Source organism: Scyliorhinus torazame, chromosome 7 (assembly GCF_047496885.1).
Source record: "Scyliorhinus torazame isolate Kashiwa2021f chromosome 7, sScyTor2.1, whole genome shotgun sequence".
Lineage (NCBI taxonomy): Eukaryota > Metazoa > Chordata > Chondrichthyes > Carcharhiniformes > Scyliorhinidae > Scyliorhinus > Scyliorhinus torazame.
The window spans coordinates 172,386,904-172,457,794 of NC_092713.1; the positions used below are offsets into that span (position 1 = coordinate 172,386,904).

The 70,891-nt window shown below is 49.9% G+C and overlaps 1 protein-coding gene across 1 annotated transcript; it reads right to left on the reverse strand.

The window, feature by feature from the left end:
- Positions 1-26,076: 26,076 nt before the first annotated feature.
- abt1 (activator of basal transcription 1) lies at positions 26,077-31,903 on the reverse strand. The gene is made up of 3 exons (XM_072511795.1): positions 31,576-31,903; positions 29,960-30,135; positions 26,077-26,888 (listed from the first exon to the last, which is right to left on the reverse strand). Exons 1-3 carry the CDS (start codon positions 31,784-31,786, stop codon positions 26,520-26,522), a joined length of 756 nt encoding a protein of 251 aa, XP_072367896.1. The 5' UTR covers positions 31,787-31,903; the 3' UTR covers positions 26,077-26,519.
- Positions 31,904-70,891: the final 38,988 nt, after the last annotated feature.

Here is a 70,891-nt window from a genome sequence, read left to right on the forward strand (position 1 = left end):
GGCAGGCCAGTCGATTTCGGCGGGAGAACAGCTGGTGAGTCAGTTTCAGCGGGAGCAGTGCGGAAGTGGTTGCTGGGAGGTAAGTCTGTCCTTTAAAAGCACTTGTCTTTGCAGGGGCAGGCCAGTCGATTTCGGCGGGAGAACAGCTGGTGAGTCAGTTTCAGCGGGAGCAGTGCGGAAGTGGTTGCTGGGAGGTAAGTCTGTTCTTTAAAAGCACTTGTCTTTGCAGGGGCAGGCCAGTCGATTTCGGCGTGAGAACAGCTGGTGAGTCAGTTTCAGCGGGAGCAGTGCGGAAGTGGTTGCTGGGAGGTAAGTCTGTCCTTTAAAAGCACTTGTCTTTGCAGGGGCAGGCCAGTCGATTTCGGCGGGAGAACAGCTGGTGAGTTAGTTTCAGCGGGAGCAGTGCGGAAGTGGTTGCTGGGAGGTAAGTCTGTCCTTTAAAAGCACTTGTCTTTGCAGGGGCAGGCCAGTCTATTTCGGCGTGAGAACAGCTGGTGAGTCAGTTTCAGCGGGAGCAGTGCGGAAGTGGTTGCTGGGAGGTAAGTCTGTCCTTTAAAAGCACTTGTCTTTGCAGGGGCAGGCCAGTCGATTTTGGCGGGAGTGGAGCTGGCTGGTTAGTCAATTTCAGCAGGAGCTGAGAATTTTTTTTTTTTTTAAATTAGTGTTTTAGGCGGGAACAGGAAGTCGACCCGCGGACGTCTGGGAAGACCCTCACCAATAAATTCTGGTGGAGAGGAAACCCGAGACACTACACGTGTAGTTTCTCCCACCCGCCCTCCTCCTCTAACCTAATAATAAAACCATTGGTCTGAGGTATGTACCATATTTTATTATATTATTATTATTTTTTATAAAAAATGTAATTTAGTTGTTAGCCAGATCTTGGTAGAAAGTTAGAGGAATGGCAGGGAAGGGAGTGCAATGTTCCTCCTGCAGGATGTTTGAGGTGAGGGATGTAGTTAATGTCCCTGCTGATTTTACCTGCAGGATGTGCTGCCATCTCCAGCTCCCCCAAGACCGAGTTAGGGAACTGGAGCTGGAGTTGGAAGAACTTCGGATCATTCGGGAGGCAGAAGGGGTCATAGATAGCAACTTCAGGGAATTAGTTACACCAAAGATTGGAGATAGGTGGGTAACTGTAAGAGGGACTGGGAAAAAGCAGTCAGTGCAGGGATCCCCTGCGGTCGTTCCCCTGAGAAACAAGTATACCACTTTGGATACTTGTGGGGGGGGGGGGACTTACCAGGGGTAAGCCATGGGGTGCTGGCCTCTGGCACGGAGTCTGTCCCTGTTGCTCAGAAGGGAAGGGGGGAGAGGAGCAGAGCATTAGTAATTGGGGACTCTATAGTCAGGGGCACAGATAGGAGATTTTGTGGGAGCGTGAGAGACTCACGTTTGGTATGTTGCCTCCCAGGTGCAAGGGTACGTGATGTCTCGGATCGTGTTTTCCGGGTCCTTAGGGGGGAGGGGGAGCAGCCCCAAGTCGTGGTCCACATTGGCACTAACGACATAGGTAGGAAAGGGGACAAGGATGTCAGGCAGGCTTTCAGGGAGCTAGGATGAAAGCTCAGAACTAGAACAAACAGAGTTGTTGTCTCTGGGTTGTTGCCCGTGCCACGTGATAGTGAGATGAGGAATAGGGAGAGAGAGCATTTAAACACGTGGCTACAGGGATGGTGCAGGCGGGAGGGATTCAGATTTCTGGATAACTGGGGCTCTTTCTGGGGAAGGTGGGACCTCTACAGACAGGATGGTCTACATCTGAACCTGAGGGGCACAAATATCCTGGGGGGGAGATTTGTTAGTGCTCTTTGGGGGGGTTTAAACTAATGCAGCAGGGGCATGGGAACCTGGATTGTAGTTTTAGGGTAAGGGAGAATGAGAGTATAGAGGTCAGGAGCACAGATTTGACGTCGCAGGAGGGGGCCAGTGTTCAGGTAGGTGGTTTGAAGTGTGTCTACTTCAATGCCAGGAGTATACGAAACAAGGTAGGGGAACTGGCAGCATGGGTTGGTATCTGGGACTTCGATGTTGTGGCCATTTCGGAGACATGGATAGAGCAGGGACAGGAATGGATGTTGCAGGTTCCGGGGTTTAGGTGTTTTAGTAAGCTCAGAGAAGGAGGCAAAAGAGGGGGAGGTGTGGCGCTGCTAGTCAAGAGCAGTATTATGGTGGCGGAGAGGATGCTAGATGGGGACTCTTCTTCCGAGGTAGTATGGGCTGAAGTTAGAAACAGGAAAGGAGAGGTCACCCTGTTGGGAGTTTTTTATACGCCTCCTAATAGTTCTAGGGATGTAGAGGAAAGGATGGCGAAGATGATTCTGGATAAGAGCGAAAGTAACAGGGTAGTTATTATGGGAGACTTTAACTTTCCAAATATTGACTGGAAAAGATATCGTTCGAGTACAATAGATGGGTCGTTTTTTGTACAGTGTGTGCAGGAGGGTTTCCTGAAACAATATGTTGACAGGCCAACAAGAGGCGAGGCCACGTTGGATTTGGTTTTGGGTAATGAACCAGGCCAGGTGTTGGATTTGGAGGTAGGAGAGCACTTTGGGGACAGTGACCACAATTCGGTGACGTTTACGTTAATGATGGAAAGGGATAAGTATACACCGCAGGGCAAGAGTTATAGCTGGGGGAAGGGCAATTATGATGCCATTAGACGTGACTTGGGGGGGATAAGGTGGAGAAGTAGGCTGCAAGTGTTGGGCACACTGGATAAGTGGGGCTTGTTCAAGGATCAGCTACTGCGTGTTCTTGATAAGTATGTACCGGTCAGACAGGGAGGAAGGCGTCGAGCGAGGGAACCGTGGTTTACCAAGGAAGTGGAATCTCTTGTTAAGAGGAAGAAGGAGGCCTATGTGAAGATGAGGTGTGATGTTTCGGTTGGGGCGATGGATAGTTACAAGGTAGCGAGGAAGGATCTAAAGAGAGAGCTAAGACGAGCAAGGAGGGGACATGAGAAGTATTTGGCAGGAAGGATCAAGGAAAACCCAAAAGCTTTCTATAGGTATGTCAGGAATAAGCGAATGACTAGGGAAAGAGTAGGACCAGTCAAGGACAGGGATGGGAAATTGTGTGTGGAGTCTGAAGAGATAGGCGAGATACTAAATGAATATTTTTCGTCAGTATTCACTCAGGAAAAAGATAATGTTGTGGAGGAGAATGCTGAGCCCCAGGCTAAATGAATAGATGGCATTGAGGTACGTAGGGAAGAGGTGTTGGCAATTCTGGACAGGCTGAAAATAGATAAGTCCCCGGGACCTGATGGGATTTATCCTAGGATTCTCTGGGAGGCCAGGGAAGAGATTGCTGGACCTTTGGCTTTGATTTTTATGTCATCATTGGCTACAGGAATAGTGCCAGAGGACTGGAGAACAGCAAATGTGGTCCCTTTGTTCAAAAAGGGGAGCAGAGACAACCCCGGCAACTATAGACCGGTGAGCCTCACGTCTGTAGTGGGTAAAGTCTTGGAGGGGATTATAAGAGACAAGATTTATAATCATCTAGGTAGGAATAATATGATCAGGGATAGTCAGCATGGCTTTGTGAGGGTAGGTCATGCCTCACAAACCTTATTGAGTTCTTTGAGAAGGTGACTGAACAGGTAGACGAGGGTAGAGCAGTTGATGTGGTGTATATGGATTTCAGCAAAGCGTTTGATAAGGTTCCCCACGGTAGGCTATTGCAAAAAATACGGAGGCTGGGGATTGAGGGTGATTTAGAGATGTGGATCAGAAATTGGCTAGCTGAAAGAACACAGAGGGTGGTGGTTGATGGGAAATGTTCAGAATGGAGTACAGTCACAAGTGGAGTACCACAAGGATCTGTTCTGGGGCCGTTGCTGTTTGTCATTTTTATCAATGACCTAGAGGAAGGCGCAGAAGGGTGGGTGAGTAAATTTGCAGACGATACTAAAGTCGGTGGTGTTGTCGATAGTGTGGAAGGATGTAGCAGGTTACAGAGGGATATAGATAAGCTGCAGAGCTGGGCTGAGAGGTGGCAAATGGAGTTTAATGTAGAGAAGTGTGAGGTGATTCACTTTGGAAGGAATAACAGGAATGCGGAATATTTGGCTAATGGTAAAGTTCTTGAAAGTGTGGATGAGCAGAGGGATCTAGGTGTCCATGTACATAGATCCCTGAAAGTTGCCACCCAGGTTGATAGGGTTGTGAAGAAGGCCTATGGAGTGTTGGCCTTTATTGGTAGAGGGATTGAGTTCCGGAGTCGGGAGGTCATGTTGCAGCTGTACAGAACTCTGGTACGGCCGCATTTGGAGTATTGCGTACAGTTCTGGTCACCGCATTATAGGAAGGACGTGGAGGCTTTGGAGCGGGTGCAGAGGAGATTTACCAGGATGTTGCCTGGTATGGAGGGAAAATCTTACGAGGAAAGGCTGATGGACTTGAGGTTGTTTTCGTTGGAGAGAAGAAGGTTAAGAGGAGACTTAATAGAGGCATACAAAATGATCAGGGGGTTGGATAGGGTGGACAGTGAGAGCCTTCTCCCGCGGATGGATATGGCTGGCACGAGCCATTAAACTGAGCTTTAAACTGAGGGGTAATAGATATAGGACAGAGGTCAGAGGTAGGTTCTTTACGCAAAGAGTAGTGAGGCCGTGGAATGCCCTACCTGTTACAGTAGTGAACTCGCCAACATTGAGGGCATTTAAAAGTTTATTGGATAAACATATGGATGATAATGGCATAGTGTAGGTTAGATGGCTTTTGTTTCGGTGCAACATCGTGGGCCGAAGGGCCTGTACTGCGCTGTATTGTTCTATGTTCTATGTTCTATAAGACCTGGCAGTCCCTGGTCACAGTCCTGACCATCTCGATGGAGTAAGGCAGGTTGTGAGCCTTGATGAAGTGAAAAAAACGGGTGACCCCCGGGTGACAGAGGTCATTGTAGAGGGCCCGGAGTTGGTCTACTTGTGCGCTGGCACATGTACCGCATGACAGGGCATCTGGGGGCTCATTGAGCTTCCCAGGTCGATACAAGATATCGTAGTTGTAGGTGGAGAGGTCGATCCTCCACCTCAGTATCTTGTCTTCTTGATCTTGCCCCGCTGTGTGTTATTGAACATGAAGGCAACCGACCGTTGGTCAGTGAGGAGAGTGAATCGCCTGCCGGCGATAATGCCTCCAATGTCGCACAGCTTCTACAATGGCTTGGGCTTCCTTTTCGACGGAGGAGTGTCGAATTTCAGAGGCATGGAGGGTACGGGAGAAGAAAGCCACGGGCCTGCCCGCCTGCTTGAGGGTAGCGGCCAGGGCAAAGTCCGACGCATCGCTCTCCACTTGGAATGGGATTGGCTCGTCTACTGCGTGCATCGCGGCTTTGGCAATATCTGCCTTGATGCGATTGAAATCCAGTCTGGCCTCGGCCGTCAGGGGAAAAACGGTGGATTTGATAAGTGGGTGGGCCTTGTCCGCATAATTGGGGACCCACTGGGCATAATACGAGAAGAACCCCAGGCATCTCTTCAGGGCCTTGGGGCAGTGGGGGAGGGGGTGTTCCATGAGGGGGCGCATGCGGCCGGGGTCGGGCCCTAGGAATTCGCGTTCTATGACGTAGCCGAGGATGGCTATCCGGGTTGTGTGGAAAATGCATTTTTCTTTATTATAGGTGAGATTCAGGAGTTTAGCGGTGTGGAGGAAGTGCCGGAGGTTTTCGTCATGGACCTGCTGGTCATGGCCGCAGATGGTGACATTGCCTAAGTACGGGAAAGTGGCCCGCAGCCAGTACTGGTCAACTATTCGGTCCATTTCTCTTTGGAAGACCGAGACCCCATTGGTGACGCCGAAGGGGACCCTGAGGAAGTGGTAGAGGCGGCCATCTGCCTCGAAGGCAGTGTATTGGTGATCCTCCGGGCGGATAGGGAGTTGGTGGTATGTGGACTTCAAGTCAACTGTGGCGAAGACTCGATACTGCGCAATCTGGTTGACCATGTCAGATATTCGGGGGAGGGGGTATGCATCGAGCTGCATGTACCGGTTGATGGTCTGGCTATATTCGATGACCATCAGGTGCTTCTCCCCAATCTTGACGACCACCACTTGGGCCCTCCTGGGGCTGGTACTAGCTTCAATGATCCCCTCTCAAAGGAGTCGCTGGACCTCTGACCTGATAAAGGCCCTGTCCCGGACACTGTATCGTCTGCTCCTAGTAGCGACGGGCATACAGTCCGGGATGAGGTTTGCGAAGAGCGAGGGTGGGTCGACCTTAAGGGTCTCGAGGCTACAGACGGTTAGTGGGGCAGGTGGCCACGAACTTTAAGGTAAGGCTCTGGAGGTGGCACTGGAAGTCAAACCGCAGTAATAGGGCAGCACAGAGATGGGGAAGGACGTAGAGTTTGAAGTTAGCGTACTCTACGCCTTGTACAGTAAGGATCGCGACACAGTACCCCGGATTTCTACTGCATGGGATCCGGAAGCCCAGGAGATTTTCTGGGTCGCGGGTAAGATTTGGGAGGGAGGAGCGCCTTAGCGTATCTGGGTGAATGAAGCTTTCTGTGCTCCCGGAGTCGAAAAGACAGGCCGTCTCGTGCCCGTTGTTCCAGACGGTCATCGTAGACTTCGCGAGGTAGTGCGGCCGGGACTGGTCAAGTGTGATGGCGGTCGGAAGGCAGTCGGTAGGCCGGTCGGAGGTAGCGGCGGCCAGAGTACAGTCGGGTGAGCCAGGCTCCTGGGAGGCAGCGGTGTGGTCCCAAGATGGCGGCCCCCATGAGTTGTGCGTGGCAGGAGGCATCAGCGACGGCGTCCAAGATGGTGCCCCCCTGTGTGTCGCTCATGGCGGTTGGAGGATGCGTTAAATATGGCGGCCCCCATGGGTCGCACGTGGCTGCCGAAATTGAAGATGGCGGCGAAGATGGATAGAGCAGGGACAAGAATAGTTGTTGCAGGTTCCGGGGTTTAGATATTTCAGTGAGCTCAGGGAAGGTGGTAAAAGAGGAGGAGGGGTGGCATTGTTCATCAAGGACAGTATTACGGTGGCAGAAAGGACGTTTGATGAGGACTCGTCTACTGAGGTAGTATGGGCTGAGGTTAGAAACAGGAAAGGAGAGGTCACCCTGTTGGGAGTTTTCTATAGGCCTCCGAAAAGTTCCAGAGATGTAGAGGAAAGGATTGCAAAGATGATTCTGGATAGGAGCGAAAGTAACGGGGTAGTTGTTATGGGGGACTTTAATTTTCCAAATATTGACTGGAAACGCTATAGTTCAAGTACTTTAGATGGGTCAGTTTTTGGCCAATGTGTGCAGGAGGGTTTCCTGACACAGTATGTAGATAGGCCAACAAGAGGCGAGGCCACATTGGATTTGGTACTGGGTAATGAACCAGGACAGGTGTTGGATTTGGAGGTAGGTGAGCACTTTGGTGATGGTGACCACAATTCGGTTACATTTACTTTAGCGATGGAAAGGGATAGGTATATACCGCAGGGCAAGAGTTATAGCTGGGGGAGAAGCAATTATGAGGTGATGAGGCAAGACTCAGGATGCATAGGATGGGAAAGGAAACTGCAGGAGATGGGCACAATTGAAATGTGGAGCTTGTTCAAGGAACAGCTACTGCGTGTCCTTGATAAGTATGTACCTGGCAGGCAGGGAGGAAGTGGTTGAGCGAGGGAACCGTGGTTTACTAAAGTAGTTGAATCACTTGTCAAGAGGAAGAAGGAGGCTTATGTAAAGATGAGATGAGAAGGTTCAGTTACGTCGTTCGAGAGTTACAAGTTAGCTAGGAAGGACCTAAAGAGAGAGCTAGGAAGAGCCAGGAGGGGACATGAGAGGTCTTTGGCAGGTAGGATCAAGAATAACCCTAAAGCTTTCTATAGGTATGTCAGGAATAAAAGATGACTAGGGTAAGAGTACGGCCAGTCAAGGACAGTAGTAGGAAGTTGTGTGTGGAGTCCGAGGAGATAGGAGAGGTGCTAAATGAATATTTTTTGTCAGTATTCACACAGGAAAAAGACAATCTTGTCGAGGAGAATACTGAGATACAGGCCCTAGAAGGGCTTGAGGTTCATAAGGAGGAGGTGTTAGCAATTCTGGAAAGTGTGAAAATAGATAAGTCCCCTGGGTCGGATGGGATTTATCCTAGGATTCTCTGGGAAGCTAGGGAGGAGATTGCTGAGCCTTTGGCTTTGATCTTTAAGTCATCTTTGTCTACAGGAATAGTGCCAGAAGACTGGAGGATAGAAAATGGTGTCCCCTTGTTCAAAAAGGGGAGTAGAGACAACCCGGGTAACTATAGACCAGTGAGCCTTACTTCTGTTGTGGGCAAAATCTTGGAAAGGTTTATAAGAGATAGGATTTATAATCATCTGGAAAGGAATAATTTGATTAGAGATAGTCAACACGGTTTTGTGAAGAGTAGGTCATGCCTCACAAACCTTATCGAGTTCTTTGAGAAGGTGACCAAACAGGTGGATGAGGGTAAAGCAGTTGATGTGGTGTATATGGATTTCAGTAAAGCGTTTGATAAGGTTCCCCACAGTAGGCTACTGCAGAAAATACGGAGGCATGGGATTCAAGGTGATTTAGCAGTTTGGATCAGAAATTGGCTAGCTGGAAGAAGACAAAGGGGGGTGGTTGATGGGAAATGTTCAGACTGGAGTCCAGTTACTAGTGGTGTACCACAAGGATCTGTTTTGGGGCCACTGCTGTTTGTTATTTTTATAAATGACCTGGAGAAGGATGGGTGAGTAAATTTGCAGATGACACTAAAGTCGGTGGAGTTGTGGACAGTGCGGAAGGATGTTACAAGTTACAGAGGGACATAGATAAGCTGTAGCGCTGGGCTGTGAGGTGGCAAATGGAGTTTAATGCAGAAAAGTGTGAGGTGATTCATTTTGGAAGGAATAACAGGAAGACAGAGTACTGGGCTAATGGTAAGATTCTTGGCAGTGTGGATGAGCAGAGAGATCTCGGTGTCCATGTACATAGATCCCTGAAAGTTGCCATCCAGGTTGAGAGGGTTGTTAAGAAGGAATACGGTGTGTTAGCTTTTATTGGTAGAGGGATTGAGTTTCGGAGCCATGAGGTCATGTTGCAGCTGTACAAACCTCTGGTGCGGCCGCATTTGGAGTATTGCATACAATTCTGGTCGCCGCATTAGAGGGAGAATGTGGAAGCATTGGAAAGGGTGCAGAGGAGAATTACCAGGATGTTGCCTGGTATGGAGGGAAGATCTTATGAGGAAAGGCTGAGGGACTTGAGGCTGTTTTCGTTAGAGAGAAGCGGGTTGAGAGGTGACTTAATTGAGGCATACAAGATGATCAGAGCTTTGGATAGGGTGGACAGTGAGTGCCTTTTTCCTCGGATGGTGATGTCTAGCACGAGGGGACATAGCTTTAAATTGAGGGGAGATAAATATAGGACAGATGTCAGAGGTAGGTTCTTTACTCAGAGAATAGTAAGGGCGTGGAATGCCCTGCCTGCAACAGTAGTGGACTCGCTAACACTAAGGGCATTCAGATGGTCATTGGATAGATATATGGACGATAAGGGAATAGTGTAGATGGGCTTTAGAGTGGTTTCACAGGTCGGCGCAACATCGAGGGCCGAAGGGCCTGTACTGCGCTGTAATGTTCTATGTTCTATGACAGCACTGTTAATGACCCCTTCCATCTCTTTACTGATGATGGAGAGTAGACTGATGGGGGGTAATTGGCTGGGTTGGAGTTGTTCTGCTTTTTGTGTACAGGACACACCTGGACAATTTTCCACATTGCCGGGTAGATGCCAGCATTGTAGATGGACTTGAACAGCTTGGCCAGGGGTGCAGCTCTCAGTACTATTGCTGGAATATTATCAGGGTCTAGAGCTTTTGCAGTATCCAGTGCCTTCATGCGTTTTTTGATATCATGTGGAATGAATCGTATTGGCTGAAGACTGACATCTGTGATGCTGGGGACCTCCGGAGGTGACCGAAATGGATCATCCACTTAGCACTTCTGGCTGAAGATTGTAGCAAATGTTTCAACCTTATCTTTTGCACATATGTGCTGGGCTCCTCCATCATTGAGGATATGAGGATACGGATCTTTGTGAAGTCTCCTCCTCCAGTGATTTGTTTAGTTGTCCTCCACCATTCATGATTGATGTGGCAGGACTACAGAGCTTAGATCCGATCCACTGTTGTGGAATCGCTTAGCTCTGTTTGTCAATTGCTGCTTCTGCTGTTTGGTCAATAAGTAGTCCTGTGTTGTAGCTTCACCAGGTTGGCACCTCATTTTTCGGTATGCCTGGTGTTGCTCCTGGCTTGATTCCCTGGCTTGGTGGTAATAGTAGAGTGGGGGATATGCCAGGCTATGAGGTTAGATTGTAATGAGTACAATTCTGCTGCTGCTGATGGCCCACAGACCTCATGGATGCCCAGTCTTGAGTTGCTAGATCTGTCCTGAATGTAACCCATTTAGCACAGTGGTAGTGCCACACAACACAATGGAGGGAGTCTCAATGTGAAGATGGGACTTTGTCTCCACAAGGTCTGTGCGATGGTCACTTCTACCGATGCTATCAGGGGCAGCTGCAGCGGGCAGGTTGGTGAGGATGAGGTCAAGTATGTTTTTCCTCTTCTCTTGTTGATTCCCTCAACACCTGCTGCAATCCCAGTCCAGCAGCTATGTCCTTTAGGACCCGGCCAGTCTGGTCTGTGGTGGTACTGCCGAGCCCCTCTTGGTGATGGACATTGAAATCCCTCATCCAGAGTACATTCTGTGCCCTTGCCACCCTCAGTGCTTCCTCCAAGTGATGTTCAACATGCATATCTCTCTGCCACCACCTCTACCCATACCCAGGAATGGTGACAGTGGTGTCTGGGACATTGTCTGTAAGGTATGATTCTGTGAGTATGGCTATGTCAGGCTGTTGCTTGACTCGTCTGTGGGACAATTTTAACACAAACCCCCAGATGTTAGGAAGGAGGACTTTACAGGGTTGACAGGGCTGGATTTGCCATTGTCAGTTCCGGTGCCTGGGTCGATGCCAGGTGGTCTATCTGGTTTAATTCTTTCCTGTTGACTTTGAAGCTGTTGAATACAGCTGAGTGACTTGCTGGGCCATTTCAAAGAGTGTTTAAGTGTCAACCACATTGCTGTGGCTCTGGAGTCACATGTAGGCCAGACCAGGTAAGGATGGCAGATTTCCTCTCCGAAAGGACATTAGTGAGCCAGATGGGTTTTTACAACAATCGACAATGGTTTCATGGTCATCAATAGACTTTTAACTCCAGATGATTTAGTAAATTCAAATTTCACCATCTGCCATGGCGGGATTCGAACATGACTCGTCCATCGACAATGCTACGGACTCCTCCAGTATCATAGAATTTCATAGAATTTAGTGCAGAAGGAGGCCATTTGGCCCATTGAGTCTGCACCGGCCCTTGGAAAGAGCACCCCATTTAAGGCCACACTTTCAAAACCTATCCCCATAACCCAGTAACCCCACCCAACCTTTTTGAACACTGAGGGCAATTTATTATGGCCAATCCACCTAACCTGTACATCTTTGGACTGTGGGAGGAAACCGGAGCACCCGGAGGAAACCCACGCACACACGGGCAGAACGTGCAGACAGTGGTCCAAGTCGGGAATCGAACCTGGGACCCTGGAGCTGTGAAGCAACTGTGCTAACCACTGTGCTGCCCCAAGTAGGTGGTGAAGATAGTCAGGGACTGACAGATAGCAGTAAGTGGTGTTCAGAAATTGAGAATCCATGAACACCAAAGGTGGGGATTGGGGCGAGTAGAGAGTGATGGACGAGGAAGGATTGGGGGTGGGAAGGGCAGGGGGAGAGAATGGTGTTTGCAGGATTATTACTAAGAGGAAACGGACAAGTAAATTCAAGATAAAATGAAGAAACTTACAGCATGAACAAGTAAATGAATCAGTGGCCTTGCCCACAACCTCTGATGTAATAACAAAGAATTGAAAAATTGACTTCAACAAGTTCTGATGAAAGGTCATTGAGCTGAAACATTAACTCTGGCCGCGATTTAATGGCCTCACCACGTCTGGCTTGGTGTCTGAATGAGGCCATTGAATCTCGCAAAAGGCCTCTCGCACGATTTGCGATGGGCAAAAAGCCTCGTGAGAATTAACGGAGTCTCGCGAGGTCTGGATCTTGCTCTCACTGAGAATGTCCACCAACGCATATTTAAATGAGTCTAATGGCCTGGAGCCTAACGGCGCACCTGCCCAATGTTGTCAGGTTGCAGTTCCGTGCTCGTTTCCACAAACATGGATCGGTTGCAATGGCTCTGGGTGGGGTGGGGGCTCTCTTAGGCCATTAGAAATCCCTGGGCGGTCAGAGACAGAGCAGGGTGACGCCTGGGACTTCCTCTGGCACCTGGACACCGTGGCACTGCAAGGCTGGTAGGGGCACTGCCAGGGTGACTGGGTGCTATATTGGCACTGCCAGGTATCAGGCCTGAGGGGGCCTTACCAGGTGGAACATAGAACATAGAACATAGAAAATACAGCACAGAACAGGCCCTTCGGCCCACGATGTTGTGCCGAACCTTTGTCCTAGATTAATCAAGGAGGGGGGTGAGGGGGTGTTCCTTGGGACCACCACCAAGAAACACCAAAACTGGACATTGGTTATTTTCCGGTTAAATTGTGTCATGTTTCTCTGTCCACAGAGGCTGCCAGACCCGCTGAAATTTCCGGGTATTTTCAGTTTTTACTTCACATTTCTGGCATCCGCAATATTTTGCTTGTGTCTAAATGTCAGCAGGAAATTTGATTTCTATGTACTTGCACACATAATAATCCTTTCAACTGACTAAATTATTAACTAAATTTTGCAGCTGAAAGCTGAAAAATCCAAACAATTATCCTGAAAAAGTTATACTCAAGCAGGAACCAAGTTAAATAATTCAAAGGTGCAAAGGGCTAGAAGCACAATTATCAAAATAATTATTTGCTGCAATATCCACTGAATTTGATTATCCATTGTATTCTAAACTCAATTATCCACTTAACTATCTAGCCAATGAAATATTGAAATAAACAAAGAATAATCATCAAATTGTCCACAGAATTAATTGCTGAATTATCAATAGAATTAAGCACTCAATTATCCACTCAGCTGTTTTGTCATTTAAGGACCGGCTGTTAATCAAAAAAGAAGTCATTTATACCTCCCTTTGTGTAATCTGCAGGGAGTAAGGATGGTTAAGGAAAGGAAAGAATTTGTATGAACAAGGGGCTATCTTGTCTTTGAATATTTGCAGTTGTACTCTTGGGATCTAAACAAGTGTGTTGTATATTAGACACCCGTAGAACAGTAGACTAATGTGAGAAAGCACAACAGACCTATACTCCCTCAGGAAACTAAGGAAATTCGGCATGTCCACATTGACTCTTACCTACTTTTACAGGTGCACCATAGAAAGCAACTGATCTGGCTGCATCACAGCCTGGTATGGCAACTGCTCGGCCCAGGACCAGAAGAAACTACAGAGAGTCGTGAACACTGCCCAGTCCATCACACAAACCCGCCTCCCATCTATTGACTTTACCTACACCTCCCGCCGACTTGGGACAGTGGGCAGCATAATCAAAGACTAATCCTACCCGGTTTATTCACGCTTCCAATTTCTTCCATCGGGCAGGGGACACAAAACTCTGAGAACACGCACTAACAGGACAGCATAGTGGTTAGCACTGTGGCTTCACAGTGCCAGGGTCCTAGATTCGATTCCCTGCTGGGTCACTGTATGTGCAGAGTCTGCACATTCTACCCATTCTACAGCCCAAAGATGTGCAGGTTAGGTGGATAGGCCATGCTAAATTGCCCTTAGTGTCCAAAAAGGTTAGGAGGGTTATTGGATTAGAGGGATAGGGTGGAAGTGAGGGTTTAAGTGGGTCGGTGCAGACTCGATGGGCCGAATGGCCTCCTTCTACACTGTATATTCTATGTTCTAATAACAGCTTCTTCCCCGCTGTTACCAGACTCCTAAACGACCCTCTTATGGACTGATGGACTTACAGCTGATCTGATTGTTCTGTTCTTCTATTCTGCTTTACCTGGATGGCTCGGATGCGTAGTGTTGAATAAAGAACATAAAGCTTTGTTGACGAACAGAACTACAAATTTATTAAACTATTAACTAAGATTTGTTCACATTCCTAAAGTAGGTTATTATATAAAACTATGCTATCTCTAACTTACAGAACTCTCAAGTATACAACTGCTCTCTATGCCTGACACTCTTCCAGCTCTCTCCTAATTCTTAACCCCCAATCATCTAATCATCTTCTAATCCAATCCCAGAATCCCTTGGTCACATGATATTTATATGTCTGTTCTGTGGTTCCCTCTCGTGGTAAGAAGCATTATCATTAACGATTTAACTCTTTACATCCCAGTCAACATACATATCATTACATCCCCCTTTTTTTCAAAGATGTTTGGAGATTTCTACAAACATATGTAGAGTAAGAAGCATTGTACGTTCTTTACATGTAATTGAGTACTGAAATTGTACAGTAGTTAGCAATTCAAAAAAAAACTTTGTACAATCCACAAATTGAGTTTGTACTCAGTCTTCACTCTGGTGGGTTGAAGTACCAACAAGTCATCACCTCAAATCCATCAGGTGTTCGACTGGTTGAACCATTTCTGCCGTCTGACCTGGTCTTTTTTCTGTGTTGTGTCGATTTTGTGAGTCCTTTGCCTTAAAAACTGATTTGATTTTTGGTCTTTGAGAAAATACGAAGTCATTAAATTCATTGGCATGGCTTCTTTTTCATCTAAACAATGTCCTGTTCTTCCAGACATTGGTGTCATTATGCATGAATTTTGTATTGGCTACACACACATTTGTTTGTTCGACCTCGACCTGTAGCTGTGTTTCACACACTGTCCTGCAGTCCCTTGCCCGGTTGCCATGTGGATTTCTTTCCATCCTGTATGGTCTGTCAAGTGTGACTGCAAGTTTCAACATTTCCTTTCCATTGCACTGGACTGTGCTGTTTAGTTGTCCTTCGCTTTCAGAGTTGTACCATTGTGTACAGTCGGTTGTTCCGTAGTTGCACTTTGTGTGCTCAGGATCTGTTCTTTCTGGATTGTTTGATTCATTTTCAAACTTTTTGGTATCAGTGTCCTTTGTATTATCTGACGTTTTGCAGCACTTTATGATCTCAGGTTCCTGTGGATGATCTGATGCATCGTTGAGCTTTGCGACATCAGTCCCTTCTGGATGATCTGATTTATCTTTGATCGCTTGGTGCTTCTCATCTGGAATCAACGTCTCCAAGTTGTCATTTTCTTGTAGGTTGTTCATCATTGATGTGTTTTCAATTGAATCGTTTATTGTTGCACTCTGATTGTCATGTTTTATTGTACTTTCCAGCTAAGAACTGTCAGTCTCGCTTTTGTCCTGCACAGTTTGTATGCTACATGTGATCACTTTGTCACTATTCACAAATACAGTGGATATACCTTCCATGTCTTTTTGTTGATCAAATAAACTAGATAGACCTTCATATTCTTCTTCTTTCATTGCTCTCTCTCTCTGGAATCTTTCATTGCTGGTTATTCATTTGTCAGGTTACTGCTGTCCAATGTCGCACTGGTATGCAATTCCATCAATGTATTGGATTCATCTACCATTAGTCGAGTGCTATTTAGATTTTCAATATTGTAACAGAATAATCATCGAAACCAAATACTTCTGCCATATCTGAGTAATAATCTTCAATGTAGGATTTATCTTTTTTAGTTTTAAATTTGTTAACATTTTCTCCTTGTTGCATGCTGCAAACATTTTGTTCCATGGTGCTGCAAAAGTCTTCTTCAGCTGTTTGTTCAAATTCAGGCAATATTCTGCCTTGCGAGGTAAACAAACTTCTGTTTTGTGCCTTTAAAACTTGTTTTTTTGATTTCCGGGCAGTTTTTCTTTAAGTGGGCCTGTTCACAATGTTCTGACGTCATCAGGAGTGCGACGTCATATGCAATTGCAAATCGATCCTCGTACGGAATGCGGTCTTTTTTCAGGTGCGCATGCGCAATCTTCAAGAACGTTCAAATTCCGAATGGTGTCTTTTTTCAATGTGTGCATGTGCGAACTGGTCCCACACATGCACAGAACATTCAGAATCCGAATTGCGCGTTCTTTTCAATAAATGCGCATGTCTGAAATGCTCAACTTCCAAAGCGTGCGTTTTTTTCTCAAATGGAGATTCTTTCTTTCTCCCTAAATCTGACTATTCTACTCGAAGATGACTTCTGGTACCATGTTGTAACGTGGTACATTAAAATTTAAAGCTGTCGATTACCTCGTTCATATGGGGAGGGAAGGTGGCCAGAGTTAGAAAGGTGCTGCTACAGAGAGGAAGGCAGGCAGGGGGTTTGGATCTCCGGAACGATGTATTATTACTGGGTGGCAAATGTGGAGAAGGTACGGAGCTGGGTCAGAGCGGTTGACTCCTAATGGGTCAGAATGGGGGGGAGTTTGTGTAGGGGGTCGGGATTGAAGGCGCTAGCAACAGCGCTGCTCCCGACAGCCCCGGGGAGATGCTCTGAGTCTGGTAGTAATAGCTTTGTTGAGAATTTGGAGGGTTTCGACAGCACTTCGGGTTGGGGGTAGGGTGAAGGGAAATGCCGATTCGGGGGAACCAAGGAAGAGGGATGGAAATTTTCGGAGATGGGAGGAGAAGGTAATTAGGGCACTAAAGGATTTGTTCTTTGGGGTTCGGTTTGCAGGATTGAAGGAGCTAGGAGCGAAGTATGGGCTGGAGCAGGGGGAAATATTTAGATACATGCAGGTTCGAGACTTTGCCAGAAAGGAGATACAGAGCTTCCCAGTAGAGCCGGCTTCCACATTGCTGGAGGAGGTGGTGACGACAGGGAGACTGCAGAAGGGGGTAGTATCGGTGGTTTACGTGGCTATTTTGGAAGTGGAGAAGGCACTGCTGGAAGGGATCAAGGGAAAGTGAACAAAGAACAAAGAAATGTACAGCACAGGAACAGGCCCTTCGGCCCTCCAAGCCCGTGCCGACCATGCTGCCCAACTAAACTACAATGTTCTACACTTCCTGGGTCCGTATCCCTCTATTCCCATCCTATTCATGTATTTGTCAAAATGTCCCTTAAATGTCACTATCGTCCCTGCTTCCACCACCTCCTCTGGTAGCGAGTTCCAGGCACCCACTACCCTCTGTGTAAAAAAACTTACCTCGTACATCTACTCTAAACCTTGCCCCTCTCACCTTAAACCTATGCCCCCTAGTAATTGATCCCTCTACCCTGGGGAAAAGCCTCTGACTATCCACTCTTGTCTATGCCCCTCATAATTTTGTAGACCTCTATCAGGTCGCCCCTCAATCTCCGTCGTTCCAGTGAAAACAAACCCGAGTTTATTCAACCGCTCCTCATAGGTAATGCCCTCCATACCAGGCAACATTCTGGTAAATCTCTTCTGCACCCTCTCTAAAGCCTCCACATCCTTCTGGTAGTGTGGCGACCAGAATTGAACACTATACTCCAAGTGTGGTCTAACTAAGGTTCTAAAGGAGGAAGAGTTGGGAGAGGGTGTGGAGGAGGGGTTCTGGTGTGAGGTACTCAGGAGGGTGAATGCCTCCACCTCGTGTGCGAGGTTGGGGCTGATACAGCTGAAGGTGTTATATACAGCACATCTTACAAGGGCAAGGATGAACCGGCTCTTTCAGGGGGTAGAAGATGCGTGTGAATGTTGTGGGGGGGGGGGGGGGGGGGGGGGGCGGGGGGACAGCTAACCATGTTCATATGTTTTGGTCCTGTCCAAAGCTGGAGGATTACTGGAAGGAGGTTTTTAGGATAATCTCTAAAGTGGTGCATGTGAAACTGGACCCGGGCCCTCGGGAGGCCATATTTGGGGCGTTGGACCAGTCGGGGTTGGAAAAGGGTGCAGAGGCAGAGGTTGTAGCCTTCGCCTCGTTGAGGTTAAGGGGTTGGGACGGGGGACTGTCTGTGATAATGGTGACTAGGGTGATTCCTGATTCTTTTTGTCATTTGTTTGTGTTAACATCTGGGCTAATGTTTGGGGTATGTGGGAGGATGGGATCGTTGTTATTGACATGGGGATTGACGTTGTATTCATTACTGATTATTGTTTATTGTTAGTGGGTGTACATTTGGGAGAAAATGTGAAAAAGGAGAATAAAAATATATATTTTTTTAAATTGAAAGCTGTCCATTCCTTGTCCTCTGTTGTGCTTTACCTGGGCGGTTTGGATGTGTAGTGTTGAATAAAGAACACAAAGCTTTGTTAACAAACAAAACTATAAATTTATTTCACTACCAAGATCCGTTCACATTCATAAAGTCAAAGGTTATTATATAAAACTATGCTATCTCCAACTTACAGAACTCTCAAGTATACAACTGCCCTATATGCCTGACACCCTTCCAGCTCTCTCCTGACTCTGAATCATCTAATTATCTAATCATTTTCTAATCCAATTCCAGAATCCCCTAGACACATGATATTTATATGACTGATCTATGGTTCCCTCAAGTGGCAAGAAGCAGCATCATTAACTTGTTAACTCTTTACATCGCAGTCAATATACACATCATTACACTGATCTCTTCACACATCTTCTCGACTGAGTAGTACTACACACCCGAATGCTTCACCCGAAGCCAGTGTCTGTGTATTTACATTGTGTATTTTACATTTACCTATTATGTATTTTCTTTTCATGTACGGAATGATCTGTCTGAGTTGCATGCAGAACAATATTTTTCATTGTCCCTCAGTACACGTGACAATAAACCAATCCAATCCATTCAATCCAATTTACTGTCTTCATTCCTGGCTTTGGAAGAGTTTCTTGCCATTTGTTCAAAATCCGTTAGTGACAGGTCTATTCTGTAACAGTTGTTTATCATTACTTCATAATCAGAACCGAGATCGGATTCAGAACTCTCGTCTGACTCTCCATCAAAGTTATTACCATCAGATTCGGACTCCTCTTTCTTATGGTCACTTTCGATCTTGGAATTCTCAGAATCTGGGGCGTCATTCTCCGACCCCCCAGCGGGTCGGAGAATGGCCGTTGGCCGCCGTGAATCCTGCCCCCGCCGGTTGCTGAAGTCTCCGAAGGGAGAAAAGTCAGCGGGGCTAATCCCGGGAACTACAGGCCGGTGAGCCTTACTTCAGTGGTAGGGAAATTACTGGAGAGAATTCTTCGAGACAGGATCTACTCCCATTTGGAAGCAAATGGACGTATTAGTGAGAGGCAGCACGGTTTTGTGAAGGGGAGGTCGTGTCTCACTAACTTGATAGAGTTTTTCGAGGAGGTCACTAGGATGATTGATGCAGGTAGGGCAGTAGATGTTGTCTATATGGACTTCAGTAAGGCCTTTGACAAGGTCCCTCATGGTAGACTAGTACAAAAGGTGAAGTCACACGGGATCAGGGGTGAACTGGCAAGGTGGATACAGAACTGGCTAGGCCATAGAAGGCAGAGGGTAGCAATGGAGGGATGCTTTTCTAATTGGAGGGCTGTGACCAGTGGTGTTCCACAGGGATCAGTGCTGGGACCTTTGCTCTTTGTAGTATATATAAATGATTTGGAGGAAAATGTAACTGGTCTGATTAGTAAGTTTGCAGACGACACAAAGGTTGGTGGAATTGCGGATAGCGATGAGGACTGTCTGAGGATACAGCAGGATTTAGATTGTCTGGAGACTTGGGCGGAGAGATGGCAGATGGAGTTTAACCTGGACAAATGTGAGGTAATGCATTTTGGAAGGGCTAATGCAGGTAGGGAATATACAGTGAATGGTAGAACCCTCAAGAGTATTGAAAGTCAAAGAGATCTAGGAGTACAGGTCCACAGATCACTGAAAGGGGCTACACAGGTGGAGAAGGTAGTCAAGAAGGCATACGGCATGCTTGCCTTCATTGGCCGGGGCATTGAGTATAAGAATTGGCAAGTCATGTTGCAGCTGTATAGAACCTTAGTTAGGCCACACTTGGAGTATAGTGTTCAATTCTGGTCGCCACACTACCAGAAGGATGTGGAGGCTTTAGAGAGGGTGCAGAAGAGATTTACCAGAATGTTGCCTGGTATGGAGGGCATAAGCTATGAGGAGCGATTGAATAAACTCGGTTTGTTCTCACTGGAACGAAGGAGGTTGAGGGGCGACCTGATAGAGGTATACAAAATTATGAGGGGCATAGACAGAGTGGATAGTCAGAGGCTTTTCCCCAGGGTAGAGGGGTCAATTACTAGGGGGCATAGGTTTAAGGTGAGAGGGGCAAAGTTTAGAGTAGATGTACGAGGCAAGTTTTTTACGCAGAGGGTAGTGGGTGCCTGGAACTCACTACCGGAGGAGGTAGTGGAGGCAGGGACGATAGGGACATTTAAGGGGCATCTTGACAAATATATGAATAGGATGGGAATAGAAGGATACGGACCCAGGAAGTGTAGAAGATTGTAGTTTAGTCGGGCAGTATGGTCGGCACGGGCTTGGAGGGCCGAAGGGCCTGTTCCTGTGCTGTACATTTCTTTGTTCTTTGTTCTTTGTTCTTCTGCGCTTTGACCATCCCTTCTGAACATCAGAGCCAGCCATGGTGCCACTGCTCTGGCTGCTGCTGTTTTCCCCTGATAGGCTATCCCCCCCGACAGTATCCAAAGGGGTATATCTGTTCGAGAGGGGGACAACCACAGGGGATTCCTGCACTGACTGCCTGCCCTTTCTGGTGGTCACCCATTTCTCTGCCTGCACCTTGGGTGTGACCACATTTACATAACTGCGACCTATGACGCTTTCCGCCACCTGCATGCTCCTAAGTGCATCCAATTGCTGCTCCAACCGAACCATGCGGTCTGTGAGGAGCTCCAGTTGGGTGCACTTTCTGCAGATGAAGCCACCCGGGACGCTGGAAGCCTCCCGGACCTGCCACATCTCACAGTCAGAGCACAGCACCCCTCTAACTGACACTGCGTCAATTAATTAAAATTAAAATTTGTCTTTTTTTTTAAAAATATATTTTGTTTAATTTCAAAGTTACTGTCAACTATCTGTTTCCTAGCACTAGATTTCTAATAGAAATGCGATAGCTAACTATAGTACTCTCCGATCTCTGGCTTAGATATCCCTCTAAATTATAATTAAGTTATTATGTTGAATTAGTTACCAAATACTCAAATTTTTTTAAAATTTAGGGTAAAATCCCAAACAGCCACTCTGGCCACAGCTTTTCTGTGATGTCACTTCAGTTTCCCCCCCGACACACACAATTTGAAAAAAGGTATAAAAGTAAAAATAAGTAAAAATCACTTACTTACCTTCTTACCTTCTGAGTGTCTTAGATGTTCTCAGGTTCTCTCGCTGACAGAGACTGCTCCTCCACCTCCGAACCTTGACCTGCACAATGCTAATAATATAATAATAATATATGGCACTTACCTTCTCCAGTAAGAGGGTTTCAGTTGCCCCTTTATCCCTTTGGCTACATTAGTTGAGGAAAATGGGGTGATCTTCCCCTTCGATAATAACTGGGCTATCTCTCATCTAACTCACTCATAACATCCGCCCCCACAGCAATGTTAACCCCAGGTCTCCTCAGTCCATTTAAAGCTCCAATTTGATCTGTAGTATTCTCTACTTTTGTTCCCTTTTCGCAATCCTCCTTAAGAACTCCTACCAGTGCCATGGGTTTTCCTTGCAACTTCCAACATGCCGAACGAACATGTCCTACCTTGTTGCAATGGCATCACCTAAGTTTCCGTCTCTCACCTTCCCCTTCAATAAATTTCCTGTGTGGTCTGAGGGAATCTAAGAGCATTCCCTGCTATCCATTCTTTACTTTGACTATCTGCCTTACTTTCACTCTCCCACTTACTATCCTTTTCAAAATTATGAGGGCGATGGAACAAAGGTTTAAATTTATGGATTAGCTCATTAACGGCAGCCATGATTGCTGCTTGCCGAGCAGTCTTCACCCTTGGTCTTCAACATGCGTTCTTATTAGAGAACTCTCTCAATACTGACCCTCCGACAGTGCAGCACTCCCTCAGTACTGACCCTCTGACAGTGCAGCACTCTCTCAATACTGACCCTCCGACAGTGCAGCACTCACTCAGTCCTGACCCTCTGACAGTGCAGCACTCCCTCAGTGCTAACCCTCTGACAGTACAGCACGCCCTCAGTACTGATCCTCTGACAGTGCAGCACTCCCTCAGTACTGACCCTCCGACAGTGCAGCACTCCATCAGTGCTGACCCTCTGACAGTGCAGCACCCCCTCAGTACTGACCCTGACAGTGCAGCACTCCCTCAGTGCTGACCCTCTGACAGTGCAGCACTCCCTCAGTACTGACCCTGACAGTGCAGCACTTCCTCAGTACTGACCCTCCGACAGTACAGCACTCCCTCAGTACTGACCCTCCGACAGTGCAGCACTCCCTCAGTACTGACCCTGACAGTGCAGCACTTCCTCAGTACTGACCCTCCGACAGTACAGCACTCCCTCAGTACTGACCCTCCGACAGTGCAGACCTCCCAGTACCGATCCTCTAACAATGCAGCACTCTCTCAGTACTGACCCTCTGACACTGCAGCACTCTCTCAGTACTGACCCTCCGACAGTGCAGCAATCTGTCAGTACTGACCCTCCAACAGTGCAGCACTTCTCAGTACTGACCCTCCGACAGTGCAGCACTCTCAGTACTGACCTTCCGACAGTGCAGCACTCCCTCAGTACTGACCCTCCGACAGTGCGGCACTCCCAGTCCTGATGCTCGAACAGTGCAGCACTCCCTCAGTACTAACCCTCCGACAGCACAGCAGTCCCTCAGTACTGACCCTCCGACAGTACAGCACTCCCTCAGTACTGACCCTCCGACAGTGCAGTACTCCATCAGTGCTGTCCCTCTGACAGTGCAGCACTCCCTCAGTACTGACCCTGACAGTGCAGCACTCCCTCAGTACTGACCCTCCGACAGTACAGCACGTCCTCAGTACTGACCCTCCGACAGTACAGCACTCCCTCAGTACTGACCCTCCGACAGTGCAACACGCCCTCAGTACTGACCGACCGTGCAGCACTCCCTCAGTACTGACCCTCTGACAGTGCAGCACTCCCTCAGTACTGACCCTCTGACAGTGCAGCAGTCCCTCAGTACTGACCCTCCGACAGTGCAGCACTCTCAGTCCTGATCCTCGAACAGTGCAGCACTCCCTCAGTACTGACCCTCCGACAGTGCAGCACTCTCTCAGTACTGACCCTCCGACAGTGCAACACTCCCTCAGTACTGACACTCCGACAGTGCAGCACTCCCTCAGTCCTGACTCTCCGACAGTGCAGCACTCCCTCAGTACTGACCCTCCGACAGTGCAGCACTCTCAGTACTGACCCTCCGACAGTGCAGCACTCCCTCAGTACTGACCCTCCTACAGTGCAGCACTCCCTCAGTACTGAACCTGACAGCGCAGCATTCGCTCAGTACTAACCCTCTTAACAGTGCAGCACTCTTTCACTTCTGACCCTTCGACAGTGCAGCACTTCCTCCGTACTAACTCTCAACAATGCAGCACTCCCTCAGTACTGACCCTCCAACTGTGCGGCACTCCCTCAGTAGTGGCCCTCTGATAATGCAGCACTCCCTCAATACTGACCCTCCATCAGTGCAGTATTACCTCAGTCCCAACTCCTGGCACTGCAGAGCGCCCTGATTATTGACTCTTGCGTCGCTCCAATAGCATCGCAGCACGGTAGCATTGTGGATAGCACAATTGCTTCACAGCTACAGGGTCCCAGGTTCGATTCCGGCTTGGGTCACTGTCTGTGCGGAGTCTGCACATCCTCCCCGTGTGTGCGTGGGTTTTCTCCGGGTGCTCCGGTTTCCTCCCACAGTCCAAAGATGTGCAGGTTAGGTTGATTGGCCACGATAAATTGCCCTGGTGTCCAAAATTGCCCTGAGTGTTGGGTGGGGTTACTGGGTTATGGGGATAGGGTGGAGGTGTTGACCTTGGGTAGGGTGCTCTTTCCAAGAGCCGGTGCAGACTTGATGGGCTGAATGGCCTCCTTCTGCACTGTAAATTCTATGATAATCTAAGAGTTATGCCCTCCAACAATGCAGTACACTTCCAGTACTGTCCTCTGACAGTGCGGCACTGCTGGATTTATTTCGATATAGGGCTGTGGGGAGTGCGGCAGAGATTAGTTTGGGATTAATATATGGTTATAGGGAGAGATCGAGGCAGTAAGGTTAGTTTCTGATCGAAAAGGACCTGTAGGATGAGAATGTGGCAGTAGGATTAGATTGAGATTGATAAATGGAGATAGTGGGGACGTGGGATTAGTTTGGCATTGATACAAAGCTATGGGGTGAGAATGGGGCAGGGAGATTAGTTTGTGATTGAAACAAGGCAATGGAAGACAGTGGGATTAGTTTGGGATTGATACAAGGCTATGTGAAGAGAACCGGACAGGGGGATTAGTTTGGAATTGCAACAGGGCTATGGGGAGACAGTGGGATTAGTTTGGGATTGAAACAAGGCAATGGAAGACAGTGGGATTAGTTTGGGATTGATACAAGGCTATGTGAAGAGAACCGGACAGGGGGATTAGTTTGGAATTGCAACAGGGCTATGGGGAGACAGTGGGATTAGTTTGGAATTGCAACAGGGCTATGGGTAGACAGTGGGATTAGTTTGAAATTGAAAAGGCTAAGGCTCTGGGGATAGAGTGGGCAGTGGGATTAGTTTGGGAGCGATATAGAACTATGGAGAGTGGTGCAGCCGGATTAGTTTGGGATTGATACAAGGTATTGGGGAGACACTCGGATTGATATAAAGCTGTGGGTAGAGAACTGGAGTGGGATTAGTTTGGAATTGCAACAGGGCTATGGGGAGACAGTGGGATTAGTTTGGAATTGCAACAAGGCTATGGGGAGAGTGGGATTAGTTTGGGATTGTTATAAAATCCCGGGGAGAAAGTGGGACAGTGGGATTAGTTTGCGATTGAAACAGGGCTATGGGGAGACAGTGGGATTAATACAAGACTCCGGGGAAGAAGCGGGTCTAGTTTGTGATTGAAACAGGGCTATGGGGAGACAGCAGGATTAGTTTGGGATTGATACAAGGCTCTGAGGAGAGAGCTAGACAGTGGGATTAGTTTGGGATTGAAACTAGGCTATGAGGAGACAGTGGGATTAGTTTGGGATTGATATAACTCTCCGCGGAGAGCGCAGGCAGTGGGATTAGTTTGGGATTCATATAAAAGCTATGGAGTAGTGCAGTGGGATTAATTTGGGATTGATATAAAACTAATAAGTGGGATTAGTTTGGGATTGATACAGGGCTATGGGGAGACAGTGGAATTAGTTTGGGATTGATATAAGGCTATGCGATAAGAACTGGATAGTGGGATTAGTTTGGGATCAATACAGGCCTATGGGGAGAGAGTGGGCAGTGGGATTAATACAGGGCTATGGGGAGAGCTGGACAATGGGATGAGTTTGGGATCGATACAGGGCTATGGGGAGAGCTGGACAGTGGGATCAGTTTGGGATCGAGACCGGGGTCCGGGAACAGGGCAGGCTGTGGGATTAGATTGGGATGATACAGGGCTATGAAATGAAATGAAATGAAAATCACTTGTCACAAATAGGCTTCAAATGATGTTACTGTGAAAAGCCCCTAGTCGCCACATTCCAGCGCCTGTTCGGGGAGGCTGGTACGGGAATTGAACCCGCGCTGCTGGCCTTGTTCTGCTTTACAAGAGAGCGGGACAGTGGGATTAATACAAGGTTCCGGGGAGAAAGCAGTCACTGGGATTAGTACAGTGCTCCAGGGAAAGAGCGTGATAGTGGGAGTAGTTTGGAATTAATACAGGACTCTAGGGAGAGAGCAGGCACTGGGATTTGTTTGGGATGAATACAGGACTCCGGATAGAGAGCGGGATAGTGGGATTGGTTTGATATTGCTCTAATATTGATCCAGCTTGTGCTCCAAGGCTGTATCCAGTGGGATGAATGTTGTGCCAAAGGAAAGTGTGCATCTTACAATGATCAGCATGCAGCAGATGCTAATGCAAAACTGACTGCAAACAGCAACGGGCAGCAGAGTTGGAAAATCAAGTTTATTGCTAAAGACAATTAACATACAAAACGAATCCTCTAAGAAATGCAGTCAGCTGAATAAGCCCCTCCCCACAGTCCTAGCCACACACCATCTTCCCTGACAGAGTGATCTGTTCTGATGCTGTTACAGACACAGCCCAGGGCTGCAGCACCATGACTGGAGTTAGTCTCACACAGCGGGCATGGAACCCGGTTCCAGCTGCCCCCAGCATGACAGTTCCTAAAGACCTCAATGCCCCCAAACTTGCCATCCTTGTCCAGTCTGATCCACAGTGCTTGTGGGCAAATGATTGGCATCACATTCAATAGGCCACATGCACAGCCAATCAAGTACCCACTTCATACCCACACTGAGGACCCTCTTCCAAGAGAGAGCAGGGAATGCTCCACCTTGAGCCAGCGTCCATTATTCCTGGGAAGGACCTACTCCTGCGCCGTGCTGGGGTTGAAGATCTTGGCAAGAAGTGTGACGTTGGACTGAGATTTCCTGTGATGTTCCGCTATCGTCCCGAGCTCCCTGGCCTTGCTCCGGAGGCCGGCAGCCTTGCTGGCCTGGATCTCTGTCTCGGTTGCTCGCTGCTGGAAGTGCCAGTGCTTCTCTTCCCATTCTTGCCCCTTCTTCTTCTTCACTTCCTGCAGCTTCTCCAGGCCTTTACTCTTCTCCACATTCTGGAGGAAGAAGTTAGTCTCGCGTTTGGCCTGGGAGACTTCTGCCCGCATCCTCTGTCGATGAACCAGCTTCTCGTAAGCAAGACGCTCACTCAGGTGAGTCCACTTGAAGCGGTGCAGGTACTGTCAGGAACAGAAACACACAAGACAGTCAGTAACGGTGCAGCTAGACCCTGCCATTCAAACCCCAAAATAAAGGAGTTCAATATCAGGGAGAAGCTCTCTACCCTGGAACTGGTTACAAATATAAGACTGAATCTGGCTAGATAAATACCACATTAACAAAACAGGCTGTCATTTCAGTGCAAATCAGTGAGTTCAGGGGAGGGAAAAATATACTGGGAGTTTCAAATCTGGTTGATTTACACAACACCAATGTTTGCTTTACACAGAGGATCTGGGCCTTAGATAAGGATTAGCAAGCTCACCACGCTGCAGAAAAACTCCCCTTTAGACAGTATCTTGAACCCATGCGAAAGGAACTGACACTGAGCCATAGAAATAATATTCAGGCAGGTGACCAAAACCTTTGTCAAAATGTTAGATTTGAAAGGAGGTGAAGAGGCACAGAGGATTCCCATTCCCACTGTGGAGCTGAAAGAGATAGGAAGGGTGAGGTCATAGAAGTATTTGAAAACAAAGACGCAAATTATAAAATCAAGACCCTGCCATTCAAACCCCAAAATAAAGGAGTTCAAAATTAATCTAATTGGAAATTAGACTCACCCAAATAGGAAACATGTGCGGGGGGGGGGGGGGGGGGGGGGGCAGCACGGTGGTTAGCACTGCTGCCTCACAGCGCCAGGGATGTGGGTTCAATTCCGACCTCGGGTGACTGTGTGTTGTACGTTCTCCCCGTGTCAGCGTGGGTTTCATCCGGGTGCTCTGGATTCCACCCACAGTCCAAAGATGTGCAGGTTAGGTGCGGTTGTGGGGTTAGAGAGGGAGCAGGGGAGTAGGGTGCTCTTTCAGAGGGTAGGTGCAGACTCGGGCCGAATGGCCTCCTTCAGTACTGTAGGAATTCTATGGTTCTAAGAATCTAGGATGGGGTCGTGTTGATCGTGGGTGCTCGGTGGGAGGCCGGTCGGGAGAGACTGGAGTAGTCAAGTGTGTGAGAAATGAGGATTAGATAGGATTTAGAACACATAATGGGGAGGATGTAGCACAGAGGTAATGTCACTTGAAAAATAATAATGTTCGGGGGATAGGAGTTCAAATCCCACCATAGTGGAGCCCGAATTCAATTAATAAAAATATGGAATTAAAAGCTCTTTTCAGTAATGATGACCGTGAAACCATTGTCGATTGTCGCAAAAACCACCTGGTTCACGAATGTCCTTTAGGGAAGGAAATCTGCCATCCTCACCTGGTCTGGCCTACATGTGACTCCAGACCCACAGCAATGTGGTTGACTTTTACCTGTCTCTGAAATGGCCGAGCTCAGTTCAAGGGCAAGTAGGGCTGGTCAGCAGAGGCTGGTCTTGCCAGCGACACCCACACCCCAGGACAGAATGAAGAAAAATTAATAGATTTTTTGTTAGATAATAGAAGTAGACTAATGAATAAGGTCAAAGCACGAGGCTAGTGGGTGCCTGGAACTCGCTGCCGGAGGAGGTGGTGGAAGCAGGTATGATAGTGACGTTTAAGTGGCATCTTAACAAATACAGAATACGATGGGAACAGAGGGATACGGACCCCAGAAGTGTAAAAGATTTTAGTTCAGACGGGCAGCATGGTCGGCGCAGGCTTGGAGGGCCAAGGGCATGTTCCTCTGCTGTACATTTCTTTCCACTTTTTATTCATGTGGAGTTGGGGGATAAGTGACAGATTAGATAGCTCAATGGCTTCAAGACAGAAAGCAGAGAGATTTGTTCACTGAATTTAAATTCCCCTGCTTCCATGGTGGGATTTGAACCTATGCCCCCAGAGCATTAGCCTGGGCCTGATTAGTCAAAGTTTCACAGTACTGAAAGAGGCCCTTCAGCCCATCGCATCTGCACTGGCAATCAAGCACCAACTGTTTTAATCCAATTTTCCAGTACTTGGTCCGTAGCCTAGTATGCTATGACACTTCAAGGGCTCATCTAAATACTTCTTAAATGTGACAATTCCTGCCTTGACCAGACTTTCAGACAGCGAGTTCCAGATTCCCACCACCTTGTGGGTGAAAAGGTTTTCACCCAAATACCCTCTAAATTTCCTGCCCTTACCTTAAATCTATGCCCCTGGTATTGATCCCTCTCAGGTAAAATTTCCTTCCTATGCACCCTATCTACATCCCTCATAACTGTGCTGGTCCAGTGGGATTACCCTTCTGCCAGCATCTCCCATCTTTCTTTTTAAATTTGAAGTTATTTAATTCTCTTGCGCCCCAGCATTTGTTTTCAGCTTTCCATTGTCCTTTATGTGAAGATGTACTTCCTCACATCTCCTTTGACTGGCCCAGCTCGAATTTTGTTCTGGATTTCACCAAAAGGGAATCATTTCTCTCTACGACCGTACAGTTTAATTTTGTCATCTTAAACCTTTCAGTAAAACTACCCCTTAAATCGATACTCCGGGGAAAATAAGCCCAGACATTGCAGCCTGCCCTCCTAATTTCATTCTTTAGACTGGTTCTGAATCTGCACTGCACACCTCCAAGACCCTCATATCCTTCCTGAGGACCGAGATGGATCTGTCCAGTGCTCTCTCTACAGCTGTGACATAAATCCATCTGAGATAAAACAGTCCATGAGCTCTTTTTTAGTAGTTTTCACTGGCTGCTCACGCCGTCTGCTTGGATCCCAAAATCCCTCTCCAAATCTCTGTTATGTGTTCACAGATGTGGGCATCAGTCGCCGGTCAGCCTTTATTGCCAGTTGGTAACTGCCTTGAGAAGGTGGTGGTGACCCTCGGAGTGACTTGCTGGACCATTTCAGAGTGAACTGATGAGTCACGCAAATTGGAATGTGTCTGGAGTCACAGGTAGGCCAGGTCGGTAAGGGATACATGATTCTGTTCACTGAAAGTTACTCTTAACCAAGGTAGGATTTTACATCAATCCAGTCGCTCCATGGGCATCATAATTGAGACCAGTTTATAATTCGGATTTGTTTAATTGACTGCATTTAAATTCCACATTTGCAATGAAGGCATCACTCTGGACAACTGCATTAAAATCCAGTAAAATAACCAAACTTTATCTCCCTCACCTTAATGTTCCACAGGTCATCGTGGAACCGGCTGCGTTTGCGGGTTCCGATCGGAGCGTTGTGGAGACTTGCGGCCACCCTTTTGGCTACAGCCTTGTTCTGGAACTCGACCCAACCCTCGGTGAAGCTCTTCCCCCGTCTCTTGCCATTTTTCTTCCCCCGGGACCCCCGAGTACCTGTAAAAACAGATTAAAGCCCGTGAAAGCCAGGGACAGACTCGTGCGGTGCTTCAACTTTCACCCATCCCCAATAAAGAACTGTTGGAAAGGCAAGAAGGGGTTCGGGGAACATGTCTAGACAGGGAGAGAGGGGATGTAGAATCATTGAATTTACAGAGCAGGAGGCCTTTAGACCTATCGCGTTGAACACTGGCGCCTGAAAGAAAACCACACCTAAGACCACACACGGTAGGGCAATGGTTAGCGGGGGGAGGAAGAGAGAGACCGGACCGGGGGGGGGGGGGGGGGAAGAGAAGAGATCGGGGGGGGGGGGGAAAAAGAGAAGAGATCGGGGGGGGGGGGAAAAAGAGAAGAGATCGGGGGGGGGGGGAAAAAAGAGAAGAGATCGGGGGTGGGGGGAAAAAGAGAAGAGATCGGGGGGGGGGAAAGAGAAGAGATCGGGGGGGGGGGGGGGGGGGGAGGAGAGAAGAGGAGGGAACGGGGCGGGGGGGGGAGGGAACGGGGCGGGGGGGGGAGGGAACGGGGCGGGGGGGGGAGGGAACGGGGCGGGGGGGGGAGGGAACGGGGCGGGGGGGGGAGGGAACGGGGCGGGGGGGGAGGGAACGGGGCGGGGGGGGGAGGGAACGGGGCGGGGGGGGGAGGGAACGGGGCGGGGGGGGAGGGAACGGGGCGGGGGGGGAGGGAACGGGGCGGGGGGGGGGAGGGAACGGGGCGGGGGGGGGAGGGAACGGGGCGGGGGGGGGAGGGAACGGGGCGGGGGGGGGAGGGAACGGGGCGGGGGGGGGAGGGAACGGGGCGGGGGGGGGAGGGAACGGGGCGGGGGGGGGAGAACGGGGGGGGGGGGGGGGGGAGAACGGGGGGGGGGGGAGAACGGGGGGGGGGGGAGAACGGGGGGGGGGGGGGAGAACGGGGGGGGGGGGGGAGAACGGGGGAGAACGGGGGGGGGGGGGGGAGAACGGGGGGGGGGGAGAACCGGGGGGGGGGGGGGGAGAACCGGGGGGGGGGGGGGGGAGAACCGGGGGGGGGGGGGGAGAACCGGGGGGGGGGGGGGGAGGGGGGAGAACCGGGGGGGGGGGGGGGGAGAACCGGGGGGGGGGGGGGAGAACCGGGGGGGGGGGGGGGGAGAACCGGGGGGGGGGGGGGGAGAACCGGGGGGGGGGGGGAGAACCGGGGGGGGGGGGGGAGAACGGGGGGGGGGGGGGGGAGAACGGGGGGGGGGGGGGAGAACGGGGGGGGGGGGAGAAGGGGGGGGGGGGGGGAAGAGAACGGGGGGGGGGGGGAAGAGAACGGGGGGGGGGGGGGGAAGAGAACGGGGGGGGGGGGGGGGAGAACGGGGGGGGGGGGGGGAAGAACGGGGGGGGGGGGGGGGGAGAACGGGGGGGGGGGGGGGGAGAACGGGGGGGGGGGGGGGGAGAACGGGGGGGGGCTCTCACTCACCGGGCCGCCGCCGGCGGTCCTCGGCCTCCTGCAGGAAAACTCTACCGACCTCCCCGAAAGTCGTCATAATTTTCCGGAGATGTCCAGGCCGCAGCCCCGGGGGAATAAACCCGAAATACAGAACACCCGGGAGAGGAGCCCGGGACTGGGGGGAGCCCGAATCCAGCCCGGGGACCGAGGCCTCGCAATCACCACAACCCGGATCCGCCATTGGAGAGAAACCGCGGAGTCTGAACAGAGAGAAACCCCGGAACCGGAATCAGGAGAGACCCCGGAGCCTGCAGAAGCCAGGTATTTCCAATACAACTAGTGTCGGTAAAAGATAGCTGTTTAAATACTCATTTTAAAAATGAGAATTTTAGCACACATAAATTCAGGACTTCAACATGATACATGAAACAGCATAAAATTCCATCATAGATTATAACAGCACAGTTGCTAAACAATTTGACACTGCTTGTGCTAATTGTCAAGGGCAAGGACTGAATACCATAGCAACATGAAGGCACCATTGTCCACAATGCAGATTTATTATTGCGATGGCCAGAATCTGAATGGAGAGAAACCCCGGAGCCGGAATTGGGAGAAACCGCGGAGATGGAATAGAGAGAAACTCCGCAGCCGGAATTAAGAGAAACTGCGGAGTCTGATAGCGAGAAACCATGGAGCTGGAATGGAGAGACAGCCGCAGACGGAATAGAGAGAAACCCCGGAGTCTGGATAGAGAGAAACTCGGGAGTCTGAATGGAGAGAAACCCCGGAGTCTGAACAGTGAGAAATCCCAGAGTCTGAATAGAGAGCAGCATGTTAGCACAGTGGTTAGCACAGTTGCTTCACAGCTCCAGGGTCCCAGGTTCGATTCCCGGCTTCGATCACTGTCTGTATGGAGTCTGCACGTTCTCCCCATGTCTGTGTGGGTTTCCTCCGGGTGCTCCAGTTTCCTCCCACAGTCCTAAGATGTGCAGGTTTGGTGGATTGGCCATGATAAATTGCCCTTAGTGTCCAAAAAGGTTAAGTGGGGTTACTGGGTTACAAGGATAGGATGGGGGTGTGGGGGGGTGGACTTGGGTAGGTTGCTCTTTCCCAGGGCCGGTGCAGACTCAATGGGCCAAATGGCCTCCTTCAGCACTGTAAATTCTATGATTGTATGAGAGAAACCCCGGTGTCTGAATAGAGAAGAATCCCGGAGACGGAATTCAGAAAAACCTTGGAGCCGGGATTGAGAGTAACCCCGGAATCTGAATAGGAGAGAAACCCTGGAGTCTGAATAGACAGAAACCCCAGATCCGGGATTGAGAGAAACCCCAGAGCCGGGATGGAGAGAAACTTGGGAGCCGGAATAAGAGAAACCCCGGAGTCTGAATGGAGAGAAACCCCGGACTGGAATTGAGAAAAACCCCGGAGTCTGAATAGAGGGGAAACCCCGGAGTCTGCATGGAGATAAACCCCGGAGCCGGGATTGAGAGAAACCCCGGAGTCTGAATAGAGAGAAACCCTGGAGTCTGAATGGAGATAAACCCCGGAGTCTGAATGGAGAGAAACCCCGGAGTCTGAATAGAGAGAAACCCCAGAGTCTGAATGGAGAGAAACCCTGGAGTCTGAATGGAGATAAACCCCGGAGTCTGAATGGAGATAAACCCCGGAGTCTGAATGGAGAGAAACCCCGGAGCCTGAATTGAGAGAAACCCCGGAGTCTGAATAGAGAGAAACCCTGGAGTCTGAATGGAGAGAAACCCCAGAGTCGGAATGGAGAGAAACCCCGGAGTCTGAATGGAGAGAAACCCCGGAATCTGAATAGAGAGAAACCCCGGTGCCGGAATTGAGAGAAACCCCGGAGCCGGAATTGAGAGAAACCCCGGAGTCTGAATGGAGAGAAACCCTGGAGTCTGAATAGACAGAAACCCCAGATCCGGGATTGAGAGAAACCCCAGAGCCGGGATGGAGAGAAACTTGGGAGCCGGAATAAGAGAAACCCCGGAGTCTGAATGGAGAGAAACCCCGGACTGGAATTGAGAAAAACCCCGGAGTCTGAATAGAGGGGAAACCCCGGAGTCTGCATGGAGATAAACCCCGGAGCCGGGATTGAGAGAAACCCCGGAGTCTGAATAGAGAGAAACCCTGGAGTCTGAATGGAGATAAACCCCGGAGTCTGAATGGAGAGAAACCCCGGAGTCTGAATAGAGAGAAACCCCAGAGTCTGAATGGAGAGAAACCCTGGAGTCTGAATGGAGATAAACCCCGGAGTCTGAATGGAGATAAACCCCGGAGTCTGAATGGAGAGAAACCCCGGAGCCTGAATTGAGAGAAACCCCGGAGTCTGAATAGAGAGAAACCCTGGAGTCTGAATGGAGAGAAACCCCAGAGTCGGAATGGAGAGAAACCCCGGAGTCTGAATGGAGAGAAACCCCGGAATCTGAATAGAGAGAAACCCCGGTGCCGGAATTGAGAGAAACCCCGGAGCCGGAATTGAGAGAAACCCCGGAGTCTGAATGGAGAGAAACCCCGGAGTCTGAATAGAGAGAAACCCTGGAGTCTGGAGAGAGAGAAACCCCGGACCGGAATTAAGAGAAACCCCGGAGTCTGAGTAGAGGGAAACCCTGGAGCCTGAATAGAGAGAAACCCCGGTGTCTGAATAGACCGAAACCCCAGAGCCGGTATCCAGAGAAACCCGGGTCGGAATAAACAGAAACCACGGAGTCTGAATGAGGAAAAACCCCGGACGGGATAGAGAAACCCCGGAATCTGAATAGAGGGAAATCCCGGAGTCTGAATGGAGGGAAACCTGGGAGCCGGCATAGAGAGAAACCCCGGAGTCTGAATAGACAAAAACCCCGGAGCTGGGATTGAGAGAAACCCCGGAGTCTGAATAGAGAGAAACCCCAGAGCCGGAATAGAGAAAAACCCCAGAGTCGGAATTGACAGAAACCCCGGAGCGGGAGAAACCCGGAGTCTGACTAGAGAGAAACCCCGGAGCCGGAATTCGGAGAAACCCCGGATCCGGAATGGAGAGAAACTCTGGAGCCAGAATTAAGAGAAACTGCGGAGTCTGAAAGAGAGAAACCACGGAGCCGGAATTGAGAGAAACTCCGCAGACGGAGTAGAGAGAAACCCCGGAGTCTGGATAGACTGAAACTCCGGAGTCTGAATGGAGAGAAACCGCAGAGTCTGAACAGTGAGAAATCCCAGAGTCTGAATAGAGAGCCGCACGTTAGCACAGTGGTTAGCACAGTTGCTTCACAGCTCCAGGGTCCCAGGTTCGATTCCCGGCTTGGATCACTGTCTGTGCGGAGTCTGCACATTCTCCCCATGTCTGTGTGGGTTTCCTCCGGGTGCTCCAATTTCCTCCCGCAGTCCTAAGATGTGCAGGTTAGGTGGATTGGCCAGGCTAAATTGCCCTTAGTGTCCAAAAAGGTTAAGTGGGGTTACTGGGTTATGGGGATAGGATGGGGGTGTGGGGAGGTGGACTTGGGTAGGTTGCTCTTTCCCAGGGCCGGTGCAGACTCAATGGGCCAAATGGCCTCCTTCAGCACTATAAATTCTATGATTGTATGAGAGAAACCCCGGTGTCTGAATAGAGAAAAATCCCGGAGACGGAATTCAGAAAAACCTTGGAGCCGGGATTGAGAGTAATCCCGGAGCCGGGATGGGAGAAACCCCGGAGTCTGAATGGAGAGAAACCCCGGAATCTGAATAGGAGAGAAACCCCGGAGTCTGAATAGACAGAAACCCCAGAGTCTGAATAGAGAGAAACCCCGGAATCTGAATAGGAGAGAAACCCTGGAGTCTGAATAGACAGAAACCCCAGATCCGGGATTGAGAGAAACCCCGGAGTCTGAATTGACAGAAACGCCAGAGCCGGAATGAAGAGAAACTCCGGAATCTGAATACAGGGAAACCCCAGAGTCTGAATGGAGAGAAACTTGGGAGCCGGAATAAGAGAAACCCCGGAGTCTGAATGGAGAGAAACCCCGGACTGGAATTGAGAAAAACCCCGGAGTCTGAATAGAGGGGAAACCCTGGAGTCAGAATGGAGATAAACCCCGGAGCCGGGATTGAGAGAAACCCCGGAGTCTGGAGAGAGAGAGAAACCCCGGACCGGAATTAAGAGAAACCCCGGAGTCTGAATAGAGAGAAACCCCGGAGTCTGAATTAGAGAGACACCTCTGAGTCTGAATAGAGAAAAACCCCGGAGACGGAATTCAGAGAAACCCCGGAGCCAGGATTGAGAGAAATCCCGGAGCCAGGGTTGGGAGAAACCCCGGAGTCTGAATAGAAAGAAACCCCAGAGCCGCAAAAGAGAGAAACCCCGGAGTCTGAATAGAGAGAAACCCCGGAGTCTGAATAGAGAGAAACCCCGGCGTCTGAAGAGAAAGAAATCCCGGAGTCTGAATAGACAGAAACCCCGGAGTCGGGATTGAGAAAAACCCCGGAGTCTGAATAGAGAGAAACCCCGGAGCCGGAATAGTGTAAAACCCAGGAGTCGGAATAAACAGAAACCCCGGAGCGGGAGACACCCCAGAGTCTGAATAGAGAGAAACCCAGAGCCGGAATTGAAAGAAACCCCGGAGCCGGAATGGAGAGAAACGCCCGAGCCGGAATTCAGAGAAACCCCGGAGTCTGAATAGTGGAAATCTCGGAGTCTGAATAGAGAGCAGCATGGTAGCACAGTGGTTAGCAGAGTGGCTTCTAAGCTCCAGCGTCCCAGGTTCGATTCCCGGCTTGGGTCACTGTCTGTGCGGAGTCTGCACGTTCTCCCCGTGTCTGCGTGGGTTTCCTCCGGGTGCTCCGGTTTCCTGCCACAGTCCAAAGATGTGCAGGTTAGGTGGATTGGCCATGATAAATTGCCCTTAGTATCCAAAAAGGTTAAGTGGAGTTACTATGTTACAGGGATCGGGTGGGTGTGTGGGCTTGTTTAGGTTGCTCTTTCCCAGGGCAGGTGCAGACGCGATGGGCCATATGGCCTCCTTCAGCACTGTAAATTCTATGATTCTGTGAGAGAAACCCCGGAGTCTGAATAGAGAGAACGCCGGAGTCGGGCTGGAGAGAAGCCCCGGAGCCGGAATTCAGAGAAACCCGAGGCCGGAGTAGACAGGAACCCCGGAGTCTAAATGGAGAGAAACCCCGGAGCCGGAATTAAGAGAAACCCCGGAGTCTGAATAGAGAGAACGCCGGAGTTGGGCTGGAGAGAAGCCCCGGAGCCGGAATTCAGAGAAACCCGGGGCCGGAGTAGACAGGAAGCCCGGAGTCTAAATGGAGAGAAACCCCGGAGCCAGAATTAAGGGAAACCCCGGAGTCTGAATAGAGAGAACGCCGGAGTCGGGATTGAGAGAAACCCAGGAGCCGGAATTCAGAGAAACCCGGGGCCTGAATAGAGAGAAACCCCGGAGTCTGAATAGAGAGAAACCCCAGAGCCGGAATAGAGAAAAACCCCAGAGTCGGAATTGACAGAAACCCCGGAGCGGGAGAAACCTGGAGACTGAATAGAGAGAAACCCCGGAGCCGGAATTGGGAGAAACCCCGGATCCGGAATGGAAAGAAACTCTGGAGCCGGAATTAAGAGAAACTGCGGAGTCTGAAAGAGAGAAACCACGGAGCCGGACTAGAGAGAAACTCCGCAGACGGAATAGAGAGAAACCCCAGAGTCTGGATAGAGAGAAACTCCGGAGTCTGAATGGAGAGAAACCCCGGAGTCTGAACAGTGAGAAATCCCAGAGTCTGAATAGAGAGCAGCATGTTAGCACAGTGGTTAGCACAGTTGCTTCACAGCTCCAGGGTCCCAGGTTCGATTCACGGCTTGGAACACTGTCTGTGCGGAGTCTGCACGTTCTCCCCATATCTGTGTGGGTTTCCTCCGGGTGCTCTGCAGTCCTAAGATGTGCAGGTTAGGTGGATTTGCCAGGCTAAATTGCCCTTAGTGTCCAAAAGGTTTAAGTGGGTTACTGGGTTACAAGGATAGGATGGGGGTGTGGGGGTGTGGATTTGGGTAGGTTGCTCTTTCCCAGGGCCGGTACAGACTCAATGGGCCAAATGGCCTCCTTCAGCACTGTAAATTCTATGATTGTATGAGAGAAACCCCGGTGTCTGAATAGAGAAGAATCCCGGAGACGGAATTCAGAAAAACCTTGGAGCCGGGATTGAGAGTAATCCCGGAGCCGGGATGGGAGAAACCCCAGAGTCTGAATGGAGAGAAACCCCGGAATCTGAATAGGAGAGAAACCCTGGAGTCTGAATAGAGACAAACCCCGGAGTCTGAATAGAAATAAACCCTGGAGTCTGAATAGAGAGAAACCCCAGAGCCAGAATGGAGAGAAACTCCGGAGCCGGAATGGAGAGAAACCCTGGAGTCTGATAGAGAGAAACCCCGGAGTCTGAATAGAGAGAAACCCCGGAGTCTGAATAGTGAGAAACCCGAGAGCAGCAATAGAGAGAAACCCCGGAGTCTGAATAGAGAGAAACCCCGGAGCCGGAATTGCGAGAAACCCCAGAGTCTGAATAGAAAGAAACCCCAGAGACGGAACAGAGAGAAACCCCGAAGTCTGAATAGAGAGAAACCCCAGATCCGGGATTCAGAGAAACCTCGGAGTCTGAATTGAGAGAAACCCCAGAGCCGGAATGGAGAGAAACTCCGGAGCCGGAATCGAGAGAAACCCTGGAGTCTGAATAGTGAGAAACCCTGGACTGGAATTGAGAGAAACCCCAGAGTCTGAATAGAAAGAAACCCCAGATCCGGGATTGAGAGAAACTTCGGAATCTGAATAAAGAGAAACCCCGGAGTCTGAATAGAGAGAAACCCCGGAGTCTGAATTGAGAGAAACCCCAGAGCCGGAATGGAGAGAAATTCCAGAGCCGGAATCGAGAGAAACCCTGGAGTCTGATAGAGAGAAACCCCAGAGTCTGAATAGAGAGAAACCCCGGAGTCTGAATAGAGAGAAACCCCGAAGTCTGAATAGAGAGAAACCCCAAAGTCTGAATAGAGGGAAACCCCGGAGTCTGAATTGAGAGAAACCCCAGAGCCGGAATGGAGAGAAACTCCGGAGCCGGAATCGAGAGAAACCCCGGAGTCTGAATAGAGAGAAACCCCGGAGTCTGAATAGTGAGAAACCCCAGAGCAGCAATAGAGAGAAATCCCGGAGTCTGAATGGAGAGAAACCCCGGAGCCGGAATTGAGAGAAACCCCGGAGTCTGAATAGTGAGAAACCCCAGAGTCTGAATAGAAAGAAACCCCAGAGCCGGAACAGAGAGAAACCCCAGAGCCGGAATGGAGAGAAACTCCGGAGCCGGAATCGAGAGAAATGCCGGAGTCTGAATAGAGAGAAACCCCAGAACAAAGAACAAAGAAATGTACAGCACAGGAACAGGCCCTTCGGCCCTCCAAGCCCATGCCGACCATGCTGCCCGACTAAACTACAATCTTCTACACTTCCTGGGTCCCTCTATTCCCATCCTATTCATGTATTTGTCAAGATGCCCCTTAAATGTCACTATCGTCCCTGCTTCCACCACCTCCTCCGGTAGCGAGTTCCAGGCACCCACTACCCTCTGCGTCAAAAACTTGCCCCGTACATCTACTCTAAACCTTGCCCCTCTCACCTTAAACCTATGCCCCATAGTAATTGACCTCTCTACCCTGGGGAAAAGCCTCTGACTATCCACTCTGTCTATGCCCCTCATAATTTTGTAGACCTCTATCAGGTCTCCCCTCAACCTCCTTCGTTCCAGTGAGAACAAACCGAGTTTATTCAACCGCTCCTCATAGCTAAAGCCCTCCATACCAGGCAACATTCTGGTAAATCTCTTCTGCACCCTCTCTAAAGCCTCCACATCCTTCTGGTAGTGTGGCGACCAGAATTGAACACTATACTCCAAGTGTGGCTTAACTAAGGTTCTATACAGCTGCAACATGACTTGCCAATTCTTACACTCAATGCCCCGGCCAATGAAGGCAAGCATGCCGTATGCCTTCTTGACTACCTTCTCCACCTGTGTTGCCCCTTTCAATGACCTGTGGACCTGTACTCCTAGATCTCTTTGACTTTCAATACTCTTGAGGGTTCTACCATTCACTGTACATTCCCTACCTGCATTAGACCTTCCAAAATGCATGACCTCACATTTGTCCGGATTAAACTCCATCTGCCATCTCTCCGCCCAAGTCTCCAAACAATCTAAATCCTGCTGTATCCTCTAACAGTCCTCATCGCTATCCGCAATTCCACCAACCTTTATGTCGTCTGCAAACTTACTAATCAGACCAGTTAAATTTTCCTCCAACTCATTTATATATACTACAAAGAGCAAAGGTCCCAGCACTGATCCCTGTGGAACACCACTGGTCACAGCCCTCCAATTAGAAAAGCATCCTTCCATTGCTACTCTCTGCTGTCTATGACCTAGCCAGTTCTGTATCCACCTTGCCAGCTCACCCTTGATCCCGTGTGACTTCACCTTTTGTACTAGTCTACCATGAGGGACCTTGTCAAAGGCCTTACTGAAGTCCATATAGACAACATCCACTGCCCTACCTGCATCAATCATATTAGTGACCTCCTCGAAAAACTCTATCAAGTTAGTGAGACACGACCTCCCCTTCACAAAACCAAGCTGCCTCTCACTAATACGTCCATTTGCTTCCAAATGGGAGTAGATCCTGTCTCGAAGAATTCTCTCCAGTAATTTCCCTACCACTGAAGTAAGGCTCACCGGCAGCAATAGAGAGAAACCCCGGAGTCTGAATAGAGAGAAACCCCGCAGTCTGAAGAGGGAGACACCCCGGAGTCTGAATAGAGAGAAACCCCAGAGCAGCAATAGAGAGAAACCCCGGAGACTGAATAGAGAGAAACCCCGCAGTCTGGATAGAGAGAAACCCCGGAGTCTGAATAGAGAAAAACCCCGGAGTCTGAATGGAGAGAATCCCCGAGCCTGAATAGATAAAAAACCTGGAGTTTGAATAGAGAGAAAACCCGGAGTCTGGATAGAGAGAAACCGTCTGAATGGAGAAAAACCCCGGAGTCTGAATAGAGAGAAACCCCGGAGTCTGAATAGAGAGAAACCCCGGAGTCTGAATAGAAACAAACCCCGAAGTCTGAAGAGAAAGAAATCCCGGAGTCTGAATAGAGAGAAACCCCGGAGTCTGAATTGAGAGAAACCCCAGAGTCGGAATGGAGAGAAACCCCGGAGCCGGAATCGAGAGAAACCCTGGAGTCTGATAGAGAGAAACCCCGGAGTCTGAATAGAGAGAAACCCCGGAGTCTGAATAGAGAGAAACCCCGGAGTCTGAATTAGAGAGACACCTCGGAGTCTGAATAGAGAAAAACCCCGGAGACGGAATTCAGAGAAACCCCGGAGCCAGGATTGAGAGAAATCCCGGAGCCAGGATTTGGAGAAACCCCGGAGTCTGAATAGAGAGAAACCCCAGAGCCGGAGTAGAGAAAAAACCCGGAGTCTGAATAGAGAGAAACCCCGGAGCCAGGATTGAGAGAAATCCCGGAGCCAGGATTGGGAGAAACCCGGAGTCTGAATAGAGAGAAACCCCAGAGCAGCAATAGAGAGAAACCCCGGAGTCTGAATTGAGAGAAACCCCAGAGTCGGAATGGAGAGAAACCCCGGAGCCGGAATCGAGAGAAACCCTGGAGTCTGATAGAGAGAAACCCCGGAGTCTGAATAGAGAGAAACCCCGGAGTCTGAATAGAGAGAAACCCCGGAGTCTGAATTAGAGAGACACCTCGGAGTCTGAATAGAGAAAAACCCCGGAGACGGAATTCAGAGAAACCCCGGAGCCAGGATTGAGAGAAATCCCGGAGCCAGGATTTGGAGAAACCCCGGAGTCTGAATAGAGAGAAACCCCAGAGCCGGAGTAGAGAAAAAACCCGGAGTCTGAATAGAGAGAAACCCCGGAGCCAGGATTGAGAGAAATCCCGGAGCCAGGATTGGGAGAAACCCGGAGTCTGAATAGAGAGAAACCCCAGAGCAGCAATAGAGAGAAACCCCGGAGTCTGAATAGAAAGAAACCCCGAAGTCTGAAGAGAAAGAAATCCCGAAGTCTGAAGAGAAAGAAATCCCGGAGTCTGAAGAGAGAGAAACCCCGGAGTCTGAATAGAAAGAAACCCCGAAGTCTGAAGAGAAAGAAATCCCGGAGTCTGAATAGAGAGAAACCCCAGAGTCTGAATTGAGATAATCACCAGAGTCGGAATGGAGAGAAACCCCGGAGCCGGAATCGAGAGAAACCCTGGAGTCTGATAGAGAGAAACCCCAGAGTCTGAATAGAGAGAAACCCCGGAGTCTGAATAGAGAGAAACCCCCGAGTCTGAATAGAGAGAAACCCCGGAGTCTGAATAGAGAGAAACCCCGAAGTCTGAATAGAGAGAAACCCCTGAGTCTGAATGGAGATAAACCCCGGAGCCGGGATTGAGAGAAACCCTGGAGTCTGAATAGAGAGAAGCCCCGGAGTCTGAAGAGAAAGAAATTCCGGAGTCTGAATAGAGAGAAACCCCGGAGTCTGAATTGAGAGAAACCCCAGAGTCGGAATGGAGAGAAACTCCGGAGCCGGAATCGAGAGAAACCCCGGAGTCTGAATAGAGAGAAACCCCGGAGTCTGAATAGTGAGAAACCCCAGAGTCGGAATGGAGAGAAACCCCGAGCCTGAATAGATAAAAAAACCTGGAGTCTGAATAGAGAGAAACCCCGGAGTCTGAATAGAGAGAAACCCCGGAGTCTGAATAGAAACAAACCCCGAAGTCTGAAGAGAAAGAAATCCCGGAGTCTGAATAGAGAGAAACCCCGGAGTCTGAATTGAGAGAAACCCCAGAGTCGGAATGGAGAGAAACCCCGGAGCCGGAATCGAGAGAAACCCTGGAGTCTGATAGAGAGAAACCCCGGAGTCTGAATAGAGAGAAACCCCGGAGTCTGAATAGAGAGAAACCCCGGAGTCTGAATTAGAGAGACACCTCGGAGTCTGAATAGAGAAAAACCCCGGAGACGGAATTCAGAGAAACCCCGGAGCCAGGATTGAGAGAAATCCCGGAGCCAGGATTTGGAGAAACCCCGGAGTCTGAATAGAGAGAAACCCCAGAGCCGGAGTAGAGAAAAAACCCGGAGTCTGAATAGAGAGAAACCCCGGAGCCAGGATTGAGAGAAATCCCGGAGCCAGGATTGGGAGAAACCCGGAGTCTGAATAGAGAGAAACCCCAGAGCAGCAATAGAGAGAAACCCCGGAGTCTGAATAGAGAGAAACCCAAGAGCCGGAATAGAGAAAAACCCCGGAGTCTGAATAGAGAGAAACCCCGGAGTCTGAATAGAAAGAAACCCCGAAGTCTGAAGAGAAAGAAATCCCGGAGTCTGAATAGAGAGAAACCCCGGAGTCTGAATAGAAAGAAACCCCGAAGTCTGAAGAGAAAGAAATCCCGGAGTCTGAATAGAGAGAAACCCCAGAGTCTGAATAGAGAGAAACCCCGGAGTCTGAATTGAGATAATCACCAGAGTCGGAATGGAGAGAAACCCCGGAGCCGGAATCGAGAGAAACCCTGGAGTCTGATAGAGAGAAACCCCGGAGTCTGAATAGAGAGAAACCCCGGAGTCTGAATAGAGAGAAACCCCAGAGACGGAATGGAGAGAAACTCCGGAGCCGGAATCGAGAGAAACCCTGGAGTCTGAATAGTGAGAAACCCTGGACTGGAATTGAGAGAAACCCCAGAGTCTGAATAGAAAGAAACCCCAGATCCGGGATTGAGAGAAACTTCGGAATCTGAATAAAGAGAAACCCCGGAGTCTGAATAGAGAGAAACCCCGGAGTCTGAATTGAGAGAAACCCCAGAGCCGGAATGGAGAGAAATTCCAGAGCCGGAATCGAGAGAAACCCTGGAGTCTGATAGAGAGAAACCCCAGAGTCTGAATAGAGAGAAACCCCGGAGTCTGAATAGAGAGAAACCCCGAAGTCTGAATAGAGAGAAACCCCAAAGTCTGAATAGAGGGAAACCCCGGAGTCTGAATTGAAAGAAACCCCAGAGCCGGAATGGAGAGAAACTCCGGAGCCGGAATCGAGAGAAACCCCGGAGTCTGAATAGAGAGAAACCCCGGAGTCTGAATAGTGAGAAACCCCAGAGCAGCAATAGAGAGAAATCCCGGAGTCTGAATGGAGAGAAACCCCGGAGCCGGAATTGAGAGAAACCCCGGAGTCTGAATAGTGAGAAACCCCAGAGTCTGAATAGAAAGAAACCCCAGAGCCGGAACAGAGAGAAACCCCAGAGCCGGAATGGAGAGAAACTCCGGAGCCGGAATCGAGAGAAATGCCGGAGTCTGAATAGAGAGAAACCCCAGAACAAAGAACAAAGAAATGTACAGCACAGGAACAGGCCCTTCGGCCCTCCAAGCCCATGCCGACCATGCTGCCCGACTAAACTACAATCTTCTACACTTCCTGGGTCCCTCTATTCCCATCCTATTCATGTATTTGTCAAGATGCCCCTTAAATGTCACTATCGTCCCTGCTTCCACCACCTCCTCCGGTAGCGAGTTCCAGGCACCCACTACCCTCTGCGTCAAAAACTTGCCCCGTACATCTACTCTAAACCTTGCCCCTCTCACCTTAAACCTATGCCCCATAGTAATTGACCTCTCTACCCTGGGGAAAAGCCTCTACTATCCACTCTGTCTATGCCCCTCATAATTTTGTAGACCTCTATCAGGTCTCCCCTCAACCTCCTTCGTTCCAGTGAGAACAAACCGAGTTTATTCAACCGCTCCTCATAGCTAAAGCCCTCCATACCAGGCAACATTCTGGTAAATCTCTTCTGCACCCTCTCTAAAGCCTCCACATCCTTCTGGTAGTGTGGCGACCAGAATTGAACACTATACTCCAAGTGTGGCTTAACTAAGGTTCTATACAGCTGCAACATGACTTGCCAATTCTTATACTCAATGCCCCGGCCAATGAAGGCAAGCATGCCGTATGCCTTCTTGACTACCTTCTCCACCTGTGTTGCCCCTTTCAATGACCTGTGGACCTGTACTCCTAGATCTCTTTGACTTTCAATACTCTTGAGGGTTCTACCATTCACTGTACATTCCCTACCTGCATTAGACCTTCCAAAATGCATTACCTCACATTTGTCCGGATTAAACTCCATCTGCCATCTCTCCGCCCAAGTCTCCAAACAATCTAAATCCTGCTGTATCCTCTAACAGTCCTCATCGCTATCCGCAATTCCACCAACCTTTATGTCGTCTGCAAACTTACTAATCAGACCAGTTAAATTTTCCTCCAACTCATTTATATATACTACAAAGAGCAAAGGTCCCAGCACTGATCCCTGTGGAACACCACTGGTCACAGCCCTCCAATTAGAAAAGCATCCTTCCATTGCTACTCTCTGCTGTCTATGACCTAGCCAGTTCTGTATCCACCTTGCCAGCTCACCCTTGATCCCGTGTGACTTCACCTTTTGTACTAGTCTACCATGAGGGACCTTGTCAAAGGCCTTACTGAAGTCCATATAGACAACATCCACTGCCCTACCTGCATCAATCATATTAGTGACCTCCTCGAAAAACTCTATCAAGTTAGTGAGACACGACCTCCCCTTCACAAAACCAAGCTGCCTCTCACTAATACGTCCATTTGCTTCCAAATGGGAGTAGATCCTGTCTCGAAGAATTCTCTCCAGTAATTTCCCTACCACTGAAGTAAGGCTCACCGGCAGCAATAGAGAGAAACCCCGGAGTCTGAATAGAGAGAAACCCCGCAGTCTGAAGAGGGAGACACCCCGGAGTCTGAATAGAGAGAAACCCCAGAGCAGCAATAGAGAGAAACCCCGGAGACTGAATAGAGAGAAACCCCGCAGTCTGGATAGAGAGAAACCCCGGAGTCTGAATAGAGAAAAACCCCGGAGTCTGAATGGAGAGAATCCCCGAGCCTGAATAGATAAAAAACCTGGAGTTTGAATAGAGAGAAAACCCGGAGTCTGGATAGAGAGAAACCGTCTGAATGGAGAAAAACCCCGGAGTCTGAATAGAGAGAAACCCCGGAGTCTGAATAGAGAGAAACCCCGGAGTCTGAATAGAAACAAACCCCGAAGTCTGAAGAGAAAGAAATCCCGGAGTCTGAATAGAGAGAAACCCCGGAGTCTGAATTGAGAGAAACCCCAGAGTCGGAATGGAGAGAAACCCCGGAGCCGGAATCGAGAGAAACCCTGGAGTCTGATAGAGAGAAACCCCGGAGTCTGAATAGAGAGAAACCCCGGAGTCTGAATAGAGAGAAACCCCGGAGTCTGAATTAGAGAGACACCTCGGAGTCTGAATAGAGAAAAACCCCGGAGACGGAATTCAGAGAAACCCCGGAGCCAGGATTGAGAGAAATCCCGGAGCCAGGATTTGGAGAAACCCCGGAGTCTGAATAGAGAGAAACCCCAGAGCCGGAGTAGAGAAAAAACCCGGAGTCTGAATAGAGAGAAACCCCGGAGCCAGGATTGAGAGAAATCCCGGAGCCAGGATTGGGAGAAACCCGGAGTCTGAATAGAGAGAAACCCCAGAGCAGCAATAGAGAGAAACCCCGGAGTCTGAATTGAGAGAAACCCCAGAGTCGGAATGGAGAGAAACCCCGGAGCCGGAATCGAGAGAAACCCTGGAGTCTGATAGAGAGAAACCCCGGAGTCTGAATAGAGAGAAACCCCGGAGTCTGAATAGAGAGAAACCCCGGAGTCTGAATTAGAGAGACACCTCGGAGTCTGAATAGAGAAAAACCCCGGAGACGGAATTCAGAGAAACGCCGGAGCCAGGATTGAGAGAAATCCCGGAGCCAGGATTTGGAGAAACCCCGGAGTCTGAATAGAGAGAAACCCCAGAGCCGGAGTAGAGAAAAAACCCGGAGTCTGAATAGAGAGAAACCCCGGAGCCAGGATTGAGAGAAATCCCGGAGCCAGGATTGGGAGAAACCCGGAGTCTGAATAGAGAGAAACCCCAGAGCAGCAATAGAGAGAAACCCCGGAGTCTGAATAGAAAGAAACCCCGAAGTCTGAAGAGAAAGAAATCCCGAAGTCTGAAGAGAAAGAAATCCCGGAGTCTGAATAGAGAGAAACCCCGAAGTCTGAAGAGAAAGAAATCCCGGAGTCTGAATAAAGAGAAACCCCAGAGTCTGAATTGAGATAATCACCAGAGTCGGAATGGAGAGAAACCCCGGAGCCGGAATCGAGAGAAACCCTGGAGTCTGATAGAGAGAAACCCCAGAGTCTGAATAGAGAGAAACCCCGGAGTCTGAATAGAGAGAAACCCCCGAGTCTGAATAGAGAGAAACCCCGGAGTCTGAATAGAGAGAAACCCCGAAGTCTGAATAGAGAGAAACCCCTGAGTCTGAATGGAGATAAACCCCGGAGCCGGGATTGAGAGAAACCCTGGAGTCTGAATAGAGAGAAGCCCCGGAGTCTGAAGAGAAAGAAATTCCGGAGTCTGAATAGAGAGAAACCCCGGAGTCTGAATTGAGAGAAACCCCAGAGTCGGAATGGAGAGAAACTCCGGAGCCGGAATCGAGAGAAACCCCGGAGTCTGAATAGAGAGAAACCCCGGAGTCTGAATAGTGAGAAACCCCGGAGTCTGAATAGAGAGAAACCCCGAGCCTGAATAGGGTGAAACCCCGGAGTCTGAATAGTGAGAAACCCCAGAGTCGGAATGGAGAGAAACTCCGGAGCCGGAATCGAGAGAAACCCCGGAGTCTGAATAGGGTGAAACCCCGGAGTCTGAATAGTGAGAAACCCCAGAGTCGGAATGGAGAGAAACCCCGAGCCTGAATAGATTAAAAAACCTGGAGTCTGAATAGAGAGAAACCCCGGAGTCTGAATAGAGAGAAACCCCGGAGTCTGAATAGAAACAAACCCCGAAGTCTGAAGAGAAAGAAATCCCGGAGTCTGAATAGAGAGAAACCCCGGAGTCTGAATTGAGAGAAACCCCAGAGTCGGAATGGAGAGAAACCCCGGAGCCGGAATCGAGAGAAACCCTGGAGTCTGATAGAGAGAAACCCCGGAGTCTGAATAGAGAGAAACCCCGGAGTCTGAATAGAGAGAAACCCCGGAGTCTGAATTAGAGAGACACCTCGGAGTCTGAATAGAGAAAAACCCCGGAGACGGAATTCAGAGAAACCCCGGAGCCAGGATTAAGAGAAATCCCGGAGCCAGGATTTGGAGAAACCCCGGAGTCTGAATAGAGAGAAACCCCAGAGCCGGAGTAGAGAAAAAACCCGGAGTCTGAATAGAGAGAAACCCCGGAGCCAGGATTGAGAGAAATCCCGGAGCCAGGATTGGGAGAAACCCGGAGTCTGAATAGAGAGAAACCCCAGAGCAGCAATAGAGAGAAACCCCGGAGTCTGAATAGAGAGAAACCCCAGAGCCGGAATAGAGAAAAACCCCGGAGTCTGAATAGAGAGAAACCCCGGAGTCTGAATAGAAAGAAACCCCGAAGTCTGAAGAGAAAGAAATCCCGGAGTCTGAATAGAGAGAAACCCCGGAGTCTGAATAGAAAGAAACCCCGAAGTCTGAAGAGAAAGAAATCCCGGAGTCTGAATAAAGAGAAACCCCAGAGTCTGAATTGAGATAATCACCAGAGTCGGAATGGAGAGAAACCCCGGAGCCGGAATCGAGAGAAACGCTGGAGTCTGATAGAGAGAAACCCCGGAGTCTGAATAGAGAGAAACCCTGGAGTCTGATAGAGAGAAACCCCGGAGTCTGAATAGAGAGAAACCCCGGAGTCTGAATAGAGAGAAACCCCCGAGTCTGAATAGAGAGAAACCCCGGAGTCTGAATAGAGAGAAACCCCGAAGTCTGAATAGAGAGAAACCCCGGAGTCTGAATGGAGATAAACCCCGGAGCCGGGATTGAGAGAAACCCTGGAGTCTGAATAGAGAGAAGCCCCGGAGTCTGAAGAGAAAGAAATTCCGGAGTCTGAATAGAGAGAAACCCCAGAGCCGGAATGGAGAGAAACTCCGGAGCCGGAATCGAGAGAAACCCCAGAGTCTGAATAGAGAGAAACCCCGGAGTCTGAATAGAGAGAAACCCCAGAGCCGGAATGGAGAGAAACTCCGGAGCCGGAATCGAGAGAAACCCCAGAGTCTGAATGGAGAGAAACCCCGAAGTCTGAATAGAGAGAAACCCCGAAGTCTGAATAGAGAGAAACCCCGGAGTCTGAATAGAGAGAAACCCCGGAGTCTGAATAGAGAGAAACCCCGGAGTCTGAATAGAGAGAAACCCCAGAGCCGGAATGGAGAGAAACTCCGGAGCCGGAATCGAGAGAAACCCCAGAGTCTGAATAGAGAGAAACCCCGCAGTCTGGATAGAGAGAAACCCCGGAGTCTGAATAGAGAAAAGCCCCGGAGTCTGAATAGAGAGAAACCCCGGAGTCTGATTAGAGATAAACCCCAGAGTCTGAATAGAGAGAAACCCCGGAGTCTGAATAGAGAGAAATCCCGGAGTCTGAATAGAGATAAACCCCGGAGTCTGATAGAGAGAAACCCCGGAGTCTGAAGAGAAAGAAATCCCGGAGTCTGAATAGAGAGAAACCCCGGAGTCTGAATTGAGAGAAACCCCAGAGTCGGAATGGAGAGAAACCCCGGAGCCGGAATCGAGAGAAACCCTGGAGTCTGATAGAGAGAAACCCCGGAGTCTGAATAGAGAGAAACCTCGGAGTCTGAATAGAGAGAAACCCCGAAGTCTGAATAGAGAGAAACCCCGGAGTCTGAATAGAGAGAAACTCCGGAGTCTGAATGGAGAAAAACCCCAGAGCCGGAATGGAGAGAAACTCCGGAGCCGGAATCGAGAGAAACCCCGGAGTCTGAATAGAGAGAAACCCCGCAGTCTGGATAGAGAGAAACCCCGGAGTCTGAATAGAGAAAAACCCCGGAGTCTGAATAGAGAGAAACCCCGGAGGCTGAATAGAGAAAAACCCCGGAGTCTGAATAGAGAGAAACCCCGGAGTCTGAATAGATAAAAACCCTGGAGTTTGTATAGAGAGAAACCCCGGAGTCTGAATTAGAGAGACACCTCGGAGTCTGAATAGAGAAAAACCCCGGAGACGGAATTCAGAGAAACCCCGGAGCCAGGATTGAGAGAAATCCCGGAGCCAGGATTGGGAGAAACCCCGGAGTCTGTATAGAGAGAAACCCCAGAGCCGGAATAGAGAAAATCCCCGGAGTCTGAATAGAGAGAAACCCCGGAGTCTGAATAGAGAAAAACCCCGGAGACGGAATTCAGAGAAACCCCGGAGTCTGAATAGAGAGAAACCCTGGAGTCTGAATAGAGAGAAACCCCGGAGCCGGAATACAGAGAAACCCCGGAGCCAGAACAGAGAGAAACCCGGAGTCTGAATAGAGAGAAACCCCGGAGCCAAGATTGAGAGAAATCCCGGAGCCAGGATTGGGAGAAACCCGGAGTCTGAATAGAGAGAAACCCCGGAGTCTGAATAGAGAGAAACCCCAGAGCCGGAATAGAGAGAAACCCCGGAGTCTGAATAGAGAGAAACCCCGGAGTCTGAATAGAGGGAAACCCCGAAGTCTGAATAGAAAGAAACCCCAGAGTCTGAATAGAGAGAAACCCCAGAGCCGGAATGGAGAGAAACCCCGGAGTCTGAATAGAGAGAAACCCCGAAGTCTGAATAGAGAGAAACCCCGGAGTCGAATAGAAAGAAACCCCAGAGCCGCAAAAGAGAGAAACCCCGGACTCTGAATGGAGATAAACCCCGGAGCCGGGATTGAGAGAAACCCCGGAGTCTGAATAGAGAGAAGCCCCGGAGTCTGAAGAGAAAGAAATCCCGGAGTCTGAATAGACAGAAAACCCGGATTCGGGATTGAGAAAAACCCCGGAGTCTGAATAGAGAGAAACCCCGGAGCCGGAATAGTGTAAAACCCCGGTGTCGGAATAAACAGAAACCCCGGAGCGGGAGACACCCCGGAGTCTGAATAGATAGAAACCCAGAGCCGGAATTGAAAAAATCCCCGGAGCCGGAATGGAGAGTAACTCCCGAGCCGGAATTCAGAGCATCCCCGGAGTCTGGATAGAGAGTAACACCGGAGCTAGAATTGAGAGAAACCCCGGAGTCTGAATAGTGGAAATCTCGGAGTCTGAATAGAGAGCAGCACGGTAGCACAGTGGCTCGCAGAGTGGCTTCTCAGCTCCAGTGTCCCAGGTTCGAATCCCGGCTTGGGTCACTGTCTGTATGGAGTCTGCACGTTCTCCCCGTGTCTGCGTGGGTTTCCTCCGGGTTCTCCGGTTTCCTGCCACAGTCCAAAGATAGGCAGGCTAAATGGAGAGAAACCCCGGAGCCGGAATTAAGAGAAACCCCGGAGCCTGAATAGAGAGAAACCCCGGAGTCTGAATAAAGAGAAACCCCAGAGCCGGAATAGAGAAAAACCCCAGAGTCGGAATTGACAGAAACCCCGGAGCGGGAGAAACCCGGAGTCTGAATAGAGAGAAACCCCAGAGTCTGAATAGAGAGAAACCCCAGAGTCTGAATAGAGAGAAACCCAGAGCCCGAATTGAAAGAATCCCCGGAGCCGGAATGGAGAGAAACTCCCGAGCCGGAATTCAGAGAAACCCCGGAGCCAGGATTGAGAGAAATCCCGGAGCCGGGATTGGGAGAAACCCCGGAGTCTGAATAGAGAGAAACCCTGGTGTCTGAATGGAGATAAACCACGGAGTCTGAAGAGAGAGAAACCCCGGAGTCTGAAGAGAGAGAAATCACGGAGTCTGAATAGACAGAAACCCCAGAGTCGGGATTGAGAGAAACCCTGGAGTGTGAATAAGAAATCCCAGAGCCGGAATTGAGAAAAACCCCGGAGTCTGAATAGAGAGAAACCCCGGAGTCTGAATAGAGAAAAACCCCGGAGACGGAATTCAGAGAAACCCCGGAGCCAGGATTGAGAGAAATCCCGGAGCGGGGATTGGGAGAAACCCCGGAGTCTGAATAGAGAGAAACCCTGGTGTCTGAATGGAGATAAACCACGGAGTCTGAAGAGAGAGAAACCCCGGAGTCTGAAGAGAGAGAAATCCCGGAGTCTGAATAGACAGAAACCCCAGAGTCGGGATTGAGAGAAACCCTGGAGTGTGAATAAGAAATCCCAGAGCCGGAATTGAGAAAAACCCCGGAGTCTGAATAGAGAGAAACCCCGGAGTCTGAATAGAGAAAAACCCCGGAGACGGAATTCAGAGAAACCCCGGAGCCAGGATTGAGAGAAATCCCAGAGCCGGGATTGGGAGAAACCCCGGAGTCTGAATAGAGAGAAACCCTGTAGCCTGAATAGAGAGAAACCCTGGAGTATGAATGGAGATAAACCCCGGAGCGGGTTTGAGAGAAATCCCGGAGTCTGAATAGACAGAAACCCCGGAGTCGGGATTGCGAGAAACCATGGAGTGTGAATAAGAAACCCCGGAGCCGGAATTGAGAAAAACCCCGGAGTCTGAATAGAGAGAACCTTGGAGCCGGAATAGTGTAAAACCCCGGTGTCGTTATAAACAGAAACCCCGGAGCGGGAGACGCCCCGGAGTCTGAATAGAGAGAAACCCAGAGCCGGAATTGAAAGAATCCCCAGAGCCGGAATGGAGAGAAACTCCCGAGCCGGAATTCAGAGAAACCCCGGAGTCTGGATAGAGAGTAACTCCGGAGCTAGAATTGAGAGAAACCCCGGAGTCTGAATAGTGGAAATCTCGGAGTCTGAATAGAGAGCAGCATGGTAGCACAGTGGTTAGCAGAGTGGCTTCTAAGCTCCAGTGTCCCAGGTTCGATTCCCGGCTTGGGTCACTGTCTGTATGGAGTCTGCACGTTCTCCCCGTGTCTGCGTGGGTTTCCTCCTGGTGCTCCGGTTTCCTGCCACAGTCCAAAGATGTGCAGGCTAGGTGGTTTGGCTATGCTAAATTGCCCTTAGTATCCAAAAAGGTTAAGTGGGGTTACTGGGTTACAGGGATAGGGTGGGTGTGTGGGCTTGAGTAGGGTGCTCTTTCCTAGGGCAGGTGCAGACTCGATAGGCCATATGGCCTCCTTCAGCACTGTAAATTCTATGATTCTGTGAGAGAAACCCCGAAGTCTGAATTGAGAGAAACCCCGCAGTCTGAATAGAGAGAAACCCCGGAGTCTGAATTGAGAGAAACCCCGGAGTCTGAATAGAGGGAAACCCCGGAGTCTGAATTGAGAGAAACCCCGGAGTCTGAATAGAGAGAAACCCCGGAGTCTGAATGGAGAGAAATCCCGGAGTCTGAATAGAGAGAAACCCCGGAGTCTGAATAGAGAGAAACCCCGGAGTCTGAATTGAGAGAAATCCCGGAGTCTGAATAGAGAGAAACCCCGGAGTCTGAATGGAGAGAAACCCCGGAGTCTGAATAGAGGGAAACCCCGGAGTCTGAATTGAGAGAAACCCCGGAGTCTGAATAGAGAGAAACCCCGGAGTCTGAATGGAGAGAAACCCCGGAGTCTGAATAGAGAGAAATCCCGGAGTCTGAATGGAGAGAAACCCTGGAGTCGGGATTGAGAGAAACCCCAGAGTCTGAAGAGAAAGAATCCCCGGAGTCTGAATAGACAGAAACCCCGGAGTCGGGATTGAGAAAAACCCCGAAGTCTGAATAGAGAGAAACCCCGGAGCCGGAATAGTGTAAATCCCCGGTGTCGGAATAAACAGAAACCCCGGAGCGGGAGACACCCCGGAGTCTCAATAGAGAGAAACCAAGAGCCGGAATTGAAAGAATCCCCGGAGCTTGAATTGAGAGAAACCCCGGAGTCTGAATAGTGGAAAACTCGGAGTCTGAATAGAGAGCAGCATGGTAGCACAGTGGCTAGCAGAGTGGCTTCTAAGCTCCAGTGTCCCAGGTTCGATTCCTGGCTTGGGTTACTGTCTGTATGGAGTCTGCACGTTCTCCCCGTGTCTGCGTGGGTTTCCTCCGGATGCTCCTGTTTTGCCAGTCCAAAGATGTGCAGGCTAGGTGGATTGGCCATGATAAATTGCCCTTAGTATCCAAAAGGGTTAAGTGGAGTTACTGGGTTACAGGGATAGGGTGGGTGTGTGGGCTTGTTTAGGTTGCTCTTTCCCAGGGCAGGTGCAGACGCGATGGGCCATATGGCCTCCTTCAGCACTGTAAATTCTATGATTCTGTGAGAGAAACCCCGGAGTCTGAATAGAGAGAACGCAGGAGTCGGGATTGAGAGAAACCCCGGAGCCAGAATTCAGAGAAACCCGGGGCCGGAGTAGACAGGAACCCCAGAGTCTAAATGGAGAGAACGCCGGAGTCTGAATAGAGAGAAACCACGGAGTCTGAATAGAGAAAAACCCCGGAGTCTGAATAGAGAGAAACCCCGGAGTCTGAATAGAGAGAAACCCCTAAGTCTGAATAGAGGGAAACCCCAGAGTCTGAATAGAGAGAAACCCCGGAGTCTGAATAGAGGGAAACCCCGGAGTCTGAATAGATGGAAACCCCGGAGTCTGAATAGAGAGAAACCCCTTAGTCTGAATAGAGGGAATCCCCGGAGTCTGAATAGAGGGAAACCCCGAAGTCTGAATAGAGGGAAACCCCAGAGTCTGAATAGAGAGAAACCCGGAGTCTGAATAGAGGGAAACCCCGGAGTCTGAATAGAGGGAAACCCCGGACAGGAATAGAGGGAAACCCCGGAGTCTGAATAGTGAGAAACCCCGGAGCCAGGATTGAGAGAAACCCCGGACAGGAATAGAGGGAAACCCTGGAGTCTGAATAGAGAAAACCGTGGAGTCCCAATGAAGAGAAACCCCGGAATCTGAATAGAGAGAAACCCCGGAGTCGGGATTGAGAGAAACCCCGGAATCTGAATAGAGAGAAACCCCGGAGTCTGAATAGAGTGAAACCCCGGAATCTGAATAGAGAGAAACCCCGGAGCCGGAAGAGAGAGAAACCCCTGAGTCTGAATAGAGGGAAACCCCGGAGTCTGAATAGAGGGAAACCCCGGAGTCTGAATTGAGAGAAATCCCGGAGTCTGAATAGAGAGAAACCCCGGAGTCTGAATGGAGAGAAACCCCGGAGTCTGAATAGAGAGAAACCCCGGAGTCTGAATTGAGAGAAACCCCGGAGTCTGAATAGAGAGAAACCCCGGAGTCTGAATGGAGAGAAACCCCGGAGTCTGAATAGAGAGAAATCCCGGAGTCTGAATAGAGAGAAACCCCGGAGTCTGAATAGAGAGAAACCCCGGAGTCTGAATAGAAACAAACCCCGAAGTCTGAAGAGAAAGAAATCCCGGAGTCTGAATAGAGAGAAACCCCGGAGTCTGAATTGAGAGAAACCCCAGAGTCGGAATGGAGAGAAACCCCGGAGCCGGAATCGAGAGAAACCCTGGAGTCTGATAGAGAGAAACCCCGGAGTCTGAATAGAGAGAAACCCCGGAGTCTGAATAGAGAGAAACCCCGGAGTCTGAATTAGAGAGACACCTCGGAGTCTGAATAGAGAAAAACCCCGGAGACGGAATTCAGAGAAACCCCGGAGCCAGGATTGAGAGAAATCCCGGAGCCAGGATTTGGAGAAACCCCGGAGTCTGAATAGAGAGAAACCCCAGAGCCGGAGTAGAGAAAAAACCCGGAGTCTGAATAGAGAGAAACCCCGGAGCCAGGATTGAGAGAAATCCCGGAGCCAGGATTGGGAGAAACCCGGAGTCTGAATAGAGAGAAACCCCAGAGCAGCAATAGAGAGAAACCCCGGAGTCTGAATTGAGAGAAACCCCAGAGTCGGAATGGAGAGAAACCCCGGAGCCGGAATCGAGAGAAACCCTGGAGTCTGATAGAGAGAAACCCCGGAGTCTGAATAGAGAGAAACCCCGGAGTCTGAATAGAGAGAAACCCCGGAGTCTGAATTAGAGAGACACCTCGGAGTCTGAATAGAGAAAAACCCCGGAGACGGAATTCAGAGAAACCCCGGAGCCAGGATTGAGAGAAATCCCGGAGCCAGGATTTGGAGAAACCCCGGAGTCTGAATAGAGAGAAACCCCAGAGCCGGAGTAGAGAAAAAACCCGGAGTCTGAATAGAGAGAAACCCCGGAGCCAGGATTGAGAGAAATCCCGGAGCCAGGATTGGGAGAAACCCGGAGTCTGAATAGAGAGAAACCCCAGAGCAGCAATAGAGAGAAACCCCGGAGTCTGAATAGAAAGAAACCCCGAAGTCTGAAGAGAAAGAAATCCCGAAGTCTGAAGAGAAAGAAATCCCGGAGTCTGAAGAGAGAGAAACCCCGGAGTCTGAATAGAAAGAAACCCCGAAGTCTGAAGAGAAAGAAATCCCGGAGTCTGAATAGAGAGAAACCCCAGAGTCTGAATTGAGATAATCACCAGAGTCGGAATGGAGAGAAACCCCGGAGCCGGAATCGAGAGAAACCCTGGAGTCTGATAGAGAGAAACCCCAGAGTCTGAATAGAGAGAAACCCCGGAGTCTGAATAGAGAGAAACCCCCGAGTCTGAATAGAGAGAAACCCCGGAGTCTGAATAGAGAGAAACCCCGAAGTCTGAATAGAGAGAAACCCCTGAGTCTGAATGGAGATAAACCCCGGAGCCGGGATTGAGAGAAACCCTGGAGTCTGAATAGAGAGAAGCCCCGGAGTCTGAAGAGAAAGAAATTCCGGAGTCTGAATAGAGAGAAACCCCGGAGTCTGAATTGAGAGAAACCCCAGAGTCGGAATGGAGAGAAACTCCGGAGCCGGAATCGAGAGAAACCCCGGAGTCTGAATAGAGAGAAACCCCGGAGTCTGAATAGTGAGAAACCCCAGAGTCGGAATGGAGAGAAACCCCGAGCCTGAATAGATAAAAAAACCTGGAGTCTGAATAGAGAGAAACCCCGGAGTCTGAATAGAGAGAAACCCCGGAGTCTGAATAGAAACAAACCCCGAAGTCTGAAGAGAAAGAAATCCCGGAGTCTGAATAGAGAGAAACCCCGGAGTCTGAATTGAGAGAAACCCCAGAGTCGGAATGGAGAGAAACCCCGGAGCCGGAATCGAGAGAAACCCTGGAGTCTGATAGAGAGAAACCCCGGAGTCTGAATAGAGAGAAACCCCGGAGTCTGAATAGAGAGAAACCCCGGAGTCTGAATTAGAGAGACACCTCGGAGTCTGAATAGAGAAAAACCCCGGAGACGGAATTCAGAGAAACCCCGGAGCCAGGATTGAGAGAAATCCCGGAGCCAGGATTTGGAGAAACCCCGGAGTCTGAATAGAGAGAAACCCCAGAGCCGGAGTAGAGAAAAAACCCGGAGTCTGAATAGAGAGAAACCCCGGAGCCAGGATTGAGAGAAATCCCGGAGCCAGGATTGGGAGAAACCCGGAGTCTGAATAGAGAGAAACCCCAGAGCAGCAATAGAGAGAAACCCCGGAGTCTGAATAGAGAGAAACCCAAGAGCCGGAATAGAGAAAAACCCCGGAGTCTGAATAGAGAGAAACCCCGGAGTCTGAATAGAAAGAAACCCCGAAGTCTGAAGAGAAAGAAATCCCGGAGTCTGAATAGAGAGAAACCCCGGAGTCTGAATAGAAAGAAACCCCGAAGTCTGAAGAGAAAGAAATCCCGGAGTCTGAATAGAGAGAAACCCCAGAGTCTGAATAGAGAGAAACCCCGGAGTCTGAATTGAGATAATCACCAGAGTCGGAATGGAGAGAAACCCCGGAGCCGGAATCGAGAGAAACCCTGGAGTCTGATAGAGAGAAACCCCGGAGTCTGAATAGAGAGAAACCCCGGAGTCTGAATAGAGAGAAACCCCAGAGACGGAATGGAGAGAAACTCCGGAGCCGGAATCGAGAGAAACCCTGGAGTCTGAATAGTGAGAAACCCTGGACTGGAATTGAGAGAAACCCCAGAGTCTGAATAGAAAGAAACCCCAGATCCGGGATTGAGAGAAACTTCGGAATCTGAATAAAGAGAAACCCCGGAGTCTGAATAGAGAGAAACCCCGGAGTCTGAATTGAGAGAAACCCCAGAGCCGGAATGGAGAGAAATTCCAGAGCCGGAATCGAGAGAAACCCTGGAGTCTGATAGAGAGAAACCCCAGAGTCTGAATAGAGAGAAACCCCGGAGTCTGAATAGAGAGAAACCCCGAAGTCTGAATAGAGAGAAACCCCAAAGTCTGAATAGAGGGAAACCCCGGAGTCTGAATTGAAAGAAACCCCAGAGCCGGAATGGAGAGAAACTCCGGAGCCGGAATCGAGAGAAACCCCGGAGTCTGAATAGAGAGAAACCCCGGAGTCTGAATAGTGAGAAACCCCAGAGCAGCAATAGAGAGAAATCCCGGAGTCTGAATGGAGAGAAACCCCGGAGCCGGAATTGAGAGAAACCCCGGAGTCTGAATAGTGAGAAACCCCAGAGTCTGAATAGAAAGAAACCCCAGAGCCGGAACAGAGAGAAACCCCAGAGCCGGAATGGAGAGAAACTCCGGAGCCGGAATCGAGAGAAATGCCGGAGTCTGAATAGAGAGAAACCCCAGAACAAAGAACAAAGAAATGTACAGCACAGGAACAGGCCCTTCGGCCCTCCAAGCCCATGCCGACCATGCTGCCCGACTAAACTACAATCTTCTACACTTCCTGGGTCCCTCTATTCCCATCCTATTCATGTATTTGTCAAGATGCCCCTTAAATGTCACTATCGTCCCTGCTTCCACCACCTCCTCCGGTAGCGAGTTCCAGGCACCCACTACCCTCTGCGTCAAAAACTTGCCCCGTACATCTACTCTAAACCTTGCCCCTCTCACCTTAAACCTATGCCCCATAGTAATTGACCTCTCTACCCTGGGGAAAAGCCTCTGACTATCCACTCTGTCTATGCCCCTCATAATTTTGTAGACCTCTATCAGGTCTCCCCTCAACCTCCTTCGTTCCAGTGAGAACAAACCGAGTTTATTCAACCGCTCCTCATAGCTAAAGCCCTCCATACCAGGCAACATTCTGGTAAATCTCTTCTGCACCCTCTCTAAAGCCTCCACATCCTTCTGGTAGTGTGGCGACCAGAATTGAACACTATACTCCAAGTGTGGCTTAACTAAGGTTCTATACAGCTGCAACATGACTTGCCAATTCTTATACTCAATGCCCCGGCCAATGAAGGCAAGCATGCCGTATGCCTTCTTGACTACCTTCTCCACCTGTGTTGCCCCTTTCAATGACCTGTGGACCTGTACTCCTAGATCTCTTTGACTTTCAATACTCTTGAGGGTTCTACCATTCACTGTACATTCCCTACCTGCATTAGACCTTCCAAAATGCATTACCTCACATTTGTCCGGATTAAACTCCATCTGCCATCTCTCCGCCCAAGTCTCCAAACAATCTAAATCCTGCTGTATCCTCTAACAGTCCTCATCGCTATCCGCAATTCCACCAACCTTTATGTCGTCTGCAAACTTACTAATCAGACCAGTTAAATTTTCCTCCAACTCATTTATATATACTACAAAGAGCAAAGGTCCCAGCACTGATCCCTGTGGAACACCACTGGTCACAGCCCTCCAATTAGAAAAGCATCCTTCCATTGCTACTCTCTGCTGTCTATGACCTAGCCAGTTCTGTATCCACCTTGCCAGCTCACCCTTGATCCCGTGTGACTTCACCTTTTGTACTAGTCTACCATGAGGGACCTTGTCAAAGGCCTTACTGAAGTCCATATAGACAACATCCACTGCCCTACCTGCATCAATCATATTAGTGACCTCCTCGAAAAACTCTATCAAGTTAGTGAGACACGACCTCCCCTTCACAAAACCAAGCTGCCTCTCACTAATACGTCCATTTGCTTCCAAATGGGAGTAGATCCTGTCTCGAAGAATTCTCTCCAGTAATTTCCCTACCACTGAAGTAAGGCTCACCGGCAGCAATAGAGAGAAACCCCGGAGTCTGAATAGAGAGAAACCCCGCAGTCTGAAGAGGGAGACACCCCGGAGTCTGAATAGAGAGAAACCCCAGAGCAGCAATAGAGAGAAACCCCGGAGACTGAATAGAGAGAAACCCCGCAGTCTGGATAGAGAGAAACCCCGGAGTCTGAATAGAGAAAAACCCCGGAGTCTGAATGGAGAGAATCCCCGAGCCTGAATAGATAAAAAACCTGGAGTTTGAATAGAGAGAAAACCCGGAGTCTGGATAGAGAGAAACCGTCTGAATGGAGAAAAACCCCGGAGTCTGAATAGAGAGAAACCCCGGAGTCTGAATAGAGAGAAACCCCGGAGTCTGAATAGAAACAAACCCCGAAGTCTGAAGAGAAAGAAATCCCGGAGTCTGAATAGAGAGAAACCCCGGAGTCTGAATTGAGAGAAACCCCAGAGTCGGAATGGAGAGAAACCCCGGAGCCGGAATCGAGAGAAACCCTGGAGTCTGATAGAGAGAAACCCCGGAGTCTGAATAGAGAGAAACCCCGGAGTCTGAATAGAGAGAAACCCCGGAGTCTGAATTAGAGAGACACCTCGGAGTCTGAATAGAGAAAAACCCCGGAGACGGAATTCAGAGAAACCCCGGAGCCAGGATTGAGAGAAATCCCGGAGCCAGGATTTGGAGAAACCCCGGAGTCTGAATAGAGAGAAACCCCAGAGCCGGAGTAGAGAAAAAACCCGGAGTCTGAATAGAGAGAAACCCCGGAGCCAGGATTGAGAGAAATCCCGGAGCCAGGATTGGGAGAAACCCGGAGTCTGAATAGAGAGAAACCCCAGAGCAGCAATAGAGAGAAACCCCGGAGTCTGAATTGAGAGAAACCCCAGAGTCGGAATGGAGAGAAACCCCGGAGCCGGAATCGAGAGAAACCCTGGAGTCTGATAGAGAGAAACCCCGGAGTCTGAATAGAGAGAAACCCCGGAGTCTGAATAGAGAGAAACCCCGGAGTCTGAATTAGAGAGACACCTCGGAGTCTGAATAGAGAAAAACCCCGGAGACGGAATTCAGAGAAACGCCGGAGCCAGGATTGAGAGAAATCCCGGAGCCAGGATTTGGAGAAACCCCGGAGTCTGAATAGAGAGAAACCCCAGAGCCGGAGTAGAGAAAAAACCCGGAGTCTGAATAGAGAGAAACCCCGGAGCCAGGATTGAGAGAAATCCCGGAGCCAGGATTGGGAGAAACCCGGAGTCTGAATAGAGAGAAACCCCAGAGCAGCAATAGAGAGAAACCCCGGAGTCTGAATAGAAAGAAACCCCGAAGTCTGAAGAGAAAGAAATCCCGAAGTCTGAAGAGAAAGAAATCCCGGAGTCTGAATAGAGAGAAACCCCGAAGTCTGAAGAGAAAGAAATCCCGGAGTCTGAATAAAGAGAAACCCCAGAGTCTGAATTGAGATAATCACCAGAGTCGGAATGGAGAGAAACCCCGGAGCCGGAATCGAGAGAAACCCTGGAGTCTGATAGAGAGAAACCCCAGAGTCTGAATAGAGAGAAACCCCGGAGTCTGAATAGAGAGAAACCCCCGAGTCTGAATAGAGAGAAACCCCGGAGTCTGAATAGAGAGAAACCCCGAAGTCTGAATAGAGAGAAACCCCGGAGTCTGAATGGAGATAAACCCCGGAGCCGGGATTGAGAGAAACCCTGGAGTCTGAATAGAGAGAAGCCCCGGAGTCTGAAGAGAAAGAAATTCCGGAGTCTGAATAGAGAGAAACCCCGGAGTCTGAATTGAGAGAAACCCCAGAGTCGGAATGGAGAGAAACTCCGGAGCCGGAATCGAGAGAAACCCCGGAGTCTGAATAGAGAGAAACCCCGGAGTCTGAATAGTGAGAAACCCCGGAGTCTGAATAGAGAGAAACCCCGAGCCTGAATAGGGTGAAACCCCGGAGTCTGAATAGTGAGAAACCCCAGAGTCGGAATGGAGAGAAACTCCGGAGCCGGAATCGAGAGAAACCCCGGAGTCTGAATAGGGTGAAACCCCGGAGTCTGAATAGTGAGAAACCCCAGAGTCGGAATGGAGAGAAACCCCGAGCCTGAATAGATAAAAAAACCTGGAGTCTGAATAGAGAGAAACCCCGGAGTCTGAATAGAGAGAAACCCCGGAGTCTGAATAGAAACAAACCCCGAAGTCTGAAGAGAAAGAAATCCCGGAGTCTGAATAGAGAGAAACCCCGGAGTCTGAATTGAGAGAAACCCCAGAGTCGGAATGGAGAGAAACCCCGGAGCCGGAATCGAGAGAAACCCTGGAGTCTGATAGAGAGAAACCCCGGAGTCTGAATAGAGAGAAACCCCGGAGTCTGAATAGAGAGAAACCCCGGAGTCTGAATTAGAGAGACACCTCGGAGTCTGAATAGAGAAAAACCCCGGAGACGGAATTCAGAGAAACCCCGGAGCCAGGATTAAGAGAAATCCCGGAGCCAGGATTTGGAGAAACCCCGGAGTCTGAATAGAGAGAAACCCCAGAGCCGGAGTAGAGAAAAAACCCGGAGTCTGAATAGAGAGAAACCCCGGAGCCAGGATTGAGAGAAATCCCGGAGCCAGGATTGGGAGAAACCCGGAGTCTGAATAGAGAGAAACCCCAGAGCAGCAATAGAGAGAAACCCCGGAGTCTGAATAGAGAGAAACCCCAGAGCCGGAATAGAGAAAAACCCCGGAGTCTGAATAGAGAGAAACCCCGGAGTCTGAATAGAAAGAAACCCCGAAGTCTGAAGAGAAAGAAATCCCGGAGTCTGAATAGAGAGAAACCCCGGAGTCTGAATAGAAAGAAACCCCGAAGTCTGAAGAGAAAGAAATCCCGGAGTCTGAATAAAGAGAAACCCCAGAGTCTGAATTGAGATAATCACCAGAGTCGGAATGGAGAGAAACCCCGGAGCCGGAATCGAGAGAAACGCTGGAGTCTGATAGAGAGAAACCCCGGAGTCTGAATAGAGAGAAACCCTGGAGTCTGATAGAGAGAAACCCCGGAGTCTGAATAGAGAGAAACCCCGGAGTCTGAATAGAGAGAAACCCCCGAGTCTGAATAGAGAGAAACCCCGGAGTCTGAATAGAGAGAAACCCCGAAGTCTGAATAGAGAGAAACCCCGGAGTCTGAATGGAGATAAACCCCGGAGCCGGGATTGAGAGAAACCCTGGAGTCTGAATAGAGAGAAGCCCCGGAGTCTGAAGAGAAAGAAATTCCGGAGTCTGAATAGAGAGAAACCCCGGAGTCTGAATTGAGAGAAACCCCAGAGTCGGAATGGAGAGAAACTCCGGAGCCGGAATCGAGAGAAACCCCGGAGTCTGAATAGAGAGAAACCCCGGAGTCTGAATAGTGAGAAACCCCAGAGTCGGATTGGAGAGAATCCCCGGAGTCTGAATAGAGAGAAACCCCAGAGTCTGAATAGAGAGAAACCCCGGAGTCTGAATAGAGAGAAACCCCGGAGTCTGAATAGAGAGAAACCCCAGAGCCGGAATGGAGAGAAACTCCGGAGCCGGAATCGAGAGAAACCCCAGAGTCTGAATAGAGAGAAACCCCGGAGTCTGAATAGAGAGAAACCCCAGAGCCGGAATGGAGAGAAACTCCGGAGCCGGAATCGAGAGAAACCCCAGAGTCTGAATGGAGAGAAACCCCGAAGTCTGAATAGAGAGAAACCCCGAAGTCTGAATAGAGAGAAACCCCGGAGTCTGAATAGAGAGAAACCCCGGAGTCTGAATAGAGAGAAACCCCGGAGTCTGAATAGAGAGAAACCCCAGAGCCGGAATGGAGAGAAACTCCGGAGCCGGAATCGAGAGAAACCCCAGAGTCTGAATAGAGAGAAACCCCGCAGTCTGGATAGAGAGAAACCCCGGAGTCTGAATAGAGAAAAGCCCCGGAGTCTGAATAGAGAGAAACCCCGGAGTCTGATTAGAGATAAACCCCAGAGTCTGAATAGAGAGAAACCCCGGAGTCTGAATAGAGAGAAATCCCGGAGTCTGAATAGAGATAAACCCCGGAGTCTGATAGAGAGAAACCCCGGAGTCTGAAGAGAAAGAAATCCCGGAGTCTGAATAGAGAGAAACCCCGGAGTCTGAATTGAGAGAAACCCCAGAGTCGGAATGGAGAGAAACCCCGGAGCCGGAATCGAGAGAAACCCTGGAGTCTGATAGAGAGAAACCCCGGAGTCTGAATAGAGAGAAACCTCGGAGTCTGAATAGAGAGAAACCCCGAAGTCTGAATAGAGAGAAACCCCGGAGTCTGAATAGAGAGAAACTCCGGAGTCTGAATGGAGAAAAACCCCAGAGCCGGAATGGAGAGAAACTCCGGAGCCGGAATCGAGAGAAACCCCGGAGTCTGAATAGAGAGAAACCCCGCAGTCTGGATAGAGAGAAACCCCGGAGTCTGAATAGAGAAAAACCCCGGAGTCTGAATAGAGAGAAACCCCGGAGGCTGAATAGAGAAAAACCCCGGAGTCTGAATAGAGAGAAACCCCGGAGTCTGAATAGATAAAAACCCTGGAGTTTGTATAGAGAGAAACCCCGGAGTCTGAATTAGAGAGACACCTCGGAGTCTGAATAGAGAAAAACCCCGGAGACGGAATTCAGAGAAACCCCGGAGCCAGGATTGAGAGAAATCCCGGAGCCAGGATTGGGAGAAACCCCGGAGTCTGTATAGAGAGAAACCCCAGAGCCGGAATAGAGAAAATCCCCGGAGTCTGAATAGAGAGAAACCCCGGAGTCTGAATAGAGAAAAACCCCGGAGACGGAATTCAGAGAAACCCCGGAGTCTGAATAGAGAGAAACCCTGGAGTCTGAATAGAGAGAAACCCCGGAGCCGGAATACAGAGAAACCCCGGAGCCAGAACAGAGAGAAACCCGGAGTCTGAATAGAGAGAAACCCCGGAGCCAAGATTGAGAGAAATCCCGGAGCCAGGATTGGGAGAAACCCGGAGTCTGAATAGAGAGAAACCCCGGAGTCTGAATAGAGAGAAACCCCAGAGCCGGAATAGAGAGAAACCCCGGAGTCTGAATAGAGAGAAACCCCGGAGTCTGAATAGAGGGAAACCCCGAAGTCTGAATAGAAAGAAACCCCAGAGTCTGAATAGAGAGAAACCCCAGAGCCGGAATGGAGAGAAACCCCGGAGTCTGAATAGAGAGAAACCCCGAAGTCTGAATAGAGAGAAACCCCGGAGTCGAATAGAAAGAAACCCCAGAGCCGCAAAAGAGAGAAACCCCGGACTCTGAATGGAGATAAACCCCGGAGCCGGGATTGAGAGAAACCCCGGAGTCTGAATAGAGAGAAGCCCCGGAGTCTGAAGAGAAAGAAATCCCGGAGTCTGAATAGACAGAAAACCCGGATTCGGGATTGAGAAAAACCCCGGAGTCTGAATAGAGAGAAACCCCGGAGCCGGAATAGTGTAAAACCCCGGTGTCGGAATAAACAGAAACCCCGGAGCGGGAGACACCCCGGAGTCTGAATAGATAGAAACCCAGAGCCGGAATTGAAAAAATCCCCGGAGCCGGAATGGAGAGTAACTCCCGAGCCGGAATTCAGAGCATCCCCGGAGTCTGGATAGAGAGTAACACCGGAGCTAGAATTGAGAGAAACCCCGGAGTCTGAATAGTGGAAATCTCGGAGTCTGAATAGAGAGCAGCACGGTAGCACAGTGGCTCGCAGAGTGGCTTCTCAGCTCCAGTGTCCCAGGTTCGAATCCCGGCTTGGGTCACTGTCTGTATGGAGTCTGCACGTTCTCCCCGTGTCTGCGTGGGTTTCCTCCGGGTTCTCCGGTTTCCTGCCACAGTCCAAAGATAGGCAGGCTAAATGGAGAGAAACCCCGGAGCCGGAATTAAGAGAAACCCCGGAGCCTGAATAGAGAGAAACCCCGGAGTCTGAATAAAGAGAAACCCCAGAGCCGGAATAGAGAAAAACCCCAGAGTCGGAATTGACAGAAACCCCGGAGCGGGAGAAACCCGGAGTCTGAATAGAGAGAAACCCCAGAGTCTGAATAGAGAGAAACCCCAGAGTCTGAATAGAGAGAAACCCAGAGCCCGAATTGAAAGAATCCCCGGAGCCGGAATGGAGAGAAACTCCCGAGCCGGAATTCAGAGAAACCCCGGAGCCAGGATTGAGAGAAATCCCGGAGCCGGGATTGGGAGAAACCCCGGAGTCTGAATAGAGAGAAACCCTGGTGTCTGAATGGAGATAAACCACGGAGTCTGAAGAGAGAGAAACCCCGGAGTCTGAAGAGAGAGAAATCACGGAGTCTGAATAGACAGAAACCCCAGAGTCGGGATTGAGAGAAACCCTGGAGTGTGAATAAGAAATCCCAGAGCCGGAATTGAGAAAAACCCCGGAGTCTGAATAGAGAGAAACCCCGGAGTCTGAATAGAGAAAAACCCCGGAGACGGAATTCAGAGAAACCCCGGAGCCAGGATTGAGAGAAATCCCGGAGCGGGGATTGGGAGAAACCCCGGAGTCTGAATAGAGAGAAACCCTGGTGTCTGAATGGAGATAAACCACGGAGTCTGAAGAGAGAGAAACCCCGGAGTCTGAAGAGAGAGAAATCCCGGAGTCTGAATAGACAGAAACCCCAGAGTCGGGATTGAGAGAAACCCTGGAGTGTGAATAAGAAATCCCAGAGCCGGAATTGAGAAAAACCCCGGAGTCTGAATAGAGAGAAACCCCGGAGTCTGAATAGAGAAAAACCCCGGAGACGGAATTCAGAGAAACCCCGGAGCCAGGATTGAGAGAAATCCCAGAGCCGGGATTGGGAGAAACCCCGGAGTCTGAATAGAGAGAAACCCTGTAGCCTGAATAGAGAGAAACCCTGGAGTATGAATGGAGATAAACCCCGGAGCGGGTTTGAGAGAAATCCCGGAGTCTGAATAGACAGAAACCCCGGAGTCGGGATTGCGAGAAACCATGGAGTGTGAATAAGAAACCCCGGAGCCGGAATTGAGAAAAACCCCGGAGTCTGAATAGAGAGAACCTTGGAGCCGGAATAGTGTAAAACCCCGGTGTCGTTATAAACAGAAACCCCGGAGCGGGAGACGCCCCGGAGTCTGAATAGAGAGAAACCCAGAGCCGGAATTGAAAGAATCCCCAGAGCCGGAATGGAGAGAAACTCCCGAGCCGGAATTCAGAGAAACCCCGGAGTCTGGATAGAGAGTAACTCCGGAGCTAGAATTGAGAGAAACCCCGGAGTCTGAATAGTGGAAATCTCGGAGTCTGAATAGAGAGCAGCATGGTAGCACAGTGGTTAGCAGAGTGGCTTCTAAGCTCCAGTGTCCCAGGTTCGATTCCCGGCTTGGGTCACTGTCTGTATGGAGTCTGCACGTTCTCCCCGTGTCTGCGTGGGTTTCCTCCTGGTGCTCCGGTTTCCTGCCACAGTCCAAAGATGTGCAGGCTAGGTGGTTTGGCTATGCTAAATTGCCCTTAGTATCCAAAAAGGTTAAGTGGGGTTACTGGGTTACAGGGATAGGGTGGGTGTGTGGGCTTGAGTAGGGTGCTCTTTCCTAGGGCAGGTGCAGACTCGATAGGCCATATGGCCTCCTTCAGCACTGTAAATTCTATGATTCTGTGAGAGAAACCCCGAAGTCTGAATTGAGAGAAACCCCGCAGTCTGAATAGAGAGAAACCCCGGAGTCTGAATTGAGAGAAACCCCGGAGTCTGAATAGAGGGAAACCCCGGAGTCTGAATTGAGAGAAACCCCGGAGTCTGAATAGAGAGAAACCCCGGAGTCTGAATGGAGAGAAATCCCGGAGTCTGAATAGAGAGAAACCCCGGAGTCTGAATAGAGAGAAACCCCGGAGTCTGAATAGAGGGAAACCCCGGAGTCTGAATTGAGAGAAACCCCGGAGTCTGAATAGAGAGAAACCCCGGAGTCTGAATGGAGAGAAACCCCGGAGTCTGAATAGAGAGAAATCCCGGAGTCTGAATGGAGAGAAACCCTGGATTCGGGATTGAGAGAAACCCCAGAGTCTGAAGAGAAAGAATCCCCGGAGTCTGAATAGACAGAAACCCCGGAGTCGGGATTGAGAAAAACCCCGAAGTCTGAATAGAGAGAAACCCCGGAGCCGGAATAGTGTAAATCCCCGGTGTCGGAATAAACAGAAACCCCGGAGCGGGAGACACCCCGGAGTCTCAATAGAGAGAAACCAAGAGCCGGAATTGAAAGAATCCCCGGAGCTTGAATTGAGAGAAACCCCGGAGTCTGAATAGTGGAAAACTCGGAGTCTGAATAGAGAGCAGCATGGTAGCACAGTGGCTAGCAGAGTGGCTTCTAAGCTCCAGTGTCCCAGGTTCGATTCCTGGCTTGGGTTACTGTCTGTATGGAGTCTGCACGTTCTCCCCGTGTCTGCGTGGGTTTCCTCCGGATGCTCCTGTTTTGCCAGTCCAAAGATGTGCAGGCTAGGTGGATTGGCCATGATAAATTGCCCTTAGTATCCAAAAGGGTTAAGTGGAGTTACTGGGTTACAGGGATAGGGTGGGTGTGTGGGCTTGTTTAGGTTGCTCTTTCCCAGGGCAGGTGCAGACGCGATGGGCCATATGGCCTCCTTCAGCACTGTAAATTCTATGATTCTGTGAGAGAAACCCCGGAGTCTGAATAGAGAGAACGCAGGAGTCGGGATTGAGAGAAACCCCGGAGCCAGAATTCAGAGAAACCCGGGGCCGGAGTAGACAGGAACCCCAGAGTCTAAATGGAGAGAACGCCGGAGTCTGAATAGAGAGAAACCCCGGAGTCTGAATAGAGAAAAACCCCGGAGTCTGAATAGAGAGAAACCCCGGAGTCTGAATAGAGAGAAACCCCTAAGTCTGAATAGAGGGAAACCCCAGAGTCTGAATAGAGAGAAACCCCGGAGTCTGAATAGAGGGAAACCCCGGAGTCTGAATAGATGGAAACCCCGGAGTCTGAATAGAGAGAAACCCCTTAGTCTGAATAGAGGGAATCCCCGGAGTCTGAATAGAGGGAAACCCCGAAGTCTGAATAGAGGGAAACCCCAGAGTCTGAATAGAGAGAAACCCGGAGTCTGAATAGAGGGAAACCCCGGAGTCTGAATAGAGGGAAACCCCGGACAGGAATAGAGGGAAACCCCGGAGTCTGAATAGTGAGAAACCCCGGAGCCAGGATTGAGAGAAACCCCGGACAGGAATAGAGGGAAACCCTGGAGTCTGAATAGAGAAAACCGTGGAGTCCCAATGAAGAGAAACCCCGGAATCTGAATAGAGAGAAACCCCGGAGTCGGGATTGAGAGAAACCCCGGAATCTGAATAGAGAGAAACCCCGGAGTCTGAATAGAGTGAAACCCCGGAATCTGAATAGAGAGAAACCCCGGAGCCGGAAGAGAGAGAAACCCCTGAGTCTGAATAGAGGGAAACCCCGGAGTCTGAATAGAGGGAAACCCCGGAGTCTGAATTGAGAGAAATCCCGGAGTCTGAATAGAGAGAAACCCCGGAGTCTGAATGGAGAGAAACCCCGGAGTCTGAATAGAGAGAAACCCCGGAGTCTGAATTGAGAGAAACCCCGGAGTCTGAATAGAGAGAAACCCCGGAGTCTGAATGGAGAGAAACCCCGGAGTCTGAATAGAGAGAAATCCCGGAGTCTGAATGGAGAGAAACCCTGGAGTCGGGATTGAGAGAAACCCCGGAGTCTGAATAGAGATAAACCCCGGAGTCAGGATTGAGAGAAACCCCAGAGTCTGAAGAGAAAGAATCCCCGGAGTCTGAATAGACAGAAACCCCGGAGTCGGGATTGAGAAAAACCCCGAAGTCTGAATAGAGAGAAACCCCGGAGCCGGAATAGTGTAAATCCCCGGTGTCGGAATAAACAGAAACCCCGGAGCGGGAGACACCCCGGAGTCTGAATAGAGAGAAACCAAGAGCCGGAATTGAAAGAATCTCCGGAGCCTGAATTGAGAGAAACCCCGGAGTCTGAATAGTGGAAAACTCGGAGTCTGAATAGAGAGCAGCATGGTAGCACAGTGGCTAGCAGAGTGGCTTCTAAGCTCCAGTGTCCCAGGTTCGATTCCTGGCTTGGGTTACTGTCTGTATGGAGTCTGCACGTTCTCCCCGTGTCTGCGTGGGTTTCCTCCGGATGCTCCTGTTTTGCCAGTCCAAAGATGTGCAGGCTAGGTGGATTGGCCATGATAAATTGCCCTTAGTATCCAAAAGGGTTAAGTGGAGTTACTGGGTTACAGGGATAGGGTGGGTGTGTGGGCTTGTTTAGGTTGCTCTTTCCCAGGGCAGGTGCAGACGCGATGGGCCATATGGCCTCCTTCAGCACTGTAAATTCTATGATTCTGTGAGAGAAACCCCGGAGTCTGAATAGAGAGAACGCAGGAGTCGGGATTGAGAGAAACCCCGGAGCCAGAATTCAGAGAAACCCGGGGCCGGAGTAGACAGGAACCCCAGAGTCTAAATGGAGAGAACGCCGGAGTCTGAATAGAGAGAAACCCCGGAGTCTGAATAGAGAAAAACCCCGGAGTCTGAATAGAGAGAAACCCCGGAGTCTGAATAGAGAGAAACCCCTGAGTCTGAATAGAGGGAAACCCCAGAGTCTGAATAGAGAGAAACCCCGGAGTCTGAATAGAGGGAAACCCCGGAGTCTGAATAGAGGGAAACCCCGGAGTCTGAATAGAGAGAAACCCCTGAGTCTGAATAGAGGGAATCCCCGGAGTCTGAATAGAGGGAAACCCCGAAGTCTGAATAGAGGGAAACCCCAGAGTCTGAATAGAGAGAAACCCGGAGTCTGAATAGAGGGAAACCCCGGAGTCTGAATAGAGGGAAACCCCGGACAGGAATAGAGGGAAACCCCGGAGTCTGAATAGTGAGAAACCCCGGAGCCAGGATTGAGAGAAACCCCGGACAGGAATAGAGGGAAACCCTGGAGTCTGAATAGAGAAAACCGTGGAGTCCCAATGAAGAGAAACCCCGGAATCTGAATAGAGAGAAACCCCGGAGTCGGGATTGAGAGAAACCCCGGAATCTGAATAGAGAGAAACCCCGGAGTCTGAATAGAGTGAAACCCCGGAATCTGAATAGAGAGAAACCCCGGAGCCGGAAGAGAGAGAAACCCCTGAGTCTGAATAGAGGGAAACCCCGGAGTCTGAATAGAGGGAAACCCCGGAGTCTGAATAGAGAGAAACCCCGGACAGGAATAGAGGGAAACCCTGGAGTCTGAATAGAGAAAACCGTGGAGTCCCAATGAAGAGAAACCCCGGAATCTGAATAGAGAGAAAGCCCGGAGTCGGGATTGAGAGAAACCCCGGAGTCTGAATAGAGGGAAACCCCGGAGCCGGAATAGAGAGAAACCCCGGAGTCTGAATAGAGAGAAACCCCGGAATCTGAATAGAGAGAAATCCCGGAGCCGGAAGAGAGAGAAACTCCGGAGTCTGAATAGAGGGAAACCCCGGAGTCTGAATAGAGGGAAACCCCGGAGTCTGAATAGAGAGAAACCCCTGAGTCTGAATAGAGGGAAACCCCGGAGTCTGAATAGAGAGAAACCCC

Coding starts and splice junctions, on each gene's coding strand:
- abt1 (XM_072511795.1), bottom strand. CDS start 31,786: ATGGCGGATCCGGGTTGTGGTGATTGCGAGGCCTCGGTCCCCGGGCTG. Junction 30,136..31,575: donor GGACCGCCGGCGGCGGCCCG/GTGAGTGAGAGC, acceptor CTGTTTTTACAG/GTACTCGGGGGTCCCGGGGG. Junction 26,889..29,959: donor ATGACCTGTGGAACATTAAG/GTGAGGGAGATA, acceptor TGTTCCTGACAG/TACCTGCACCGCTTCAAGTG.